At 44.9% G+C, this 52,840-nt stretch overlaps 2 protein-coding genes across 2 annotated transcripts; both read right to left on the bottom strand.

Moving 5' to 3' along the window:
• Positions 1–6,645: 6,645 nt before the first annotated feature.
• Positions 6,646–20,871, bottom strand: LOC140899207 (ficolin-1-like). Its single transcript, XM_073314247.1, has 10 exons — positions 20,237–20,871; positions 18,735–18,848; positions 17,992–18,045; positions 17,695–17,730; positions 16,740–16,784; positions 15,842–15,877; positions 14,789–14,916; positions 13,668–13,797; positions 12,927–13,061; positions 6,646–7,497 (listed from the first exon to the last, which is right to left on the bottom strand). Exons 1-10 carry the CDS (start codon positions 20,316–20,318, stop codon positions 7,250–7,252), a joined length of 1,008 nt encoding a protein of 335 aa, XP_073170348.1. The 5' UTR covers positions 20,319–20,871; the 3' UTR covers positions 6,646–7,249.
• Positions 20,872–27,433: 6,562 nt separating this feature from the next.
• On the bottom strand, positions 27,434–45,237 carry LOC140899050 (ficolin-1-like). The gene is made up of 10 exons (XM_073313765.1): positions 45,156–45,237; positions 43,222–43,335; positions 42,441–42,494; positions 41,211–41,246; positions 40,310–40,354; positions 39,411–39,446; positions 38,453–38,580; positions 37,325–37,454; positions 36,586–36,720; positions 27,434–28,004 (listed from the first exon to the last, which is right to left on the bottom strand). Exons 1-10 carry the CDS (start codon positions 45,235–45,237, stop codon positions 27,757–27,759), a joined length of 1,008 nt encoding a protein of 335 aa, XP_073169866.1. The 3' UTR covers positions 27,434–27,756.
• Between the last annotated feature and the right edge of the window lie 7,603 nt (positions 45,238–52,840).

Here is a 52,840-nt window from a genome sequence, read left to right as displayed (position 1 = left end):
CACTATGCAAAAACCAGCTGAGTCCAGCCCCCCTTAACCCATTGCTGGCCCACATGGAGGTGCCCTAATGGAGAATCTCAGGGCTGGGTTTTTACTACGTTGGGCCCCACTCTCAGGGAAGGTCAATGAGTGTGAGTCTAAATTGGTTAAAAGGGAGCTGGGAGTTGTGTGTTACACTAATTTAGACTCCCTTATTAGCCTTAGGGTACGTCTACACTTCAATCTAGGAGTGATTCCCAGGTCAAGGAGACAGACCGAATTTAACTCTGATTGAGTTAGTGCGCTAAAACAGAGCATAACTGCGGTGGTGTGAGCGGCAGGAGGTGCCAGCTGCCCTGCGTAGGTGCTCCTCTGAGACCGTGGGCACCTCTTCAGGGAGGCTACCCTCTCCCATCGCATGTGCAGCAGCAGCAGCTACTAGCTATTATTAGCATGCTAATGCGATCAGAGCCGGTCTCTCCTCAAGCTGGGGGTTATACCCCAAAATCAACGTGTAGCTTCACCCTTACCTAGACTCCCCCCTGAATTAGACTGATAATCTCAAGGATGGGGGAAGTGCTCAGAATTGAGATTCCCCAGTGATCAATTTTCCTCTTGGTTACCCCAATACAACCTTGTTGATTTCATGATGGTTATGCACCATTGTAATTGAGAGGAGAACCTACCCTTCTGGGGATACGCATTGGGGAAATGTACCATGGAGGGAAGACGCAAATGGGTTAGGAATCTCTCCCTGCTATTAAAATCACAGGTTGAAGGAACAAAGTTATTCTCTGCCACTGTCAGCCCTGGGGCAATGGGACTCCGGCTGTCAGCCGTCAGGAGCTGACTGCCTGAACAGTCAAACACAGTGTCTATACAGACACTGTGTCTACCTAACTACATTGACCTAAGCACTATACCTCTCGTTGAGGTGGCATTATAAAGTCGGTGTAATGGGTGACTTACGTCAGTGGGAGCATAGGTGCTGACTCCGTGGGTGCTCTGGGGCTGGAGCACCTGCGGGGAAAAATTAGTGGGTGCTCTGCACCCACCGGCAGCCAAGCTCTCCCCCCTGCCCCACCTCACCTCCTCCCCCGCTTCCACCTCCTCCCCTGAGTGCGCTGCGTTCCCACTTCTCTGCCTACCTCCCAGCACTTGCCGCCTCCAAACATCTGTTTGGTGGCGTAGTAAGCTCCAGGAGGGAGGGGGAAGAGCGGGAACATGGCATGCTCAGGGGAGGAGGTGGGGAAGAGGCAGGGCCGGGATTTGGGGAAGGAGTCCGAATAGGGGTAGGAGTTGGGGGCGGAATTGGTGCTGGAACTTTGGGGAAAGGGTTAGAAGGGGGGCGGGGTAGGGGCAGGAGGGGGCAGGGCAGGGGTGGACTCGGGGCAGGGCCAGGTGCAGAGGTGCGTTGAGCACCCACTGGCTCGAGTAGAAGTCTCAACCTATGGGTGGGAGCAGCATTGTAGTGTAGATTCTTACAGAATTAGGTTGACGTAAGCTGCCTGAAATTTAAAGCAGCACCCCAAAGCCACCTTGCAGCCAAATGTCTCGGTTTGTGTATTTCCAATTATTTGAACCTTGTACCACCTCAACACTTTCCCTTGGAAAAAAGAACAGGAGGACTTGTGGCACCTTAGAGACTAACAAATTTATTTGAGCATAAGCTTTCGTGAGCTACTGGCAAATTGTTCCATGATGCTATCCAGCTCCAACCTTGCTGTCTTGTCTTTCTCAATTGCAAGGAGAGCAAGGTCACTCAGCCATGTCTCTGATAGTGTTGAATACATGTAGCATTTGACACGTCTTAATGTGAACACAACATTTCCATTTCTGGTAAAACATCATCAAGAGAACTTGACACTATTCAATTCAGGTCGCTATGGACTCCAAGTGACGAAGTGAACACCTCCATGTCCTTTGTCAAATAACACACCTTGAAAGACATAATCTCATGGACCAAGTCAAAAGGAAAAGGTTAGTATTTTCCCAGGTGTTTAAAAATATCCTCCTCTGACTCATCTCAAGTCATATTTTGCAGTTGCCTGGGATGGAGGAAACCAAATGGAGTAGCGGTCTCTTTAAATCTCTCCATCAAGACTTTAGTTCCCCGATCGCATTGTCTAAGGCCTTGAAGTATTTCCTTCAGTGGTTATCCCTTCCTGATAACACAGAATCATGTGCAAATTCATCATGTGGTATACGTGTCTTTCTTGTGGACTGGATAGTTTGCATGAAGAAAACCCATTGCTTCCAACCTGCTCTGAAATTTGTTTACAATTTCCTCATGCTTTTCTCCAGATCTGAGTTTGCTGAGCTCATTCACTGTGCTCTCAAATGTCCAGGGGATTTGGAACAGGTCAATTTTCTTAGACTGAAGGATTTCATAAGCTGGAGCCGTGGTAACTAAGATCCTATGCCACCATAACACATTGAGGTAGGCATCCAATCCCATCAAAGACAAGTTGCTTTTTGCCTGACATATGTTCTCACTACTCCACATTCTGACAGTTTCTTCTTCTAGGCATGCATGTGTACTCTGAAAAGATACTATCATTACTTCAGTAGCTTTTATTTGAGCTTCCCATCTAGTCTTGCAGAGTGCCATTAGATGTAAGGATCTCCTTCGTTCTTCAGAAGCCTGTTCAGTTTTATCTGATGGATCGATTCTGTCAACTTCTTCAGGGTCCCGCAGCATATCATCAAGTTCCTCGTCATTTTGCAAAACTGTACTCTCTCGAGTGAGTGTTTGAAGATTAAGATTTAGTTTTAGACTTAGTCACTAGTTTTTCCCATCAGCAGTTAGAATCTGAAATGTTTACATATTTCCTGCAAAGAAAACCTTTAGGTCTGAACTGGCCTTATCTTCAGCAGCATGAACCAAAAGGTGATTAATTTGATGTGCTGGGCAACGGATGTATTGTGTATACCCTTTTTCTCCCTTGCCTGAATGATATTCTCTCATTTTTGCTTGCAGTCCTCGCAAGCTGTAGAGCTGCCATGTGACAGTGTGTGTTGTTTGCTTCGCCCATGAACAGACATTGACTTTAATATCTTCTTCCAATCATTTAACACTTTTAACAAAAGAACATAAGAACATAAGAAAGGCCATACTGGATCAGACCAAAGCTCCATCCAGCCCAGTATCCTGGCTACTGACAGTGGCCAATGCCAGTTGCCCCAGAGGGCGTGAACCTAAAAGGTAATGATCCATCTCCACCCTCTGACAAACACAGGCTAGGGACACCATTCCTTACCCATCCTGGCTATAGCCATTAATGGACTTAACTGCCATGAATTTATCCAGTTCTTTTTAAAACCCTGTTATAGTCCTAGCCTTCACAACCTCCTCAGGCAAGGAGTTCCACAGGCTGACTGTGCGCTGAGTGAAGAAGAACTTCCTTTTATTTGTTTTAAACCTGCTACCCATTAATTTCATTTGGTGGCTCCTAGTTCTTATATTATGGGGAAAAGTAAACAACTTTTCCTTATTCACTTTCTCCACACCACTCATGATTTTATATACCTCTGTCATATCCCCCTTAGTCTCCTCTTTTCCAAGCTGAAAAATCCTAGCCTCTTTAATCTCTCCTCACATGGGACCTGTTCCAAACCCCTAATCATATTAGTTGCCATCACATTGATGTTTGAGTATAATGATGTTCTGTATAAATGAGCAACCAACAAATGTGACAATATGCATAACCTGAAAGATATGAGTAGGCTAGACACTTAACATGCCAGCCTTTATGCAGTACATTTTTCATTCTGTAAAACAGTGGTCTCCAACCTTTTAAAGCACAAAATCACTTTTTGAATTTAAGTGCAACCCAGTGTCTCCCGCAAAGAAAATGTAGAAATAACAGTAATCACAAACCCAAACACCCTTACCCTGCCCTGCCCCTTCCCTGAGGCCACACCCCAATCCGGCCTCTTCTCCGAGGCCCTGCCCCACTCACTCCATCTCCTCTCCCTCCCTCGCTCACTCTCCCCCACCCTCATTCACTTTCACTTGGCTGAGACACGGGATTAAGGTGCAGGAGGCGGTTCAGGGTGAGGGCTCCGGGAGGGGGCTCAGGGCTTGGGCAGCAGACTGGGGTGCAAGCTGAGGACTCTGAGAGGGGGCTGGGGCAGGGAGGTTGAGGTGCAGGAGAGGCTGCGGGCCCTGGGAGGGGGTTGGGGTGCGGGAGGGGGCTCAGGGCTGGGGCAGGCGGTTAGGGTGCTCTGGGGCAGGGGGTTGGGGTGCAGGAGGGGGTGCAGAGTCTGGGAAGGAGTTTGGGTGCGGGGGCACTCAGGGCTGAGGGTTGGGTGGAGGAGGGGCTGCGTGGTGTTGGCTCTGGGAGAGAGTTTGGGTACAGGGGGCTCAGGGCTGGGGCAAAGGGTTGGGGTGCAGGAGGGGGTTCAGGGCTGGGGCAAAGGGTTGGGGTGCAGGAGGGGGCTCAGGGCTGGGGCAAAGGGTTGGGGTGCAGGAGGGGGCTCAGGGCTGGGGCAAAGGGTTGGGGTGCAAGAGGAGTTTGGGGGTGTGTGCTCCAACTGGGCACCACTTACCTCAGGAGGCTCCCCGGCGGCGGTGCAGCAGGGCTAAGGCAGGCTCCACATGCCGCAGAGCCAGCTCCGCAGCTCCCATTGGCCAGGAACTGCGGCAACTTAGTGTCGCAGTGCCCCTTGTGGCGTGGGTCCCCGGGGAAATGGCCCTGCTTCCTGCCCCTTAAGGCCAGCTGTAGCTTTGATTGGAGAAAAACACTTGTTGTGGTACAGGTGGGCCGTGGAGATTTTAAAGCCTGTTGGGGGACCTCAGAAACCCTGATCTGCAGGGTTTTTGGCTTTTATTTGATTGTCAGATCATCTATGGCAGTGGTTCTTAACCTGGGGTGCACGCACCCCCTAGGGGTGCGAGATGCCATTTCTGGGGGTGCGAGACAGGCCAGATTTTTTTAGAAGGCAAATCATCGAAAACACAAATTAAGCACAGGCACGTAAGTACAACTACTTTGTTCCATCAACCCTGTGTTTTTATTAACATTACACATTTTTTAACGATTACTGTAATATACAAACAAAAATACAGTTAGTTTTAAACAACTGACCTACTTCAATGATTTTTGATAAGGGATGCAAACACATATTTTAAGAACCAAAGGGGTTCAGGCTGTAGTAAAGGTTAAGGACCACTGATTTTGGGGATCTTTCGCTGTGTTGGTTTGTAGAATATCTGGTCTTCAGGTGTGCTAGGTTTCAAGCAAAGTTCCTCTGGAAATATCATTAGCTATTACTAAAGCTTCAACTTGAGTGGTATTCCTCACTTAAACTTTCCCACAATGACAGATTGGTGTGCCCTGAATTGAGATGCAGCTCACACACTTCTACTTTAGACTCCAGGGATTGATCAGGCCGTTTACAAAATGGTATTTTCACCTTCTTAGGATCTGTAGAGGCAGTTTGAAACAACAAAAAATCGCTCTTTCTTTTCGTGCTCTAAAATCAGACACATATTTTTATTTATGGCGTTCATTTTCAGACACCATCCAGTATGAGAGTAACTAAGCTGGCAGTGTAGGCCTAAATGAAGTGTGTTTTTGTGCTGCTTAATTTATCCTTAATTGTGGGAGGAATCAAAAAAAAAAAAGTTTTTCCATGCAGAATCTAGCAGAGATCAGCAAAGCTAGAGTGGGGCCAGGGAGAGGCTGTAGCAGGCAGATACACACCTCTCTGTGTCGCACTGCATGAGAAGACTATAGCCACAACACGCTGCTATTGTTTGGAGCCTGCTGGAACCCCGAGGAAGAGCCGTGCGCTGAGCCCCACGGCCCACATTTGAATTTGCCCCGGGGGCGGACTGCAAAAGGGTGGCTCTGCCGTGAAGTCTGATGAATGGGACTGGCAATGGCAGAGCCTCCATTTTGGTTGGAGGCCCCCCCGACACCCCCCGCTGCCTGCTAGGGCTCTGACTCCAGCTCCGCTGGCAGCAGCAGCTGTGGTTTGCGGCGCTGACTCCCGCGGTAGCAGGTCTGGCTTTGGCAGGAGCCGTGCTGATGGCTCTAGCAGCAGCAGCTCTGGTGCAGGGCGTGGACCTGGGTGGGGCGTTGGGATGGGCGGGGGAGCAGAGCAGGGGGTGCAGAAGCAGGGATGGGGGCTTTGGGGGGTGAGGGAAGAGAGAATGTGGGACTTGTGATGGCACATGGGGTCCACAATAAAAGCCTGCACCGAGGCCCTTCTTTTTCTTCCTCTGCCCCTGGCACAGGGAGAGGGAGATGGGGGGAGGGGGTGGGACTAGGGGTCCAGTCAGCATTTGCTGTTAAATTGTTAAATCTTCCGCTGGGCATAATACCAGCATAAAGAGGGAAGATTATGGCCTGTTCTGCCTCACAAGGCACCATGGGCTGGGCGATGGGACTTTCTAGTGCAGGTTTAGCCTGAGATCGTCTCAGTGCTCTTCTATTTCCACCCTCACTCTATTTCGACATGACCCTTCTGCAGCTGCAACGCTGCTGGCAGAGGTAGCTCCCCTCTCTTGTACTCCCCAGGGTAGCCAGGCAAATAATGTCCCCTTCTGCCCAGGGCATGCTCTGCCCACAATGTTCACAATGCAGGGCCAGGCACATTTGGGCTTTAATGCTATTGAACTGTCTTGTTTGTACAAACAAATCTGAGACGTGGAACTCATTGAGCAGCCCTTGCTTTATTGACAGAGGGGAAGGTTCTCCAGAGGCAGACGCAGCATCTGAGGGTAATGAGTCCTGAACACCACAGGAAGAATTGCATGGCAGTGGTAGGAGCTGTCGTGGTGCTTCTGGTAATGGAATCAAGAGACAGCAGAGGCATGCAGGAGAGGAGACATAACCTAGACAGAGCTGGCTGACATTTCTCAAATTATGAGCTCTTCTGTGGACAAACAGCCTTTGAAAAAACATGAACATTTTCATGAAATATCACTGATGTGGTTGTAATGTTTTGTTTGGCAGGAAAAAAATCATACTTTTTTAATGCACAAAAGCCAAAAGCAAAAATGGGTTAATTTAGAATCTTTTGAAATGAAAATAACTGAAAAATTCAATTTTTTCCCCACAAAACTATTTTTATCTTTTTTTACCTGCTCTAGTCCTAGGGCACTGTGCTGGGTAAGTGTCTATGATGATGTCTGCCCCCTTGTGGCTGGTGCATAAAGAAAAGATCTTTAGTGTCATCTTCAGATTAATGTTTATTATGACAGGCCTATAACTGCTATATAAGAGCTCAGTATAATTATTACAAGTGCCTCCCTGATTGGCTACACGGGCCTGATTTTCATCTCTGTCATCTTGAAGGAGTAGTGGTGCCCTTTGGATGACATCCAGTTCACCCCATCAGCATAGCTTTCGTGGGCTCCTTTCAGGTATAATCCATTCAGGTTGGACGCATGACATTCACTGTACCACCAGGCCCCTTTAAAAACTATTGCACAGTTTATTGATGACACGTCGTTGTCACGGTCGTGGGTTGAAAACATCATGCCGTTTTGTCCGAATAAAGAATCCCCTGTGGAAACAATTGGGTTTATTTATTACCTGTTTTTACAGAGACAAGGTGGGTGAGATATTCTCTTCTTGTTTGCCTTTTACATTTTTACAGATCAGTTGCCACAGCCCAGCCTGGCGGTCCTGCAGTGAGGTTACTAAATTTCTCCCTTCACCAACCAGCAGAAATCTCCCTGGGGTCAGGAGAGAGATTGCATTTCTATTTCCAGTACGGAACATTTTTCACCAGGCCATATTCGCAGTGTATCTCCACACAAGATCGGATAGGAAACTCTTCAACCTGTCATGACTTAACTCAAAGACCAAAGACAAAAAGGTGCTAATCCGGGAACTTCTTTAGGCTGATTATGCTGCCCTCATAGCCCATGATGAAGATCTGTTACAAGAATTCATGGACCTCTGTCAAGGTTCCTCCCCCACTCTGAACTCTAGGGTACAGATGTGGGGACCTGCATGAAAAAACTCCTAAGCTTATCTTTACCAGCTTAGGTCAAAACTTCCCCAAGGTACAAAATATTCCCCCCGTCGTCCTTGGATTGGCTGCTACCACCACCAAACTAATACTGGTTACTGGGGAAGAGCTGTTTGGACGCGTCTTTCCCCCCAAAATACTTCCCAAAACCTTGCACCGCACTTCCTGGACAAGGTTTGGTAAAAAGCCTCACCAATTTGCCTAGGTGACTACAGACCCAGACCCTTGGATCTTAAGAACAATGAACAATCCTCCCAACACTTGCACCCCCCCTTTCCTGGGAAATGTTGGATAAAAAGCCTCACCAATTTGCATAGGTGACCACAGATCCAAACCCTTGGATCTGAGAACAATGAAAAAGCATTCAGTTTCTTACAAGAAGACTTTTAATAAAAATAGAAGTAAATAGAAATAAAGAAATCCCCCCTGTAAAATCAGGATGGTAGATATCTTACAGGGTAATTAGATTCAAAAACATAGAGAACCCCTCTAGGCAAAACCTTAAGTTACAAAAAAGATACACAGACAGAAATAGTTATTCTATTCAGCACAATTCTTTTCTCAGCCATTTAAAGAAATCATAATCTAACACATACCTAGCTAGATTACTTACTAAAAGTTCTAAGACTCCATTCTTGGTCTATCCCCAGCAGAAAACAGTATATAGACAGACACACAGACCCTTTGTTTCTCTCCCTCCTCCCAGCTTTTGAAAGTATCTTGTCTCCTTATTAGTCATTTTGGTCAGGTGCCAGCGAGGTTACCTTTAACTTCTTAACCCTTTACAGGTGAGAGGAGCTTTCCCCTGGCCAGGAGGGATTTCAAAGGGGTTTACCCTTCCCTTTATATTTATGACAACCTCCTTTCAAGTACCTGTCAGGCATTTGCTCTCACCATCAGCATCAAGAAAACAGTTGTATTAGGACAGAGGGTTCCACAAGATGCTTCAATCACCTTAAATGCCAACCAGCTAGAAGTAGTCCAAAAGGTTCAGCTATTTAGGTTCTACAGTGACCACCAACCTCTCACTGGATGAAGAACTAAATGTTTGCATTGGAAAGGCTGCCACCACCTTTAGCAGACTAACTAAAAGAGCATGGAACAACTCAAAGCTGACCATCAAGACCAATATGCTAGTGTGCCAATCCTTCATCCTCAGCACTCTCATGTATGGTGGGCAAATTCAAAGGGCAAATTTACCAAGTGTGACAGCCCTGCTCAAGTGAAGATGACTGCAGTGGCTGGGCCATCTGAGTAGGTTGGAAGACGGACGCATACCCAAGAAGAAGCGATACGGGGAGCTCTCAGAGGGAACAAGAACATCAGGATGTCCCAAGCTTCTCTACAAAGACATATGCAAGCAAGACGTGAAGGAATTTGCAATTGATCCTGACCAATAGGAAATCTTGACAAGTGATCATAACAAGTGGTGCCATCGGCTCCATCAGAGAATCAAAGTCCGGGACAGGAGCTATCTCCGACAGCTTGAAGAGAAAAGAGCCCACAGGAAGCAAGGAGCTCCCAACCAAGATAGATACATTTGCAGCAACTGTTAAAGATCATGCAAATCTCGGATAGGACCATTCAGTCACATGAGACATCATAGGCTGCAATTCCCACTGTCTCTTGTAGATGAAAGGATGAGAAAAATGATCGTCTGAGCTCGGTCCTTGGGTGTCCTGAAATCAGTTTACACCATTGTGATGGTATAATGTGAGCCCAATGTGGTCCTAACACTAACAGCATAGCCCGGAGCCTGCTGAGGATTCAGGATCATAGATTCACAGAATCATAGAAATGTCGGGCTGGAAGGGACCTTGAGAAGTCATCTAGTGTAACCCCCTCGGCTGAGGTAGCCCCAAATAAATCTAGACAGTCCCTGAGAGGTGTTTGCCCAACCTGTTCTTTAAAACTTCCAGTGATGCAGATTTCACAACCTCTGTTGGAAGCCTATTCCAGAGCTTAACTACCCTTATACTTAGAAATTTATTTCTAATATCTAACCTAGATCTCCTTATCATAGATTAAGCTGGTCACTTCTTGTCCTACCTTCAGTGGACATAAAGAACAATTGATCAGTGTCCTCTTTATAACAGCTCTTAACGTATTTAAAGACTGTTACCAGATTCTCCCCCTCAGTCTTGTTTCCTCAAGACTACACATTACCAGTTTTTTAACGTTTCCTCACAGGTCAGTTTTTCTAAACCTTTTATCATTTTTGTTGCTCTCCTCTGAACTCTCTTCAATTTGTCCACATCTTTCCTAAGGTGAGGTGCCCAGAAGTGGACGCTGTTCTCTGGCTGAGGCCTCACCAGTGCTGAGGAGAGCAGGACAATTACCTACTGTTTCTTACATGCCACACTCTTGTAAATACACCCCAGAATGGTATTAGCTTTTTGTGCAACTGCATCACATTGTTGTGCATTTGATTTGTCCTTCCTAAGTGAAAAGTGATTCAATTGTCTTTACTGAATTTCATCTTGTTGAATTCAGACCAATTCTTCAATTTGCCAGGGTCATTTTGCATTCTAATTCTGTCCTCCAAAGTGCTTGCAACCCCGCCCAGCTTGGTGCCATCTGCAGATTGTCAGGCTTGACAAAGCCCTGGCTGGGATGATTTAGTTGGGGATTGGTCCTGCTTTGAGCAGGGGGTTGGACTAGATGACCTCCTGAGGTCCCTTCCAACCCTGATATTCTATGATTCTATGATTTTATAAGCATATTCTCCACTCAATTGTCCAACACATTAATGAAAATATTGACGACTACCGGTCCCAGGACTGACCGCTGCAGAACCCCATTAGAACCTCCCAGTTTGACAGCAAACCACTGATAACTACTCTTTGAATACAGTCTTTCAAACAGTGGTGCACCCATCTTACGGTAATTTCATCCAGACTGCATTTCCCTAGTTTGCATTTTGAGAATGCCATGTGGGATTTGGTCAAAAGTCTTACTAAAATCAAAATATATCATGTCTACTGCTTTCCCCTTATCCACTAAGCCAATAACCCTGTCAAAGAAGGAAATTAGGTTGGTTTGACATGATTTGTTCGTGAGAAATCCATGGTGGTTATTGCTAATTAATCCAATTGTCCTCTAGGTGTTTACAAACTGATTGTTTAATAATTTGAGTGAGTGTCTTTCCAGGTATCAAAGTTAGGCTGACTGGCCTACAATTCCCTGGGTCCTGTTTGTTCCTCCTTTTAAAGATAAGTACTATGTTTGCCCTTCTCCAGTGCTCTGGGACCTCACCCATCCTTCAGGAGTTATCCGGATAATTATTCATGGTTCTGAGATTGTTTCAGTTAGCTCTTTTAGTCCCTTAGCATGAGTTTAGCCAGGCCCTCCTGACTTGAATACATCTAACTTATCTAAATATTGTATAACCTTTCCCCCGTATTTGGGCTTGCATTCCTTCCCCCTTGTTGTTAATAGTGTGTTAAGTATGTCATTACCAGTAACCTTTTTAGTGAAGATAGAAACACACTAGTCATGAAACACCTCTGCCTTCTTGATTTCCTCAGTTATTAGCTCTCCATTCCTGCTAAGTAAGGAACTACATGTTCTTTCATCTTTCTCTTGCTGCTAATATATGTTAAGAACCTCTTCTTATGGCTTTTTCTTTTCCTTCCTAGGTGTAACTTATTTTGTGCCTTAATCTTTCTGATTTTGTCCCTACATGGGTATGCTACTCTTTTGTACTTCTCCTTCGCACTTTGTCCATGTTTCCACTCCTTCCTTTCCTTAGAATAAAGACATCTGTGATTTCATGAACACTTTCACCCAAATTGTCTTCCACCTCCAGATTTGCTACCATTTCCTCCCTGTTGGTCAGAATTAAGTCTAAAATGGCTGTTTCCCGCCTTCCTGCCCCCCAGCCCTCCCGGTTACTTCCTCTACAAAACGGAGTCCGCAATACATTCCAAGAATTTTTGTGTTTTTCTTTATTCCTTTTCCAACAAATGTCTGGGTAGTTAAAGTCCCCCATTACTATAGTACACCCATACAAAAGGTCGCTTTTATTTATTATCCTTTTTTCTTTGCCCAGAGACAATTGGTCTGCCTCTCATCTACTCCTGCAGCATAGAACAAGTGTATATATTCTTGCTGTATAATTCAACACCTTCTCCCTTTTTACCTTGCCTGTCCCTCCTAAACAAGCTATAGCCCACTATACCAGTATTCCAGTAATGAGACTCATCCCACCAAGTTTCTGTGATGGCACTTAAGTAGTAAATTTACAATTATACTAATCCTTCCAGTTTATTCCCCATCCGCCTGGTATTTACATATAGGTATCTGAGATTCTAAGTATTTGCCTCTACTGGTTACTCTCTTCTTCCGCCTCTGACTCTACATGTTCCCTCCCACAAAAAATCTGGCCCTCTGTTAAGGTGGCCCTTTTTTATGCTTTTCTGTTGGCTTTTGTCCCCTGCCCCTTTTAAACCTATTTAAAAGCCCTTCTCCCTAGGGGGCTTGTGGATGTGACTCAGCAATCCTGCAGTGGTGTGCAGCAGACTCTGCATGCCACAGAATATTGCTGTCTCTGGTATCCGTAAGTCTGGATGAATAGTTTACATGAAATGGGGCATATCTACCCACTCATTGACTTGTACCAATCCTGGTGTGCCTACTTAGTTTAATTCAGATATTTCTATGGGGCATTAAGATCTAATTCGGGAAAGCAATCAGCAGTAGATGTGCCTACCTCTGCTCGTTATTCTGCGTTCAATCCCTCACTAGGCAGGATATCCGTATTATACTGTATATTCTGTTGTCACTAGACACTGTGTTTCTCCTCTAATAGTTCAGCAGGAGAATAACTGATGTTTCCTGACAGACATCACCTCCACAGATTACCTCGCCTTTTGCTTCTGCGATAGAATATTCTGCATCACTTTTGTTTTCCATTTTTCCATCTGCCACAAAGGGTAAAGGATGAGCTCAGAACCTACCTGCAGTGCCTTTAAGAAAGGGTCCGATTATAAGCGTGTATTTCTCAACCTCCCCAGTAATTCTGAAAGATGAGAATGTAGCAAATACATCATTGTTGTCAAAATCTCTGAGATCGACGCGAAGCTCGTTGGGACCTTTAGAAAACAATTTGAAAGCAAAATGTTCAGCACGATCCATTAGTGTTTATTACTGTTATTGATTGTTTGTATTGCACAAGCTCCTAAAGGCTCTACACACAAATCAGGCTCCCTTATGCTGGGACCATTATGATCATCCCTTTGAATTGCCTGCATCACACACATCACAGAACTTCACTCACTAATTTTTGCATCAAGCCAATATCTTCCTATTGACCTTTATCAATTCAATTTCCATCCACCAACCTAACCTCCCTATTAAAAACCTGCTCCATGTTATGCTTTGCGAAGGTAGTTCAGAATCGATGACCTCATCCAGGCTGTAGCATCCCTTATTGCTGTACTGTGGGCGAACCACCCGAGGACAAAATGCTGCTCCAGGAATCATGACTGGATCCAGCCCATCTACCACAGCATTACTGGTTTCAATAGCTCTGTGTGGCAGGACTGGGCTGTAAGGAACAGGAAGCAGTGTCTGCAGCGGAAGCGTTACCTCTACCGATTAGTACAACTCTATACCCTGTGTCCGTGGCTAAAGTGTGGGAACAAAACTTGGTGGAGAAGGTTGCTGTAAGGAAAAGAATGCATCAGTGATGTCTTTACCAAGGGATGTCAGCAGGTGGATATTGTCATTCCCCAGCCAGAATTCTGACAGCTGGCTGCCAAAACCTCTCTTGTATGAATACCAGTCACGGTAAAAATCCACAGAGCCATCCACCCGTCTCTGGAACACCTGCAGGGAAACAGGAGGTTCTCAGCTGGGAAATCCCACATTGTTTTCCATCCTACTAGAGCAGAAGACCAGAAATTCTGAGACTGTAAATCACTGAATGAGACTTAATGTGGTCAGGTCTATTTCAGCCTCAGGTGACTATCGCAGAGGGAGGCTTGTCTCAGAGGATCGTATTAAATCTTGGCAGCAACTGCACTAGGTTAAAGGATCACATGGTCCGAAATCTACAGCATTGGACTGGCAATCAGGACTCCTGGGTTCTATACGCAGTTGTGCCACTCGAGCAAGTCACATCACCTCTGCTTTCTGTCTGGCCCTTTGTCTGCCTTGTTTATGGAGCCTATGAGCTGCAAAGGACAGGGGCTGTCTCTCAGTATGTGTGTTCAGCACCCAGCGCAATGGGACCCTGATCTTCATCGGATTCTCTAGGCACGACTGGGATATAAATAAGTGTAATTATAAATTAGAAGGTTTAAATGTGATGTGGTTCAAACCCCTTGCATGCTCAGCTCCCTAGAACGCTCTCTGCACTCGTACTCATAGGTTGCTGGAGCAAGAGAGCAGCGGATGCACTAGAAGAGGAAGGAAGAACAAATTCTGTTTCCGGAGTCTGGGCAGCTATTGAGGAGGCTCTGAGAGCCAGGCAGAGAATAGCCAGGAAAAGGGAAACCTGTGTCAGAGCAGCGACAAATGTCCCCTCAGATGGGGTCTTTTAGACTCTAAAGCTCCGGGTTCCCTCCATGGAACCGATTGTGATCACAACCAAGTTATCTCCACAACCAAGGACTAGGGAGGATTAGAAGGGCTCAGGAAGTATCTGTGTTTTTATTTCAGCTAACCATGGGGAGCTAACAGCTTCAGAGCTTCTGTCCTCATGCTTTTCTCCTAGCTGCAACCCACTGGCTAAGGGCCACCTCCCATTCTTGGGACAGTAAACTGTTTGTTGTTCAAGAAAAAACATCCAATGAGCTTCATTATGCTCTGTTCTTACAATCCATCCTCCGCCATCTGTGTCCATGTCACACAGCACGGTCATGGCTTTACAGTCACGGGGGTAGATGGTGTACCAGCCGCTCATGATGTTGCCTCTAGCTAACAGCTCCTTGCAGTTCTTTGCTCCTGGTTGAAAGAAGAATTGAAACATGTAAATTGGTTGTATAACTCTCCTTGGAGCAGGGATTCATGGGCTGCTTTATGTTGCACTGAGGGCCAGATCAATTGCAGAATCAGGTAACTGGAAAAGAATCTTTGAGTCATCTTCTCCTCTCCTCCACACTGTAGCATATGGGAATGGGGTAGTATCCCTTTAAATAGTTTCATAGTCGCAGCCATGTTAGTCCATATCCGCAAAAAGAAAAGGAGTACTTGTGACACCTTCGAGACTAACAAATTTATTTGAGCTGTAGCTGACGAAAGCTTATGCTCAAAGAAATTTGTTAGTCTCTAAGGTGCCACAAATACTCCCTTTTTATATAGTTTATGGTCCTTCTGTGTTCATCTTTGGAAACCTAATAGAGCAGCAGCGTATATACCTAGCTAGGCTTTTCATACTCTCTGTAGTTCGCAAACCAAATGATTTAGACTCCAGTGTGCCAGTCTGGTTTGTAAGTTTCTTTGCAAGAGGAAAAGACACAACCACTAGCCCAACCCCATCTGTTCTGTGTGAGAACAGATCAACCTGAACAGAGGATTGGCTGAAAGTGTCTTGAAAACACAGGGAAATTGAAATGTTCACAAAGAGTTGTACTGAAAGTCCCCATGCAGCATTTTGAAATCTCTCTGTGAGTCAGAAGGGCTTCAGGTTATCATGTAACTTGGGTGAGCAATCACCCGGAAAAAATATCAGATTTTCACAGGAATACTCACATCAGTTTGCAAGTGAACCTGTCGGCTGAAATGTATTTCCACAAAAGATTCACTGGCCAATTGCTAACAGCAAAACACCTTCATTTTAAAAGATCAATTTGTCTATCTCTAACGGGTTTTCATGTTTGGGTCTCTGGATGGAATGAGATGACATTTAGCGGTCATAAGAAACTCTCACCTGTCTTACACAGTATGTCTTCCACGATTTTCTGCACTGTCATGAAAAGAAACACAATAGAAAGTGAAATGGAACCAGAAAACATTCTACTGTCTTTTAAACTGTGTAATTGGCCAACTGGTACAGCTGGGATAGCAAAGTACTTGTTATCTTGAAAATGCACTAGACAGGTTTTTAATTGTGAAAATCCAAGTGCTAATGGATGCACACACATCTCTGATCTGAGCCTTCCAGCATTAACCATCAAGACAGCTCTCATTGTGTAGCCAACACTATTTTGTCACCCTCTGATGAGGTTCCTGCTTGCAGGGCTAAGAATTGGTCCTTAATAGACAAAGTTAGTTGCTGGACAGTTCACAGGAGCAATGCCCACAAAACCAGGGGAGTTACATGTGCTTATGCTAGCTGTGACTTTGACTCAATATTCTTTTTTAAAAAATTCCAATCGACAACGGGACAATAACAGTTAAATAAAGTACTGGTAGAAAAAGGGTCATTCCTTTAACTGGACATATAAATAGGATCCATTTCTTGTGATTCATACTCCCTACTCCTCGTATGTGGGAAATATAAGGAGGGGTAGGAGAAAGTAACCTTCTCTAGGATACACCTCCAGATCTACAGATTTCACCTACATTTCACCTGTTCTGTCTCATACCAAAGGTCATCTGGCTAGTGTTGTTCCAGATGTTACAACACATGGATGGCACATGTTTTTGTAGGCACAGCTATTTCTCTCTTTATAGAGCCCAAATCTCACTTGGAGGATCAGTGAGCTTGATATTGTGGACATGGTAACTATTCAAGAAGCAAGCTTCTTCAGCCTCTTAATTTTTAGTGCTGCAAAAATAAACTGAAATGATGTGTTCAGTATAAAGGAGAGTCCAGAGGGTCTCACCAGGTGTTCCAGGCACTCCTGTACATCCCGGGGCTCCTTTATCTCCTAAAAAAAAAGAACTCAGAATAAAATCCTTGTTTTACCTGGAGGTCACCTCCATAATTCACCATCTCACTAAAGCAATCACTTTGGTTTCATTGTGTGGAGGGGCTAGTTCAAGGCCTATGTACCAGCTATACTCCGCATGATCTGTTAAAGTTGGCGTTTTGTGGGACTTAAGTGATGTATGTTGCCAACTCTCAGGATTTGGTCATGAGTCTCATGATAATTAGTGTTTTCCTTAAAGCCCCAGCTCCTCAGGTCCAGTGGATGTGACTTGATTTCAGCCTTTGGTCTTAAAGAAAAAGTAAGTTTCTAGCCCTCAAAGCTACGGCAAAAGCTTCAAAATGTGCCCCCTAAATACTCAAAAGCAGAAGGCAAATAAAGAGAACACCAGATCTATTATTTTTACATAATCTCATGATTCTAAAACCAGTCTCCGGATTTTTGATGAACCTAATTTAAGTTTTTCAAAGATTTGGGGTTGGCAGAACTGCATTTACCTTATCTTGTCTTCTGCATTGGCTGAAATGAAATAGGCTTAGGCTACGTCTACACTGCAGTTGAGATCTATTTCCTATGACTACATAGGACGTCATGACAGATCAGACATTATACTTAGAGCTGGGTGAAATTTTTCCAGCAAATATTTTATCACAATTTTGAAATGTTCCAACTCTTCATTTCAGAACAACAATGTGTTTTGTCATTTGGCTTCTAAACCAAATCAAAAAGGGGACATCCTTGTTTAACTGGAACCAATTTCATTTCAGCTTTTTTGTTTGGCAAGAAGTGGAAGGAAAAATTGTATAATGAAACGGGTAGGGAGATTGTTGGTCCCAATTCCTCTATCACCATGAATAGCACCATAAAGTGCCCTGCTCTGCAGTGAGAAGAATCATCTGAGGTCTCTCACCTTTCGCTCCAGGGCGGCCAGCAGGACCTCTTTCTCCTGATTGAACAAAAAATAAGTAAGTAAAGACTGATCAGAGAGAGCGAGATCTTGACACTGGATCAGAACTGAAGTTCTGTTGCAATAATAAACCCTTTATTGTCAAATATAGAGTGAAGGGAAGTTATGGTGGTTTGGAGTCCAGATATTATAGGAATTGGTATTTTATAACTAGCTCTAATTGATATTTGATTAAAAACTTATTTCCTGTTCTTAGGTCACCTATAGGAAAACACAGTTCTCTGCCCTTTGTTACTTTACCTTTTGGGCCAGTTTTTCCCTCCTTTCCAGGGATCCCCAGAGGTCCCTGTTCTCCTGCAAACACAGAAAACTGACTGAATATTTTCCAAGGTAGCATAAATACTGAGTACATAAATCCCACCTACCACCCCAAACTGGAATTACAAGAACTCATCTGTGTCGAAATTCAAATCTCACATCAGGATCCCCTAGCATGGACTCTTACATGGAGGCCCATTGAAGTCAAAGAGACAAGTACATCTTGCTGCCAGGTGAGAACCAAAGCTGATAAACAACCATTTTATACATGCTATCTTTAATGTCATAGCTCATGATAATAATCATGATTTCCTCTTCTCTAGCCCCCTCATCCAAACTTCTCAGAACGCTTTACACAGATCAATGAATTGTGCCTCCGATAAACTCTGGGAGGTAAAGGACCATTATCCCCATTATATAGAGGAGAAACCTGAGGCTCAAAGAGAGTGACTTGACTAACGTGACACAGCGAGCCAGTGATAGAGATGGGGAAAGAACCAGAGGACTTGGTTGCCAATCTGACACCCCAAAGGGAATGGACAGTATTTCAGAGCTTGGTTATTCTGAAGCTCCAATCCCTTGCCATAGGATATGGGAGATGCCATGTGAGTTTCCTCATATCAGGGTTGAGGGGAATCTCCAAAGTCTGAGCATATTACAAAAATAATTCCCATTTACATCAGCACCAGCCATGTCTGATTCCCATTCAGTGCCTGGGAACGTACCTCTTGTTCCTGCATTTCCTGGGTCTCCTCTGGGCCCTGTGGCACCTGGAATTCCAGGGCAGCCTTGCACAATGGAGAGTTTATCAGTACTGTTGAAACCCACTAAGTTCACCTCTGGGGAAAGAAATGAACCCATAATCAATGATTGTTAGCTTCTCAGGATCTGAAACATTCTACAGAAATCCAGAGGGATAAACCCAGCAAATGAAAGTCTAGATAGTTCCTTGGTTTTCTTTACTCTATTAGTGATAAATCCAACATTTTCTTCAGCATTATGCATTTCAGAGACAATGCCCTAATATAAAAAGTTGGGGGTTATTACTATTAGTCTTTGTTTTAAGTTACAGTGAAAACAAAAGTTAAAAAGATGTTATTAAATATTTGTATTTAAAAGAAATCACTTCAGACTTAACTTTGATGTATACATCCCTCTGCAGTGTTTGCAACCTGACCATTGCAGCATTGTGTCAATTCATGAGAGTCTTTTAATGAAATTAAGTACAGAGAAACAAAAGCAGAATGAAATGCACAGGAAAAACAAATAGCTTCCGTTCAGTTAAGAAATTGAGCAAAACTGAAATAATTTAAAAAACAGTTGTTCTTACAATCTCAGATCATGAACGTAAGGAGATGAACCGTGAAGGCAGTACTGCTCTGAAATAATACATTAATTTATGCGTAAGGTGGCAAAGCCTGTATTCAATCCTTGTTTAGCAAACCTCCCATTTCCTTCAAAGAGACCATTTGCCTGAATGAGGTCTCCACAAATTTGACTAAATCTTGCATTAGGATCACAGGATTTCATGATAAACTAAAATAAACCTTCAAATGCTGCTGGATTCTCAACCCAAAGCACAGAAATGAAAGTGTTGACATGGAAAGAGTTGTACAGTGGATTTGCAGTGATATGTACACAACAGTTGCAATTTTATAAATAATCATCTTAATTTGGTAAAGGTGAATTTTATAAAGCAGAGGGATCTGAAATCATAGGCTTACTCTGAGCTTTGAAGATTGAGATTTTATTTTCCAGAATTTAGATCATCTTCCTGTGTGGGTCGGTCAGTCACCAGATTAGAAAGGCTTTGGCCCCAATATGCAAAGGAGATGGGAGCTTTAGACAGAGAGATTCCAGCAGCAACACAGGGAGGTTAGAAGATAGTAAATGAGCATGAGGGAGAAGAGGTCAAGTCAAATTTTGAAGAATCTCAATGAAGACAAGAGACAACATTTTCACAACATGGTCTGCGAAAACTGTGTCTGATTTCTGAACACCTCTAGTCTGTGTTGTACACTCCTGCAATATAGATTAATTTCGACAAAGGAATTTTGTACAAAGAAGCTGTTCTTTTTATCATTTTAAAAGCACCCTGAGCAGACAAAGCACTTTATAGATGTGTAGGACAACAAACATTCCTGAACAGTTCCCAGTACTCCAGGGTTCAGGTTGGCAAGAGCCACAGTATGAAATGCTGATGGGAACAGGATTGTCTTTCACTCACCTGGGCAGGTGTCCTGAGCCTGACAAACCGTTGCTGCTAGACAGAGTAAAGAGAGGAGAGTTTTCTGGGCAGCTCTCCCCATGGCTGGTGCTGGTCTCAGCAACGGCAGCTTCACTTGTCTTCTCACCTTCTCCACTTTAGTATTTCAGTCCCTTTAAGCCTTTTATATGCAATAATGACAGAGCCTAGAGCAAATAAAGCTCTCTGCCTCTGGCATCTCAGTGCCTCCTTCCCACTCTCCACATTCCAGCTGTTTCCACTGAGATTTTTATGCTGCAGCGGTTACAACTGGAGCTGATTAAATGGCCTGATAGGAGACGTTCAATACTGGACTAGCAGCTGTTGCTTCCCCCGCACAGCAAATGCAGTATCGTGCAATGATGATTATTGAACGGAGCCAGTCTGAATCTTTCCTCACAAAGTTGATTCCTGTCAATGTGTCTTCTAAAATAGTAAAATAGGGTGCCAAATAATGAGTCCAAACTGACTTTCTCCATCCCTTCGAAGCCCCCTGTTGGCTTCAGTGGGAACCTTTGGGAGAACAAGGAGAGCAGGATTGGGTGGATTTACTCGCCAACTGCTCTATTACTATTATGTGTGTGACAGTAGCCACAGGAGGCCTCGTGTCAGATTGGACCCCCCTGCGCTGGGTGCTGTGCAAACCCCCTGTAGGAGCCAGTAATGGAGGGATAGGTTCCAAGACCAGAAGTGACCATCGTGATCATCTCATCTGAACTCCTGTATAACGCAGGCCACAGAACTTCCCCAAAATAATTCCTAGGGCAGAGCTTTTAGAAAAACACCCAATCTTGATTCTAAAATGGTCAGTGATGGAGAATCTAGCACGACCCTTGCGAAATAGCTCCAGTGGTTAATCACGCTCGCTGTTAAATATTTACCCTTTATTTCCAGTCTGAATGTGTGTAGCTTCAACTTCCAGCCATATCTGCCCCAAAGACCTTACGATCTAAGCAGCCAAGACGAATGAATGATGGGGGGAAATAATTATTATCCCAATTTTTGCAGTGTTACGTGTCCCTGTGTCATAGAACTAATAAATAATAATGATGCATGCCCAGGCCATATCTGCTGATATACCACTGCTGCATTTTTCTACGTGTCCATGTGATTTTTCAGTGACTGCTGCACGGCAGACGCTCCAGATGGCAGATCACTGCTGAGGTTCATTTCTTTATGTGCACGTGTGTTTGCATGGTTCCAGTCTGTACAGCAAGAAGGCAGCTGCTGTTCTGGCTGTGTGCAACAGATATTTCCTCTCTTTGCACTGGGGAAGCGGGATGACACTTCCCACTCTGGTATTGTGGTTTGTAATTGGAATCAGAGATCCAAAGCGACGATTGGACTATATGGATCTCACTTTGGATAAAGCTGTAAGACTGTGTCAGGCAGCAGAAATCATTCAACAGCATAAAAATATTAGAAGGAAAACAGAACAGACTGCCACACTGGATAGAGTGACATGAGAGACAAAAAACTGGCAAGCAGCCAGTCAGTACAAAACAAACAACAGAGATGCATGAAAAATGCAAAGCACAAGAGTTTGTAAAAACTTCAAAGATTGCTCAAGATGTGGACAAAAAATGACCTCAACAATGCCCAGCTTTTGGTAAGTGCTGCAATATTTGCAAGAAATACAATCATTGTACCAACATCTGCAACCAGGTTCAGCAACTGCAGAAGAGGAAGCGAAGCCTGTGTGCTAACGCAAGTGATCCAGGCAGGGAGCACAGACAACAGCTCAGGAGTTCCATCTAGGAGCTGTATCTGAAGAGGAAGGAAGAAACGAATGGACAATTTCCTTAGACACTAATGAGACTCTTATAACCTACAAATTGTGCACTGATGTCAGGTAAATGTTGTTTCAGGTATTAGTGTCAAAAGGTTGGAAAAAACTCAGGGAACATGGTGAGCAAACTGGTCAAACTGAAAGCTTTTAATGAGGGAACTCCTTCCTACTACAGGTACATGTGTACTAGCAGTGACAGTAAAAGATCAAACAGAATTGTTGGATTTTGAGATCGTGAAAAGGAATAAAGCACGTACATTGGATTTAAAAACGTGCCCAGCCCTTGGGCTGATTCAAAGAGTGCACGTGGGAGAGGACATAAGGGACACATTGTCCAGAACATTTGATAAAACTGTAATAGAAACAGAGGTGGAGTCAGACATAGTGCATGTCAGACGGATCAAAAAAGAATTGTCCAGCCTCAGACAGGAAGTGGAAAGAATTTGCTGAGGCTACAGCTAATGATGGTTCTTTACAGAGGGTATTAAGGCTATTAGTACAGGGTGGCCAGGACATTCCATACCATGTCCCTATTTACAGTTTAAAGCAGAACTATCTGTTATTGATGGCATGAGGCTTAGAGGAAGTAGGAGAGTAGATGTTACAAGCTGACATGCTGACTAGTATACAGGAAGGGTGCTGGGTATGGCAAAATGTAAATACAGAGCAGAGAGAGACTGTATTGGCCACAAATGAACAATGACAGAGAAAACTGCTAAAACGTGTGAAACATGTCAAAAATACCAACTAAAAAGAAAAAAGATCCTATGTTTTAGCACAATGAACAAAGAGCATGGTATGAAATTGGCATGGATTTATTTACCTATGCTGGTAAATACTATGTTTTGATGGTGGATTGTTATTCTCTTTGGCTTCAGTGAGGATGCTCGTGTTAATGCCGTGATCTTCCCACTTGATGCAAAGGATATTCCAGAGGCATCGTTGGTGGTACCTCTCCAGACGCCTGTGGTGCTGTCGATAGGTTACTCCGTTTTTGCATCCGTAAAAGTGTGTAGGAATAACAATTGTCTTATGGACCATGATCTTGGTGTCCTGCTGAAGGTCATGGTCCATGAAAAACCATTGGAGCAATTTCCCAATGGAAGCACTTGCACCCTTTATCCTGTGCTGGATCTCACTGTCAATTTTTGTGTTTTGAGAAAGTTGGCTACTGAGGTAGCAGAAGTGCTCGACTGTCTCCAGAATCTGACCCTCAATGGCAATTTGTGGTGAGTCATGTGCAAGGCCTGAAGCAGGCTGCTGGAACACTTTAGTCTTCTCAATATTGAATGAGAGTCCTAGGCTTTGGTAAGCTTGTGCAAAAACATCCAGTGTGGGCTGAAGGTCATTCTCAGCGTGCGCAAGGATGGCACAGTCATCAGTGTACTGAAGATCAGTAATGGACACCGTGAAGACTTTAGACACCCCGCCTGGCCATTCTATATTGAACGTCAACTCCATTGGGCAGGCTGTCTTTAACAAGGAGCAAAATGACTGCTAAATAGATCGAGAACGGGGTTAGGGCAATAACACATCCTTGCTTAAACCCAGTTCTGATTATGAAAGTGTCAGTCTCCAGGCCATTACAGAGAACAGTGGCAGACATCTGATCACACAGAAGACTTAGTACCTTGATACATTTTGGAGGGCAGCCAAATCTATGCAGCACCATCCTCACTGAAGCCAGTGTCACCAGCATTGAAGCAATGATCCTCATGCACCAGTTGATAGTCGTGCTGGGAGTAGGGGGAACCCATCCCCCTCAAGGCCCCTGTACCACAGCCCCAGTGAGGTGGGGGGGGCAGGGAGGCACGGGGGAAGGTGTGGTGGCAGTCATCTCCCTCGGTCCTGGGATGAGGCAAGAGCTGCTGCCTGGGGGCTGTAACATTGCCTGCCATGAGGCAGCAAGCCACCTGCCCGCCAGGCCTTCCCAGCCGACCCAGAGCTGGTCGCGGCGCACCAACTCAGTGGAAATGCGCCCGATGGGGGTCAGGGCCGTCCAAGCGGCAGTCCCCATCTGACACCGCCTGGAGTGGGGGTGAGGGCAATCTGTCATCCTGCGCTGGCTTACCAAACCCACCAGGTTTAATCCTCCAGGCAGACTGCGTGGATCCCACCCGTTTACCTCTTAATGGTTTCACACACTCTTGAAGTCTATCTTCAAAGTTCTTTTCAACTTTCCCTTGTGGTACTTGTTGACTAACGGTCTCGTGACAGTAATTAGCCGTAGATGGAGGTTACCACCTACTTTGGGCTACATTCCCAAGCAACCCGACTCCAAGAAGACCCGGTCCAGGTATGCTGGGGCCACTACCGGCCTCACACTGCCCACAGGCTGTGTCTTGATCAGAAGGACTCGAATACCCGAGAGCCGCACCAGGGATTGGGTCTTCTATACGCCACATTTCCTTTGCCCCACCGCAGGACGGGAATTCAGTGCTGGACTCTTCCCCGTTCAGTTGCCATTACTTTGGGAATCCTGATTAGTTTTTTTTTTTCCTCCGCTGACTAACATGCTTAATTTCAGCAAGTCGCCTTGTCTGATCTGAGGTCACAGCTGGGTGGGGACCAAGAGGCAGTTTTCATGTCTGATAATGTTCCACAGTTCGATGGAAATGAATTTAAATAATTGGCTAGCAAGTATGGGGTTGGGCATGAAACATTGAGTTCCAGGTATCCTCAATCCAACGTACTTGTAAGAGAATGGTGTGAAAATGTTAAAATGGCTTTTGGAAAAGGCCACTGCCATGGGTACAGATCCATATTTGACTATACTGAACTGTAGAGCAGCACCAATGAATCATGGACTGTCACCTGCAGAGAGCCTGTTTGGCAGGAAACTGAAAACAAGACTCTGTAACTCAGTAGTGATCCCGAAAGACACTACAAATTTCTAGTTAAGACTCCAGGGACTGATCAGGCCATTTACAAAATGATAATTTATGCTTTTTAGGATTTTTAGAGGCAGTTTGAAATAAAAAAAAATTGCTTTTTCTTTTTGTGCTCTAAAATCAGACCCGTATTTTTATTTATGACGTTCATTTTCAGACACCACCCAGTATGAGAGTAACTAAGCTGGCAGTGTAGGCCTCAACGAAGTGTGTTTTTTGTGCTGCTTAATTTATCCTTCATTCTGGGGGGAATCCTTAAAAAAAAGAATGTGGATTTTTCCATGCAGAATCTAGCAGAGATCAGCAAAGCCTGAGTGGGGCCGGGGAGAGGCTGTAGCAGGCCGATACACACCTCTCAGTGTCCCACTGCTTGAGAAGGCTACAGACACAACACATCCCACCGGCTCTTCGGTCAGCACTGGTGCATGCCCAGAGGCTGTGGCCCCTGCAGGACGGGAAAGGAAACGTCTCCTAGCAGCAGCCAGTGCTGGGCAGGCTCAAACGCGGTGGAGTTTCAAAGGCATTGCAGGGCAGGTGGCCATGGGTCCCCTGGGAGCAGCGGCGATATGTAGGGCGCTCATGTGGGACCAAGTGCCCCCCTCCCCCGATTGGCCTGCTGAGTTGTGGGGCAGGGAGAGGGGCTCTGTCCTCCTGTTGCGCCTGCCCAGCCGGCACGCTTGGCCCCTGTCCCCGGCAGCAGGGCCCAGGCAGGGGGCAACCCACCGCTGCTGCCCGCTCCCCAGCCCAGCTCTCTCAGGCAGCCGCTGTGCTGCGTGGAACAGAGACCTGGAGCGGCCGGTTCCAGCCGGCGTGAGACGTGGCTCCATCCCGCTCTCCACTCGGCCCGGCTGCCGGAGACAGTGACTGATCATGCCTGGGCGGGGGGGGCACCGTGGGAGAAGGACAGAGCCTCTCCCCAGGCCCCGGAGATAATATGGGGTGGGGAAAGCCTAGGCATAGGAAAGTGGGGGGTGGCTTGGGAGATACGTGGGGCGGTCACGTGCCCTCCCCTTTAGATTGTGCCCCCTCAGTATGGGGGAGGAGCAGGAGTCGTCTGTGCCTGGGAGCCCTATAAGAATTGGGGCTGATGGCCAGGGATGGGGTTAGACACGTGCAACCCGTGCAATGGCAGGAGCCCTGAGGCAGCCAAGGGGCCCCCTGCCATGGTGACTGCGTCGGGTGCTTGTGAAGGAGGGGTCAGGAATCGAGCGGGAGAAGGTAGACGACAGGGGCAGATGAATAGCTGGGGCAGGCTCAGGGCTGCTTGGCCGTACAACGTCTGCCCAGCGCAGGCCGCTGCTGTTGTTGGGGGCCTGCTGGAACCCCGAGGAAGAGCCGTGCGCTGAGCCCCACGGCCCACATTTGAATTTGCCCCGCGGGGGTGGGGACGGACTCCAAAAGGGTGGCTCTGCCGCGAAGTCTGATGAGTGGGACTGGCAATGGCAGAGCCTCCATTTTGGTTGGAGGCCCCACCGTCTTCCCCCGCTGCCTGCTAGGGCTCTGACTCCAGCTCCGCTGGCAGCAGCAGCTGTGGTTTGCGGCGCTGACTCCCGCCGCAGCAGGTCTGGCTTTGGCAGGAGCCGTGCTGATGGCTCTAGCAGCAGCAGCTCTGGTGCAGGGCGTGGACCTGGGTGGGGCGTTGGGATGGGCGGGGGAGCAGAGCAGGAGGTGCAGAAGCAGGGATGGGGGCTGTGGGGGGGGAGGGAAGAGAGAATGTGGGACTTGTGATGGCACATGGGGTCCACAATAAAAGCCTGCACCGAGGCCCTTCTTTTTCTTCCTCTGCCCCTGGCACAGGGAGAGGGAGATGGGGGGAGGGGGTGGGACTAGGGGTCCAGTCAGCATTTGCTGTTAAATTGTTAAATCTTCCACTGGGAATAATACCAGCATAAAGAGGGAAGATTATGGCCTGTTCTGCCTCACAAGGCACCATGGGCTGGGCGATGGGACTTTCTAGTGCAGGTTTAGCCTGAGATCGTCTCAGTGCTCTTCTATTTCCACCCTCACTCTATTTCGACATGACCCTTCTGCAGCTGCAACGCTGCTGGCAGAGGTAGCTCCCCTCTCTTGTACTCCCCAGGGTAGCCAGGCAAATAATGTCCCCTTCTGCCCAGGGCACGCTCTACCCACAATGTTCACAACGCAGGGCCAGGCACATTTGGTCTTTAATGCTATTGAACTGTCTTGTGTGTACAAACAAATCTGAGACGTGGAACTCATTGAGCAGCCCTTGCTTTATTGACAGAGGGGAAGGTTCTCCAGAGGCAGACGCAGCATCTGAGGGTAATGAGTCCTGAACACCACAGGAAGAATTGCATGGCAGTGGTAGGAGCTGTCGTGGTGCTTCTGGTAATGGAATCAAGAGACAGCAGAGCCATGCAGGAGAGGAGACATAACCTAGACAGAGCTGGCTGACATTTCTCAAATTATGAGCTTTTCTGAGGACAAACAGCCTTTGAAAAAACATGAAAATGTTCATGAAATATCACTGATGTGGTTGTAATGTTTTGTTTGGCAGGAAAAAAATCATACTTTTTTAATGCACAAAAGCCAAAAGCAAAAATGGGTTAATTTAGAATCTTTTGAAATGAAAATAACTGAAAAATTCAATTTTTTCCCCACAAAACTATTTTTATCTTTTTTACCTGCTCTAGTCCTAGTGCACTGCACTGGGTAAGTGTCTATGATGATGTCTGCCCCCTCGTGGCTGGTGCATAAAGAAAAGATCTTTAGTGTCATCTTCAGATTAATGTTTATTATGACAGGCCTATAACTGCTATATAAGAGCTCAGTATAATTATTACAAGTGCCTCCCTGATTGGCTACGCAGGCCTGATTTTCATCTCTGTCATCTTGTAGGAGAAGTTGTGCCCTTTGGATGACTTCCAGTTCACCCCATTAGCATAGCTTTCATGGGCTCCTTTCAGGTATAATCCATTCAGGTTGGATGCATGACAATCCTTGTACCACCAGGCCCCTTTAAAGGCTTCAGCACAGTTCAATAATGACACGTCGTTGTCATGGTCGTAGGTTGAAAACATCATGCCGTTGTGCTCCATTAAAGAATCCCCTGTGGAAACAATTGGGTTTATTTATTACATGTTTTTACAGAGACAAGGTGGGTGAGATATTCTCTTCTTTTTAACTTTTTACAGTTCAGTTCCCACAGCCCAGCCTGGTGGTTCTGCAGTGGGGTTACTAAATTTCTCCCTTTCCAGGCAGCAGAAATCTCCCTGGGGTCAGGAGAGAGATTGCAGTTCTATTTTCAGTAAGGAACATTTTTCACCAGGCCATATTCGCAGTATATCTCCACACAGGATTGGATAGGAAACTCTTCAACCTGTCATGACTTAACTCAAAGACCAAAGTCAAAAAGGTGCTGATCAGGGAACATCTATTAGCTGATTATGCTGCCCTCATAGCCCATGATGAAGATTTATTACAAGAATTCATGGACCTCCTTTCAAGTACCTGTCAGGCATTTGCTCTCACCATCAGCATCAAGAAAACAGTTGTATTAGGACAGAGGGTTCCACAAGATCCTTCAATCGCCTTAAATGCCAACCAGCTAGAAGTAGTCCAAAAGGTTCAGCGATTTAGGTTCTACAGTGAGTACCAACGTCTCACTGGATGAAGAACTAAATGTTTGCATTGGAAAGGCTGCCACCACCGTTAGCAGACTAACTAAAAGAGCATGGAACAACTCAAAGCTTACCAGCAAGACCAAAATGCTAGTGTGCCAAGCTTGCGTCCTCAGCACTCTCATGTGTGTTGGGCAAATTTGAAGGGCAAATCTCCAACTGTGACAGCCCTGCTCAAGCGAAGATGACTGCAGTGGCTGGGCCATCTGAGTAGGTTGGAAGATGGACGCATACCCAAGGAGAAGCGATATGGGGAGCTCTTAGAGGGAATAAGAATGTCAGGATGTCCCAAGCTTCGCAAAAAGACACATGCAAGCGAGATATGAAGGAATTTGGCATTGACCCTGACCAATGGGAAATCCTGGCAAGTGATCGTAACAAGTGGTGCCATTGTCTCCATCAGAGAATCAAAGTCCGGGACAGGAGCTATCTCCGACAGCTTGAAGAGAAAAGAGCCCACAGGAAGCAAGCAGCTCCCAACCAAGATTGATATATTTGCAGCAACTGTCAAAGATCATGCAAATCTCGGATAGAACCATTCAGTCACATGAGACATCAGAGGCTGCAATTCCCACCATCTTTCGTAGATGAAAGGATGCCAAAAAATGATAGTCTGAGCTTAGTTACACCACTATAAATCCGGAATAACTCATTGCAGTCAATGTGCTCGGTCCTTGGGTGTCCTGAAATCACTTTACACCATTGTGATGGTATAATGTGAGCCCAATATGGTCCTAACACTAACAGCATAGCCCGGAGCCTGCTGAGGATTCAGGATCATAGATTCACAGAATCATAGAAATGTCGGGCTGGAAGGGACCTTGAGAAGTCATCTAGTCCAACCCCCTCGGCTGAGGCAGCACCAAGTAAATCTGGACCGTGCCTGAGAAGTGTTTGCCCAATGTCTTCTTTAAAACTTCCAGTGATGTGGATTTCAGAACCTCTGTTGGAAGCCTATTCCAGAGCTTAACTTCCCTGGAAAAATCATGGAGCAGGTCCTCAAGGAATCAATTCTGTAGCACTTAGAGGAGAGGAAAGTGATCAGGAACAGTCAGCATGGATTCACCAAGGGCAAGTCATGCCTGACTTATCTAATTGACGAGATAACTGGCTCTGTGGGTGAGGGGAAAGCAGTGGACATGTTGTTCCTTGACTTTAGCAAAGCTTTTGACACAGTCTCCCACAGTATTCTTGCCAGCAAGTTAAAGAAGTATGGGCTGGATGAATGCACTATAAGGTGGGTAGAAAGCTGGCTAGATTGTCGGGCTCAATGGGTAGTGATCAATGCTCCATGTCTAGTTGGCAGCCGGTGTCAAGTGGAATGCCCCAAGGGTCGGTCCTGGGGCCGGTTTTGTTCAAAATCTTCATAAATGATCTGGAGGATGGTGTGGATTGCACCCTCAGCAAGTTTGCAGATGACACTAAACTGGGAGGAGAGGTAGATACGCTGGAGGGTAGGGATAGGATACAGAGGGCCCTAGACAAATTGGAGGATTGGGCCAAAAGAAATCTGATGAGGTTCAACAAGGACAAGTGCAGAGTCCTGCACTTAGGACAGAAGAATCCAATGCACCGCTACAGACTAGGGACCGAATGGCTAGGCAGCAGTTCTGCAGAAAAGGACCTAGAAGTTACAGTGGAGGAGAAGCTGGATATGAGTCAACAGTGTGCCCTTGTTGCCAAGAAGGCCAATGGCATTTTGGGATGTATAAGTAGGGGCACTGCGAGCAGATCAAGGAACATGATCATTCCCCTCTATTCGACATTGGTAAGGCCTCATCTGGAGTACTGTGTCCGGTTTTGGGCCCCACACTACAAGAAGGATGTGGAAAAATTGGAAAACGTCCAGCGGAGGGCAAGAGAAATTATTAGGGGACTGGAACACATGACTTATGAGGAGAGGCTGAGAGAACTGGGATTGTTTAGTCTGCGGAAGAGAAGAATGAGGGGAGATTTGATAGCTGCTTTCAACTACCTGAAAGGGGGTTCCAAAGAGGATGGATCTAGACTGTTCTCAGTGGTAGCAGATGACAGAACGAGGAGTAATGGTCTCAAGTTACAGTGGGGAAGGTTTAGGTTGGATATTTGGAAAAACTTTTTCACTAGGAGGGTGATGAAACACTGGAATGCATTACCTAGTGAGGTGGTGGAATCTCCTTCCTTAGAAGTTTTTAAGGTCAGGCTTGATAAAGCCCTGGCTGGGATGATTTAGTTGGGGATTGGCCCTGCTTTGATCAGAGGGTTGGACTACATGACTTCCTGAGGTCCCTTCCAACCCTGATATTCTATGATTCTATGATACCCTTACACTTAGAAATGTATTTCTAATATCTAACCTAGATCTCTTTATCACAGATTAAGCTGGTCACTTCTTGTCCTACCTTCAGTGGACATAGAGAACAATTGATCACAGTCCTCTTTATAACAGCTCTTAACGTATTTAAAGCCTGTTACCAGATTCCTCCCTCTCAGTCTTGTTTTCTCAAGACTACACATCACCAGTTTTTTTAATTTTTCGTCACAGGTCAGGTTTCTAAACCTTTTATCATTTTTGTTGCTCTCCTCTGAACTCTCTTCTATTTGTCCACATCTTTCCTAAAGTGAGGTGCCCAGAATTGGACACTTTTCTCTGGCTAAAGCCTCACCAGTGCTGAGGAGAGCAGGACAATTACCTACTGTTTCTTACATGCCACACTCTTGTAAATACACCCCAGAATGGTATTAGCTTTTTGTACAACTGCATCACATTGTTGTGCATTTGATTTGTCCTTCCTAAGTGAAAAGTGATTCACTTCTCTTTACTGAATTTCATCTTGTTGAATTCAGACCAATTCTTCAATTTGCCAAGGTCATTTTGCATTCTAATTAGAATCATAGAATCATAGAATATCAGAGTTGGAAGGGACCTCAGGAGGTCATCTAGTCCAATCCCCTGCTCAAAAGCAGGACCCATACCCAATTAAATCATCCCAGCCAGGGTTTTGTCAAGCCTGACCTTAAAAACGTCTAAGGAAGGAGATTCCACCACCTCCTTAGGCAACGCATTCCAGTGTTTCACCACCCTCCTAGTGAAAAAGCTTTTCCTAATATCCAACCTGAACCTCCCCCACTGCAACTTGAGACCATTACTCCTTGTCCTGTCCTCTTCCACCACTGAGAATAGTCTAGAACCATCCTCTCTGGAACTACCTCTCAGGTAGTTGAAAGCAGCTATCAAATCCCCCCTCATTCTTCTCTTCTGTAGACTAAACAATCCCAGTTCCCTCAGTCTCTCCTCATAACTCATGTGTTCCAGACCCCTAATCATTTTTGTTGCCCTTCGCTGGACTCTCTCCAATTTATCCAATCCTTCTTGTAGTATGGGGCCCAAAACTGGACACAGTACTCCAGATGAGGCCTCACCAATGTCGAATAGAGGGGGACGATCACGTCCCTCGATCTGCTCGCTATGCCCCTACTTATACATCCCAAAATGCCATTAGCCTTCTTGGCAACAAGGGCACACTGCTGGCTCATATCCAGCTTCTCGTCCACTTTCACCCCTAGGTCCTTTTCCGCAGAACTGCTGCCTAGCCATTCGGTCCCTAGTCTGTAGCGGTGCATTGGATTCTTCTGTCCTAAGTGCAGGACCCTGCACTTATCCTTATTGAACCTCATCAGATTTCTTTTGGCCCAATCCTCCAATTTGTCTAGGTCCCTCTGTATCCTATCCCTGCTCTCCAGCGTATCTACTACTCTTCCCAGTTTAGTATCATCCGCAAATTTGCTGAGAGTGCAATCCACACCATCCTCCAGATCATTTATGAAGATATTGAACAAAACCAGCCCCAGGACCAACCCCTGGGGCACTCCACTTGACACTGGCTGCCAACTAGACATGGAGCCATTGATCACTACCCGTTGAGCCTGACAATCTAGCCAACTTTCTACCCACCTTATGGTGCATTCATCCAGCCCATACTTCCTTAACTTGCTGACAAGAATACTGTGGGAGACCGTGTCAAAAGCTTTGCTAAAGTCAAGATACAATACATCCACTGCTTTCCCTTCATCCACAGAACCAGTAATCTCATCATAGAAGGCGATTAGATTAGTCAGGCATGACCTTCCTTTGGTGAATCCATGCTGACTGTTCCTGATCACTTTCCTCTCATGTAAGTGCTTCAGGATTGATTCTTTGAGGACCTGCTCCATGATTTTTCCGGGGACTGAAGTGAGGCTGACTGGCCTGTAGTTCCCAGGATCCTCCTTCTTCCCTTTTTTAAAGATTGGCACTACATTAGCCTTTTTCCAGTCATCCGGGACTTCCCCCTTTCGCCACGAGTTTTTTAATTTTTCTGTCCTCCAAAGTGCTTGTAACCCCTCCCAGCTTGGTGCCATCTGCAAATTTTATAAGCATATTCTCCAACTCATTAATTAATTAATTATCCAACTCATTAATGAAAATATTGACTTCTACTGGACCCAGGACTGACTGCTGCAAAACCCCATTAGAACCTCCCAGTTTGACAGCAAACCATTGATAACTACTCTTTGAGTAGTCTTTCAACCAGTGATGCACCCATTTTATGGTAATTTCTTCCAGACTGCATTTCCCTAGTTTGCATTTTGAGAATGCCACGTGGGATTTGGTCAAAAGTCTTACTAAAATCAAAATATATCATGTCTACTGCTTTCCCTTTATCCACTAAGCCAATAACCCTGTCAAAGAAGGAAATTAGGTTGGTTTGACATGATTTGTTTGTGAGAAATCCATGGTGGTTATTGCTAATTAATCCAATTGTCCTCTAGGTGTTTACAAACTGATTGTTTAATAATTTGAGTGAGTGTCTTTCCAGGCATCAAAGTTAGGCTGACTGGCCTACAATTCCCTGGGTCCTGTTTGTTCCTCCTTTTAAAGATAAGTACTATGTTTGCCCTTCTCCAGTGCTCTGGGACCTCACCCATCCTGCAGGAGTGCATGGTTCTGAGATTGTTTCAGTTAGCTCTTTTAGTCCCTTAGCATGAGTTTAGCCAGGCCCTCCTGACTTGAATACATCTAAATATTGTTTAACCTTTCCCCCGTATTTGGGCTTGCATTCCTTCCCCCTTGTTGTTAATAGTGTGTTAAGTATGTCATTACCAGTAACCTTTTTAGTGAAGATTGAAACACACTAGTCATGAAACACGTCTGCCTTCTTGATGTCCTCAGTTATTAGCTCTCCATTCCTGCTAAGTAAGGAACTACATGTTCTTTCATCTTTCTCTTGCTGCTAATATATGTTAAGAACCTCTTCTTATGGCTTTTTCTTTTCCTTCCTAGGTGTAACTTATTTTGTGCCTTAATCTTTCTGATTTTGTCCCTACATGGGTATGCTACTCTTTTGTACTTCTCCTTCGCACTTTGTCCATGTTTCCACTCCTTCCTTTCCTTAGAATAAAGACATCTGTGATTTCATGAACACTTTCACCCAAATTGTCTTTCACCTCCAGATTTGCTACCATTTCCTCCCTGTTGGTCAGAATTAAGTCTAAAATGGCTGGTTCCCGCCTTCCTGCCCCCCAGCCCTCCCGGTTACTTCCTCTACAAAACGGAGTCCGCAATACATTCCAAGAACTTTTGTGTTTTTCTTTATTCCTTTTCCAACAAATGTCTGGGTAGTTAAAGTCCCCCATTACTATAGTACACCCATACAAAAGGTCTCTTTTATTTATTATCCTTTTTTTCTTTGCCCAGAGACTATCAATTGATCTGCCTCTCATCTACTCCTGTAGCGGAGAACAAGTGGTGTGCCTACTTTGTTCGAAGTGTCACTATAGGAGGTTGCAGAATTAATTGATAAACTTTACAGTAACAAGTCACCGGGACCAGATGGCATTCACCCAAGAGTTCCGAAAGAACTCAAATGTGAAATTGTGAAACTATTAACTATGGTTTGTAACTTGGCCTTTAAATCAGGTTCTGTACCCAACGACTGGAAGATAGCTAATGTAACACCAATATTTAAAAAGGGCTCTAGAGGTGATCCTGGAAATTACAGACTGGTAAGTCTAATGTCTGTACTGGGCAAATTAGTTGAAACAATAGGAAAGAATAATATTGTCAGACATATAGAAGAACATAAATTGTTGGGCAAAAGTCAACATGGTTTCTGTAGAGGGAAATCATGTCTTACTAATCTACTAGAGTTCTTTGAAGGGGTCACAAACACGTGGACAATGGGGATCTAGTGGACATAGTGTATTTAGATTTCCAGAAAGCCTTTGACAAGGTTGCTCACCAAAGACTCTTAAGTAAATTACGTTGTCATTGGATAAGAGGGAAGATCCTTTCATGGACTGAGAACTGGTTAAAAGACAGGGAACAAAGGGTAGGAATATATGGTAAATTTTCAGAATGGAGAGAGGTAACTAGTGGTGTGCCCCAAGGTTCAGTCCTAGAACCAATCCTATTCAGCTTATTCATAAATGATCTGGAGAAAGGGGTAAACAGTGAGGTGGCAAAGTTTGCAGATGATACTAAACTGCTCAAGATCGTTAAGACCAAAGCAGACTGTGAAGAACTTCAAAAAGGTTTCAGAGTAACAGCTGTGTTAGTCTGTATTTGCAAAAAGAAAAGGAGTACTTGTGGCACCTTAGAGACTAACCAATTTATTTGAGCATAAGCTTTTGTGAGCTACAGCTCATCCGATGAAGTGAGCTGTAGCTCACGAAAGCTTATGCTCAAATAAATTGGTTAGTCTCTAAGGTGCCACAACTTCAAAAAGATCTCACAAAACTAAGTGATTGGGCAACAAAATGGCAAAGGAAATTTAATGTAGATAAATGTAACGTAATGTACATTGGAAAAAATAACCCCCAACTATACATACAATATGATGGGGGCTAATTTAGCTGCAGGTAATCAGGAAAGAGATCTTGGAGTCATCGTGGATAGTCATCTGAAGACGTCCACGCAGTGTGCAGCGACAGTCAAAAAAGCAAACGGGATGTTAGGAATCATTAAAAAAGGGATAGAGAATAAGACAGAGAATATCTTATTGCCCTTATATAAAGCCATGGTATTCCCACATCTTGAATACTGCCTAGAGATGTGATCTCCTCATCTCAAACAAGATATACTGGCATTAGAAAAGGTTCAGAGAAGGGCAACTAAAATGATTAGGGGTTTGGAACAGGTCCCATATAAGGAGAGATTAAAGAGGCTAGGACTTTTCAGCTTGGAAAAGAGGAGATTAAAGGGGGATATGACAGAGGTATATAAAATCATGAGTGGTGTGGAGAAAGTGAATAAGGAAAAGTTATTTACTTGTTCCCATAATATAAGAACTAGGGGCCACCAAATGAAATTAATGGAGAGCAGGTTTAAAACAAATAAAAGGAAGTTCTTCTTCACACAGCGCACAGTCAACCTGTGGAACTCCTTGCCTGAGGAGGTTGTGAAGGCTAGGACTATAACAGGGTTTAAAAGAGAACTAGATAAGTTCATGGAGGTTAAATCCATTAATGGCTATTTGCCAGGATGGGTAAGCAATGGTGCCTCTGTTTGTCAGAGGGTGAAGACGGATGGCAGGAGAGAGATCATTTGATCATTACCTGTTAGGTTCACTCTCTCTGGGGCACCTGGCATTGGCCACTGTCCGTAGCCAGGATAGTGGGCTGGATGGACCTTTAGTCTGATACAGTATGGCCATTCTTATGTTCTGATGTACGTAGTTCAATTCAGATATTTCTATGGGGCATTAAGATCTAATTTGGGAAAGCAACCAGCAGTAGCTGTGCCTACCTCTGCTTGTTATTCTGTGATCAGTCCTTCACTAGGCAGGATATCCCTATTATACTGTATGTTCTGTTGTCACTAGACCGTGTGTTTCTCCTCTAATAGTTCAGCAGGAGAATAACTGATGTTTCCTGACAGACATGACCTCCACAGATTACCTCGCCTTTTGCTTCTGCCATTGAATATTCTGCATGTTTTGCTTTATATTTTTCCATCTGCCACAAAGGGTAAAGGATGAGCTCAGAACCTACCTGCAGTGCCATTCACAAAGGGTCCAACAATCAGCGTGTATTTCTCAGTCTCCCCTGTAATTCTGAATGATGAGAATGTAGCAAATTCATAGTTGTCATCAAAATCTCTGAGATCGATGCGAAGCACATTGCGACCTTTAGAAAACAATTTGAAAGCAAAATGTTCAGCACGATCCATTAGTGTTTATTACTGTTATTGATTGTTTGTATTGCACAAGCTCCTAAAGGCTCTACACACAAATCAGGCTCCCTTATGCTGGGACCATTATGATCATCCCTTTGAATTGCCTGCATCACACACATCACAGAACTTCACTCACTAATTTTTGCATCAAGCCAATATCTTCCTATTGACCTTTATCAATTCAATTTCCATCCACCAACCTGACCTCCCTATTAAAAACCTGCTCCATGTTATGCTTTGCGAAGGTAGTTCAGAATCGATGACCTCATCCAGGCTGTAGCATCCCTTATTGCTGTACTGTGGGCGAACCACCCGAGGACAAAATGCTGCTCCAGGAATCGTGACTGGATCCAGCCCATCTACCACAGCATTACTGGCTTCAGTAGCTCTGTGTGGCAGGACTGGGCTGTAAGGAACAGGAAGGGGTGTCTGCAGCGGAAGCGTTACCTCTACCGATAGTACAACTCTATACCCTGTGTCGTGGCTAAAGTGTGGGAACAAAACTTGGTGGAGAAGGTTGCGATAAGGAAAAGAATGAATCAGTGATGTCTTTACTAATGGATGTCAGCAGGTGGATATTGTCATTCCCAAGCCAGAATTCTGACAGCCGGCTGCCAAAACCTCTTTTGTATGTATTCCAGTCACGATAAAAATCCACAGAGCCATCCACCCGTCTCTGGAACACCTGCAGGGAAACAGGAGGTTCTCAGCTGGGAAATCCCACATTGTTTTCCATCCTACTAGAGCAGAAGACCAGAAACTCTGAGACTGTAAATCGTTGGATGAGATTTAACATGGTCAGGTCTATTTCAGCTCAGGTGACTATCGCAGAGGGAGGCTTGTCTCAGAGGATCCTATTAAATCTTGGCAGCAACAGCACTAGGTTAAAGGATCACATGCTCCAAAATCTACAGCACTGGACTGGCAATCAGGAGGCCTAAGATCTATACCCAGTTGTGCCACTTGAGAAAGTCACAGCACCTCTGCTTTCTGTCCGGCCCTTTGTCTGCCTTGTTTATGGAGACTGTGAGCTGCAAAGGATGGGGTCTGTCTCTCAGTATGTGTGTTCAGCACTCAGTGCAATGGGACCCTGATCTTCATCGGATACTCTAGGCACGACTGGGATATAAATAAGCATAATAATAAATTGGAAGGTTTAAATATGATGAGTATACAGGGTTCAAACCCCTCATCTCCTCAGCTCCCTAGAACACTCTCTCCACTCATTCTCAGAGGCTGCTTGAGTGACAGAGCAGCTGATGCACCAGAAGGGGAATGAAGAAGGAATTCTGGTTCCGGAGTCTGGGCAGCTATTGAGGAGGCTCTGAGAGCTGGGCAGAGAATAGCCAGGAAAAGGGGAACCTGTGTCAGAGCAGTGACAAATGTCCCCTCAGACGGGGTCTTTTAGACTCTAAAGCTCCGGGTTTCCTCCATGGAACCCATTGTGTTCACAACCAAGTTATCTCCACAACCAAGGACTAGGGAGGATTAGAAGGGCTCAGGAAGTGTCTGTGTTTTTATTTCAGCTCACCATGGGGAGCTAACAGCTTAGGACCTTCTGTCCTCATGCTTTTCTCCTAGCTGCAACCCACTGGCTAAGGACCATCTCCCATTCTTGGGACAGTAAATTGTTTGTTGTTCAAGAAAAAACATCCAATGAGCTTCATTATGCGCTGCTCTTACAATCCATCCTCCACCATCTGTGTCCATGTCACACAGCACGGTCATGGCTTTACAGTCATGCGAGTAGATGTTGTACCGGCCGCTCAGGGTGTACCCTCTATCTAACAGCTCCTTGCAGTTCTTTGCTCCTGGTGGAAAGAGGAATTGAAATATGTAAATTGGTTGTATAACTCTCCTTGGAGCAGGGATTCATGGGCTGCTTTACATTGCACTGAGGGCCAGATCAATTGCAGAATCAGGTAACTAGAAAATATTCTTTGAGCCACCATCTTCTCCCCTCCCCACTGTTAGTGTTTGGGAATTGGGTCGTATCCCTTTAAATAGTTTGTGTTCCCCTTGTGTTCTATCTTTGGAAACCTACCACAGCAGCAGCAAACGTACCAAGCGAGGCTTTTCATGCTCTCTGTAGTTAGCAAAACAATTGATTTGGACTCCACTGTGCCAATCTGGTTTGTATTAACTTTGTTTGCAAGAGGAAAAGATGCAATCACTAGCCCAACCCGATCTGTTCTGGGTGAGAACAGCTCAACCTGAACAGTGGATTGGCTCAAAGGTCTTGAAAAGTCATGGAAATTGAAATGTGACCAAAGGTTTGTACTACAAGTTCCCATGCAGCATTTTGAAATCTGTCTGTGAGCCAGAAGGGCTTCAGGTTATAACGTGACTTGGGTCAGAACTCACCCTGAAAAAATATCAGATTCTCACAGGAATACTCACATCAGTTTGCAAGTGAATCTGTCGGCTGAAATGTATTTCCACAAAAGATTCACTGGCCAATTGCTAAGAGCAAAACACCTTCATTTCAAAAGATCAAAGTCTCTTTACTTATAGTTTAAGAACAGCAAATGGGGTAAATCACATATATATTTTTTTGCAAATTGTCTGTCTCTCATGGGTTTTCATGTTTGGGTTGCTGGATGAAATGAGATGACATTCAGTGGTCATAAGAAACTCTCACCTTTCTGACACTGCATGTAATCCAGCACTTCCTCTTCTAGTCATGAAAAGAAACACAATAGAAAGTGAAATGGAACCAGAAAATATTCTACTGTCTTTTAAACTATGTAATCGGCCAATAGGTACAGCTGGGTTAGCAAAGTACTTGTTATCTTGAAAATGCACTAGACAGGTTTTTAACCGTGAAAATCCAAGTGCTAATGGATCCACAAATGTCTCTGATCTCAGCCTTCCAGCCTGAACCATCAAGACTGCTCTCATTATGTACCAACACTATTTTGTAACCCTCTCATGAGGCTCCTACTTGCAGGGCTAAGAATTGGTCCTTAATAGACTAAATTAATTGCTGGTCAGTAACTAGAAGCAATGCCCACAAAGTCAAGGGAGTTGCATGCGCTTACGCTAGCTGTGAATTTGACTCAATATTCTTTTTAAAAAAATTCCAAGCGACAACGGGAGAATAACAGTTAAATAAAGTACTGGTAGAAAAAGGGTCGTTCCTTTAACTGGACATATAAATAGGATCAATTTCTTGTGATTCATACTCCATACTCCTGGTATGTGGAAAATATAAGGAGGGGTAGGGGAAAGTAACCTTCTCTAGGATACACCTCCAGATCTACAGATTTCACTTACATTTCAGCTGTTCTCTCTCATACCAAAGGTCATTTGGCTAGTGTTGTTCCAGACGTTACAACACATGGATGGCCACGTGTTTTTGTAGGCACAGCTATTTCTCTCTTTATAGAGCCCAAATCTCACTGGAGGATCAGTGAGCTTGATATTGTGGACATGGTAACTATTCAAGAAACAAGCTTCTTCAGACTCTTAATTTTTAGTGCTGCAAAAATAGAACTGAAATGCTGTGTTCAGTATAAAGGAGAGTGCAGAGGGTCTCACCAAGTGTTCCAGGGATTCCTGTAGCTCCCGGGGCTCCTTTATCTCCTAAAAAAAGAACTCAGAATAAAATCCTTGTTTTACCTGGAGGTCACCTCCATAATTCACCATCTCACTACAGCAATCGCTTGGGTTTCATTGTGTGGAGGGGCTAGTTCAAGGCCTATGTACCAGCTATACTCCGCATGATCTGTTAAAGTTGGCGTTTTGTGGGACTTAAGTGATGTATGTTGCCAACTCTCAGGATTTGGTCATGAGTCTCATGATAATTAGTGTTTTCCTTAAAGCCCCAGCTCCTCAGGTCCAGTGGATGTGACATGATTTCAGCCTTTGGTCTTAAAGAAAAAGTAAGTTTCTAGCCCTCAAAGCTACGGCAAAAGCTTCAAAATGTGCCCCCTAAATACTCAAAAAGCAGAAGGCAAATAAAAAGAACACCAGATTTATTATTTTTACATAATCTCATGATTCTAAAACCAGTCTCCGGATTTTTGATGAGCCTAACTTTTTTTTTTTTTTTTAGTTTTTCAAAGATTTGGGGTTGGCAGAACTGCATTTATCTTATCTTGTCTTCTGCATTGGCTGAAATTAAATGGCTTAGGCTACGTCTACACTGCAGTTGAGATCTATCTCCTGTGACTGCATAGGACGTCATGACATTATAATTAGAGCTGGGTGAAATTTTATTCACAATTTTGAAATGTTCCAACTCTTCATTTTGGAACAACAAAAAGGGGACATTTTTGTCTAACCGGAACCAATTTCATTTCATCTTTTTTGTTTGGCAAGGAGCTGAAAGGAAAAATTGTACAATGGAGGGATTGTTGCTCCCAATTCCTCTATCACAGTGAATAGCACCAGAAAGTGCCCTGCTCTGCGGTGAGAAGAATCATCTGAGGCCTCTCACCTTTCGCTCCAGGGCGGCCAGCAGGACCTCTTTCTCCTGATTGAACAAAAAATAAGAGAGCAAAGACTGATCAGAGATAGCGAGATCTTGACACTGGATCAGAACTGAAGTTCTGTTGCAATAATAAACCCTTTATTGTCAAATATAGAGTGAAGAGAAGTTATGGTAGTTTTGGAGCCCACATATTATAGGAATTGATGTTTTATAACAAGGTGTTGTATCAACCAGGCAAGGTACTAACAAGCAAGCATGCTTTTACTGTATTTTGAATTTGCTGATGTGGTGGTTTTTCATTAGTTTTCCTCTTGCAATTGTGTGTCTGCAGTGGTAGGGAACTTTTCCACAAAGGAGTCACAGCCTGGACTGTGGCTCCTGTATCCATGCTCATTATTTTGGCTTCAGCTGTAGCTGACTCAATCTGAGTAGCAATGGTTATTGCTTTTTCTAGTGTAAGATGTGGTTCTAGAAGTAAGCGTTCTCTTACACGAAGCATGGTTGTTTTCTCAATGAGCTGGTCTCTAATCATCTCATCTGCCATATTCCCAAAGTCACAAATTACAATCAGACTCCTCAGGGAAGCAATATACTGCATTATAGTTTCCCCTTGTTTCCACTCACACTGGCAAAAGCTGTAGCAACTACCTACTACATTCACTTTTGGCACCAAAAAAATTCTTTAATTCAGTGAGTGCTGTCTCATCTTTATCAACTGCAAAGGGAAAGGTGTAAAATATACGCTGCCCTTCTGCTCCAAGGCAGGGGATTAGCAGAGCACGCTTTCTTACTTCAGAAATCTCTGTAGCACTGATTGCAAGCAGATAAGCCTCAAACATATGGATCCAGGTAGTAAAAGCAATTGGAGGCTCACCTGGGCTTTGCAGAAAGGGTGCAGGTGGGTTCAGAGGCAGAAGATCCATGCTCGTTGCCAAAATGTTGTATCAACCAGGCAAGGTACTAACAAGCTTCAACAGGACTTTATTTTCAAAGTGGAAACCTCTTTACCAAGCTGCTGTTGCAGCCTCGGTAACGCTCTCCCAGCCTCTCAACTCCTTCCCCCTCCTTCCTGTTTCCTGTTCTTTCAGATTCCCAACAGCCAGTGCTCCCAATTCTAATAATTATAAGCAACTTCTAAATACCATACTAGGTCTAATTGATATTTGATTAAAAACGTATTTCCTATTCTTAGGTCACCTATAGGAAAACACAGTTCTCTGCCCTTTGTTACTTTACCTTTTGGGCCAGTTTTTCCCACCTTTCCGGGGATCCCCGGAGGTCCCCGTTCTCCTGCAAACACAGAAAACTGACTGAATGTTTTCCAGGGCAGCGTAAATACTCAGTACATAATTCCCACCTACCACCCCTACCTGGAATTACAACAACCCATTTGTGTCAAAATTCAAATCCTGTATCTGCATCTGGCTCGCTGAGTCCCTGATCTCACATCAGGATCCCCTAGCATGGACTCTTACATGGAGGCACATTGAAGTCAAAGGGACAAGCACATCTTGCTGTTAGGTGAGAGCCAAAGCTGGTAAACAACCATTTTATACATGCTACCATTAAAAATGTCCTGGCTCATGATAATAATCATGATTTCCTCTTCTCTAGCCCCTCTCATCCAAAATTCTCAGAGCGCTTTGGAGAGATCAGTGAAATGTGCTTCAGATAACCTCTGGGAGGTAAAGGACTGTTATCACTATTATACAGAGGAGAAAACGGAGGTTTAAAGAGAGTGACTTGACTAAGGTCACACAGCGAGCCAGTGACAGAGAGGAGGAAAGAACCAGAGGACTTGGTTGCCAATCTGACAACCCAAAGGGAATGGACAATATTTCAGAGCTTGGTTATTCTGAAGCTCCAATCCCTTGCCATAGGATATGGGAGATGCCATGTGAATTTCCTCATATCAGGGTTGAGGGGAATCTCCAATGTCTGAGCATATTATAAAAGTAATTCCCATTTACATCAGCACCAGCCATGTCTGATTCCCATTCAGTGCCTGGGAATGTACCTCTCATTCCTGCATTTCCTTGGTCTCCTCTGGGCCCTGTAGCCCCTGGAATTCCAGGGCTACCTTGGAGAATGGAGAGATTATCGGTACTGTTGAGACCTACTATGGTCACCTCTGGGGAAAGAAATGAATCCATAATCAATGATGGTTAGCCTCTCACGATCTGAAACATTCTGCAGAAATCCAGAGGGATAAACTCAGCAAATGAAAGCCTAGATAGTTCCTTGATTTTCCTTTCTCTATTAGCATTATGCATTTCAGAGACAATGCCCTAATATTAAAAGTTGGGGGTTATTACTATTAGTCTTTGTTTTAAGTTATAGTGAAAACAAAAGTTAAAAAGAAGTTATTAAATATTTGTATTTAAAAGAAATAACCTCAGACTTAGTTTTGATGTACACATCCCTCTGCAATGTTTGCAACCTGACCATTGCAGCATTGTGTCAGTTCATGAGAATCTTTTAACGAAATTAACCACAGAGAAACAAAAGCACTGGAATGGGTTACCTAGGGAGGCGGTGGAATCTCCTTCCTTAGAGGTTTTAAGGTCAGGCTTGATAAAGCCATGGCTGGGATAATTTGGTTGGGGACTGGTCATGGTATGAGCAGGGGGTTGGACTAGATGATCTCCTGAGGTCCCTTCCAACCCTGATATTTCATGATTCTATGAAAAGTGGAATGAAATGCAGAGGAAAAACAAATAGCTGCCATTCAGTGAAGAAATTGTGCAAAAGTAAAATAAAAAGTAAAAAACAGTTGTTCTTACAAGCTCAGGTAATATATTTTAAAGAACTAAATATGTTTTTAACCTAACAGTCCCCTCTCTATATTATACACATTGTGAGATTTAAAATTATTTATAGGGACATCAGTGGAGAAAAATAGGGACATACCGGTCAACTCCATTGAGATCTGTTGTTGTGAAAAATTTTGAGGTAAACAAAATGTGGACATGGGCAATATTACCTGTTATATAGGAACTCTACCTCCTAATCTGGAACATTTGGGCATAAATTGTACATAGTAAATGATTTTCAAAATGATCATGAACGTAAGGAGATGAACCGTGAAGGCAGTACTGCTCTGAAATAATACATTAATTTATGCATAAGATGGCGGAGCCTGTATTCAATCCTTGTTTAGCAAACCACCCATTTCCTTCAAAGAGACCATTTGCCTGAATGAGGTCTCCACAAATTTGACTAAATCTTGCATTAGGATCACAGGATTTCATGATGAACTAAAATAAACCTTCAAATGCTGCTAGATTCTCAACCCAAAGCAAAGAAATGAATGTGTTGACATGGAAAGAGTTGTATAGTGGATTTGCAGTGATATGTACACAACAGTTGCGATTTTATAAATTTCATCTTAATTTGGTAAAGGTGAATTTTATAAAGCAGAGGGATCTGAAATCACAGGCTCACTCTGAGCTTTGAAGATTGAGATTTTATTTTCCAGAATTTAGCTCATCTGCCTGTGTGGGTCGGTCAGTCACCAGATTAGAAAGGCTTTGGCCCAAATATGCAAACTATGCAAAGCTTTAGACAGAGAGATTCCAGCAGCAACACAGGGAGGTTAGAAGATAGTAAATGAGCATGAGGGAGAAGAGGTCAAGTCAAATTTTGAAGAATCTCAATGAAGACGAAAGACAACCTTTTCATAACATGATTTGCAAAAACTGTGTCTGATTTCTGAATGCCTCAAGTCTGTACTGTGCACTTCTGCAGTATAGATTAATTTCGACAAAGGAATTTTGTACAAGGAAGCCGTTCATTTTATTATTTAAAAAGCACCATGAAGAAGCAAAGCACTTTATGGACATGTAGGAGAATGAATATTCCTGAACAGTTCCCAGTTCTCCAGGGTCCAGGTTGGCAAGAGCCACAGTGTGAAATGATGTTGGAAAGAGGATTAAATCGTCTTTCACTCACCTGGGCAGGTGTCCTGAGCCAGACAAACCGTTGCTCCTAAACAGAGTAAAGAGAGGAGAGTTTTCTGGGCAGCTCTCCCCATCGCTAGTGCTGGTCTCTGCAACCACAGCTCCGCTTGTCTTCTCACCACCTCTCCTCTCCTTTAGTATTTCAGTCCCTTTAAGTCTTTTATATGCAATAACAATAGAGCCTAGAGCAAATAAAGCTCTCTGCCTCAGGTATCTCAGCACCTCCTTCCCACTCTCCACATTCCAGCAGTTTCCACTGAGATTTTTATGCTGCAGCGGTCACAACTGGAGCTGATTAAATGGCCCGATAGGACATGTTGAATACTGGACTAGCAGCCGTTGCTTCCCCCACACAGCAAATAATGATTGTTGAACGGAGCCAGTCTGAATCTTTCCTCACGAAGTTGATTCCTGTCAATGTGTCTTCTGAAATAGTAAAATAGGGTGCCAAATAATGAGCCCAAACTGACTTTCTCCATCCCGTCGAAGCCCCCTGTTGGCTTCAGTGGGAACCTTTGGGAGAACAAGGAGAGCAGGATTGGGTGGATTTACTCGCCAACTGCTCTGTTACTAATATGTGTGTGACAGTAGCCACAGGAGGCCTCGTGTCAGATTGGACCCCCCTGTACTGAGTGCTGTGCAAACCAGCAGTAGAAGCCAGTCATGGAGGGATCGGTTCCAAGACCAGAAGTGACCATTGTGATCATCTCGTCTGATCTTCTGTAGAACACAGGCCACAGAACTTCCCCAAAATAATTCCTAGGGCAGAGCTTTTAGAAAAACACCCAATCTCAATTCTAAAATGGTCAGTGATGGAGAATCTAGCACAATAGGAAATAGCTTGGAAAATAGCTCCAGTGGTTAATCACGCTCGCTGTTAAATATTTACACCTTATTTCCAGTCTGAATGTGTCTAGCTTCAACTTCCAGCCATCTCTGCCCCAAAGACCTTATGATCTAAGCAGCCTAGGCAAATGAAGGATGAGAGAAAATAATTATTGTCCCAATTTTTGCAGTGTTATGTGTGCCTGTGTCATAGAACTAATAAATAATAATGATGCATGCCCAGGCCATATCTGCTAATATACCACTGCTGCATTTTTCTACATGACCATGTGATTTTTCAGTGACTGCTGCACGGCAGACGCTCCAGATGGCAGATCACTGCCAAGGTTCATTTCTTTATGTGCATGTGTGTTTGCATGGTTCCAGTCTGTACAGCAAGAAGGCAGCTGCTGTTCTGCCTGTGTGCAACAGATATTTCCTCTCTTTGCACTGGGGAAACGGGATGACACTTTCCACTGTGGTATTGTGGTTTGTAATTGGAATCAGAGATCCAAAGCTGCAAAAGAGACGATTGGACTATATGGATCTCACTTTGGATAAAGCTGTAAGACTGTGTCAGGCAGCAGAAATCATTCAACAGCATAAAAATAATAGAAGGAAAACAGAACAGACAGCCACACTGGATAGAGTGACATGAGAGACAAAAAACTGGCAAGCAGTCAGTCAGTACAAAACAAACAACAGAGATGCATGAAAAATGCAACGCACAAGAGTTTGTAAAAACTTCAAAGATTGCTCAAGATGTGGACGAAAAATGACCTCAACAATGCCCAGCTTTTGGTAAGTGCTGCAATATTTGTAAGAAATACAATCATTGTGCCAAAGTCTGCAACCAAGTTCAGCAACTGCGGAAGAGGAAACGAAGCCTGTGTGCTAACGCAAGTGATCCAGGCAGGGAGCACAGACAACAGCTCAGGAGTTCTATCTAGGAGCTGTATCTGAAGAGGAAGGAAGAAACGAATGGACAATTTCCTTAGACACTAATGGGACTCTTATAACCTACAAATTGTGCACTGATGCCAGGTAAATGTTGTTTCAGGTATTAGTGTCAAAAGGTTGGAAAAAACTCAGGGAACATGGTGAGCAAACTGGTCAAACTGAAAGCTTATAATGGGGGAACTCCTTCCTACTACAGGTACATGTGTACTAGCAGTGACAGTAAAAGATCAAACAGAATTGTTGGATTTTGAGATCGTGAAAAGGAATAAAGCACGTACATTGGATTTAAAAACGTGCCCAGCCCTTGGGCTGATTCAAAGAGTGCCTGTGGGTGAGGACGTAAGGGACACATTGTCCAGAACATTTGATAAAACTGTAATAGAAACAGGGGTGGAGTCAGACATAGTGCATGTCAGACAGATCAAAAAAGAATTGTCCAGCCTCAGACAGGAAGTGGAAAGAATTTGCTGAGGCTACAGCTAATGATGGTTCTTTACAGAGGGTATTAAGGCTATTAGTACAGGGTGGCCAGGACATTCCATACCATGTCCCTATTTACAGTTTAAAGCAGAACTATCTGTTATTGATGGCATGAGGCTTAGAGGAAGTAGGAGAGTAGATGTTACAAGCTGACTTGCTGACTACTATACAGGAAGGGTACTTGGGTATGGCAAAATGTAAATACAGAGCAAAGAGAGACTGTGTTGGCCAGAAATGAACAATGACAGAGAAAACTGCTAAAATGTGTGAAACATGTCAAAAATACCAACTAAACAGAAAAAAGATCCTATGTTTTAGCACAATGAACAAAGAGCATGGTATGAAATTGGCATGGATTTATTTACCTATGCTGGTAAAAGCTATGTTTTGATGGTGGATTGTTATTTTCTTTGGCTTCAGTGAGGATGCTCGTGTTAATGCCGTGATCTTCCCACTTGATGCAAAGGATATGCCAGAGGCATCGTTGGTGGGACCTCGCCAGACTCCTGAGGTGCTGTCGATAGGTTACCCTGGTTTTGCATCCGTAAAAGAGTGTAGGAATAACTACTGTCTTATAGACCATGATCTTGGTGTCCTGCTGAAGGTCACGGTCCATGAAAACCCGTGGAGCAATTTCGCAAAGGAAGCACTTGCACCCTTTATCCTGTGCTGGATCTCACTGTCGATTTTTGCATTTTGAGAAAGTTGGCTACCGAGGTAGCAGAAGTGCCCGACTGTCTCCAGAATCTGACCCTCAATGGCAATTTGTGGTGAGTCATGTGCAAGGCCTGAAGCAGGGTGATGGAGCACTTTAGTCTTCTCAATATTGAGTGCGAGTCCATTTGGCAGGCTGTCTTTAACAAGTTCCAAAATGACTGCTAAACAGATAGAGAATGGAGTTGGCACAATAACACATCCTTGCTTAAACCCAGTTTTGATAACGAAAGGGTCAGACTCCAGGCCATTAGAGAGAATGGTGGCAGACATCTGATCACACAGAAGACTTGGTAACTTGATACGTTTTGGAGGGCAGTCAAATCTATGCAGCACCATCCTCACTGAAGCCAGTGTCACCAGCATTGAAGCAATGATCCTCAAGAACCAGTTGAGAGTCGCGCTGGGAGTAGGGGGGGACCCGTCCCCCTCAAGGCCTCTCTACCACACCCCTTGTGAGGGAGGGGCTGGGTGGCATGGGCGAAGGTGCGGCGGTGGTTATCTCTCTCGGCCCTGGGGTGAGGCAAGAGCTGCTGCCTGGGGGCTGTAACATTCCCTGCCAGGAAGCAGCGAGCCACCTGCCTGCCAGGCCTTCCCAGCCAACCCAGAGCCGGTCGTGGTGCACCAACTAGGTGGAAATGTGCCTGATGGGGGCCAGAGCCGTCCAAGCTGCAGTCCCCTTCTGAGCAGGGGGTGATGGGAATCTGTCGTCCTGGGCTGGCTGACTGAACCCGGCAGGTTTAATCCTTCAGGCAGACTGAGTGGATCCCACCCATTTACCTCTTCATGGTTTCACGCCTTCTTGAACTCTATCTTCAAAGTTCTTTTCAACTGTCCCTTATGGTACTTGTTGACTATCGGTCTCGTGACAGTAATTAGCCTTAGATGGAATTTACCACCTGATTTGGGCTGCATTCCCCAGGAACCTGACTCCAAGAAGACCCGGTCCCGGCACACTGGGGCCACTACCGGCCTCACACCGCCCACAGGCTGTGCCTTGATCAGAAGGACTTCAGTACCCAAGAACGGCACCAGGGACTGGGTCTTCTGTATGCCACATTTCCCGTGCCCCACCGCAGGACGGGGATTCATCGCTGGGCTCTTCCCTGTTCACTTGCCATTACTGCAGGAATCCTAATTAGTTTTTTTTTCCTCTGCTGACTAACATGCTTAATTTCAGCAAATCGCCATGTCTGACCTCAGGTCACAGTCAGATGGGGACCCAAGGGCAGTTCTTTTGTCTGATAATGTTCCACAGTTTGATGGGATTAAGCATGGAACATTGAGTCCCACGTATCCTCAATCCAACGGTCTTTTGGAGAATGGTGTGAAAATGGCTTTTGGAAAAGGCCACTGCCATGGGAACAGAGCCATACTTGACTATACTGAACTATAGAGCAGCACCAATGAATCATGGACTGTCACCTGCAGAGAGACTGTTTGGCAGGAAGCTGAAAACAAGACTCTGTACCTCAGTTGTGATCCCGAAAGGCAAAACTGACTTAGATGCCCATCTATAAAAAGGGAAATAAGGCCAACCCAGGAATTACAGACCATTCAGTTTAACTTCAGTTCCCAAAAAGATAACGGAGCAAATATTTAAGGAATCAATTTGCGAACACAGAGGAGATAATAAGGTGATAAGTAACAGTCAGCATGGATTTGTCAAGAACAAATCATGTCATGCCAACTTAATAGCTTTCCTTGACAGGGTAACAAGCCTTGAGGATAAGGGGGAACTGTTAGATGTGGTATATCTTGACTTTAGTTAGGCTTTTGATACTGCCCCGCATGACCTCCTACATGTTATGATGCCTCAGGCTGATTTGCTACTTTAAAAAAGTGCCAGGCAAATGAATAGTGTAAAATTAGAGAGACACGCCGATGAAGTGAGCTGTAGCTCATGAAAGCTTATGCTCAAATAAATTTGTTAGTCTCTAAGGTGCCACAAGTCCTCATTTTCTTTTTGCGGATACAGACTAACACGGCTGCTACTCTGAAACTTTTGGGGAGTGTTGTTTTTAACATGCTGGAAGCACTGTGGAAAATAGAAAGTATGAGACCTGGATAAACAGCATAGCCCACTGCACAAAAAATGCAGCTTCAAGCATTTTCCCTTTAAACATTTACACTTGCCTTGGCATGATATCAATAGGTGAGTGGTTTGTGGTCCCCAGTTATTCACACACTTATCCAGGGACTCTCAACTTTCAATCCAGTTCTCCCAGGATCACCTTTTTCTCCTAATCACAGAAAAAAAAATCAGACCTGTGGTATTTGTTGCTTTGAGTCTATGAGCTCAGTTCTCCTGTACAGGCAGTGCCCTGCTTTGAGGGCAGCGTGGAGCCCAGCCCTGGTGGGAACTCCATGTACACCAGGGAAGTGCAGTGCCCCAGAGACCTTTAAGAGTCCACTTGCTCTTCCACCCATGAAGGTGACACAGCAGATGCATATCCTCTGGCCAGTGTGGATGGGATTGGAGGATATAGTCCCTGCCTGCCTTGGCCCAGTGCCACTCCCGGAAGCGGCCAGCATGTCCCTGTGGCCCCAGGGTCTCCACGCACTGCCGGAATGCAGTTCCGCAGCTTCCATTGGCCAGGAATTGCAGCACAATGGTGGTGGTGTCTGCAAGCAGGGGTAGTGCATGGAGGCCCCCCCCCCAGGGGTCACAGGGACATACTGGCTGCTTCTGGGAGCAGAGCACAGAGGGGGCAGCGCGCAGAGCCCCCTAACCCCGCTTACCTCAGGAAGCTCCCGGGCAGCTGTGTGCAGAGGGGCTAAGGCAGCTTCCCAGAAGCCACCAGCATGTCCAGACTTGGCTCCTGCCGGGGTGGGGGGGAGAGGGCGGGTGGCTCAGAGCCCTGCCCCCATCCTCAGGCACCGCCCCCGCAGCTCCCTTTGGCCGTGGTTCCCTATTCCCAGACAATGGGAGCTGCAGGGGCGGTGCCTGCAGGCGAGGGCAGCGCACCGAGTACCCCTGCCCCTACCCCCCAGGAGCCGCAGCCGAACATGATGGCCACTTCCGGGAGCGGCGCAGGGCCAGGGCAGGCAGGGAACCTGCCTCAGCCCCACTGTGCCGATGGACTGTTAGTGGCCAATATCCCAGTTTGGCTGCAGGAGGATTGGCAACGTTAGGGAGCCTGAGATCGACTGTCAGAGGCTCCACGACTGACCTGTTGATCGTGATCTATCCGTTGGTGACCACTGCTGTAAAATGAAGATGAAAAATGGAGGTTTGTAGAAAAAAATGAAACTGTCCAGTCCATCTGGCTTATCACATTCATTGGCTTGGCAAGGACCAAGCTGTACAAGCTACACAATTGCTCCAGTGACAAAACTGAATCTTGAAAGTGCCTTTTGTCACTTGGGACCTTCAAACCTATTTTAACAGGAAGACTCCTCTGGCCTGCTTCATAATTGACCTACTCATAGGTAAGGTCCTAGGTTTTTCTCCTTTCAAGATCATCTACAGCAGTGGATCTCAACCAGGGGTCTGGTTGGGCCCGTGGGGGGCCACGAGCTGGTTTCAGGGGGTCCACCAAGTATGGCTGGCGTTAGACTCACTACGGCCCAGGGAAGAAAGCTGAAGCCTCACCATGGAGGACTGCAGCCCGGGGCCCTGAGCTCCAGCAGCTGGGGCTGAGGCTGAAGCATGAGCAACTTAGTGTCGCAGTACCCCTTGTGGTGTGGTTCCCCGGGGAAATGGCCCTGCTTCCTACCCCTTAATGCCAGCTGTAGATTTGATATGGAGAAAAACAATTGTTGTGGTACAGGTGGGCCATGGAGATTTTACAGCATGTTGTGCGGGGCCTCAGAAACCCTGATCTACAGGGTCTTTGGGTTTTATTTGATTTTAAGATCATCTATGGGATCTTTTGCTGTGTTGGTTTGTAGCGCATCTGGTCTTCAGGTGTGCGAGTTTCAAGCAAAGTTGCTCTGGAAATATCATCAGCTGCATCTTGACTGGTATTGAATGAATTGTTTTCCTGACTTAAACCTTGCCACAATGACAGATTCGTGTGCCCTGAATTGAGATGCGGCTCACACACTTCTACTTTAGACTCCAGGGATTGATCAGGCTGTTTACAAAATGATAGTTTCTGCTTCTTAGGATCTTTGGAGGCAGTTTGAAATAACAAAAAATCGCTTTTTCTTTTCATGCTCTAAAATCAGACATGTATCTTTATTTATGACGTTCATTTTCAAACACCATCCAGTATAAGAATAACTAAGCTGGCAGTGTAGGCCTAAACGAAGTGTGTTTTTGTGCTGCTTAATTTATCCTTGATTGTGGGGGGAATCGTAAAAAGAAAAAAGATTTTCCATGCAGAATCTAGCAGAGATCAGCAAAGCTAGAGTGGGGCCGGGGAGAGGCTGTAGCAGGCCGATACACACCTCTCAGTGTCCCACTGCTTGAGAAGGCTACAGACACAACGCATCCCACAAGCAGTTCCGTCAGCACTGGTGCATGCTCTTGTGGAAAAATTAACACTGCATTGTGTTTGGGTCAGAACAACGCCTGAGGTCCTCTTTATTTAAGCATGCGCATTCAGGGAGAGTCAGCTGGAGCTGCTCTGCCATGAACAGAAAATACAGGAGCTTATGTAGCTGAAAACCACAATTTGTTAAGCACACTTCCTTCAACAGCAATTTCCTTATTTGGCATATAGTGCAAGCTTTAGCGGTAGCTTTGCCTTA

The sequence above is a fragment of the Lepidochelys kempii genome, chromosome 16 (assembly GCF_965140265.1).
Source record: "Lepidochelys kempii isolate rLepKem1 chromosome 16, rLepKem1.hap2, whole genome shotgun sequence".
Taxonomy (NCBI): domain Eukaryota; kingdom Metazoa; phylum Chordata; order Testudines; family Cheloniidae; genus Lepidochelys; species Lepidochelys kempii.
Note: the sequence above shows the minus strand (reverse complement) of the source record. Positions and strands in the feature narration are given on the sequence as shown.

What these genes read in the sequence shown, in the direction of transcription:
- LOC140899207 (XM_073314247.1), bottom strand. Translation starts at nt 20,318, where the DNA reads ATGGGGAGAGCTGCCCAGAAAACTCTCCTCTCTTTACTCTGTCTAGCA. An exon ending in GGCTCAGGACACCTGCCCAG is followed by an intron (nt 18,849 to 20,236) that starts GTGAGTGAAAGA and finishes TTCTTTCCCCAG; the next exon opens with AGGTGAACTTAGTGGGTTTC. An exon ending in CCACCTGCTGACATCCCTTG is followed by an intron (nt 13,062 to 13,667) that starts GTAAAGACATCA and finishes TGTTTTCTAAAG; the next exon opens with GTCCCAACGAGCTTCGCGTC.
- LOC140899050 (XM_073313765.1), bottom strand. Translation starts at nt 45,237, where the DNA reads ATGGGGAGAGCTGCCCAGAAAACTCTCCTCTCTTTACTCTGTTTAGGA. An exon ending in CAGATGGTGGAGGATGGATT is followed by an intron (nt 37,455 to 38,452) that starts GTAAGAGCAGCG and finishes GTTTCCCTGCAG; the next exon opens with GTGTTCCAGAGACGGGTGGA. An exon ending in CCACCTGCTGACATCCATTA is followed by an intron (nt 36,721 to 37,324) that starts GTAAAGACATCA and finishes TGTTTTCTAAAG; the next exon opens with GTCGCAATGTGCTTCGCATC.